This window comes from Rhinatrema bivittatum, chromosome 1, assembly GCF_901001135.1.
Source record: "Rhinatrema bivittatum chromosome 1, aRhiBiv1.1, whole genome shotgun sequence".
In the NCBI taxonomy this organism is placed as follows: Eukaryota; Metazoa; Chordata; class Amphibia; order Gymnophiona; family Rhinatrematidae; genus Rhinatrema; species Rhinatrema bivittatum.
In genome coordinates, this window is record NC_042615.1 from 600,257,466 (window position 1) to 600,329,554 (window position 72,089).

Here is a 72,089-nt window from a genome sequence, read left to right on the forward strand (position 1 = left end):
AGGGAGGATTATCTGGATAGAAAAAGTAATCAAGAAAGTTAAAAGTCAGGCAGAGGAAAGGAATGCCAAGGAGATAAAGCGAGGTGACAAAACATTTTTCAGATATATCAGAGAAAGGAGAAATTGTTGGCCCAGTGTGCTGTGACAATCAGCAAAGCAAACAGAATGATAGGAATTATTAAGAAGGGAATGGAAAATAAAATGGAGGCTCTCATAATGCCTCTATATCACTCCATGGTGAGACTGCACCTTGAATACTGTGTGCAGTTTTGTCACTGCATCTCAAAAAGGATATAGCTACACTGGAAAAAGTGCAGAGAAGGGCGACCAAAATGATAAGGGGCATGGAATGGCTGCCTTATGAGGAAAGGCAAAAGAAGTTAGGGCTGTTCAGTTTGGAGAAGAGATGACTGAGAGGTGATATATGTCCATCAAGCCCAGTCTGGGCCAACAATTTCAATTTGTTATCCACTAAGATGCCTAGATCTCTTTCCTTGTTGGTAACTCCTAAGATAGAACCTAACATTGTGTAACTACTAAAACACTTAAAACCTCTATTTTCCCAAGAAGACTTTAGTACAATTTTACAAATACTAATATTCTCAAATCTCAATTACTGTAATGCTCTCTTGCTCGGAATTTCCAACATCCACTATCAGATCTATACAGATATTAAAAAATGTTCTTATGTAACCTGCTCTGATCACATTGTTAATATGTTTTTTTCATTAAGTTGGAATCAATTACTGCTCCCAAAACTCAAGTAAATTCAACAATCTTAATATTCTGTTTGGATAGATAAAGACAATTAGGCATTTAGGGCCGGATTTTAAAAACTGCGCGTGTGGGGTACATTTGTGCGCGCTACCAGGCGTGTACAAATGTATGCCCAATTTTATAACATGCGTGCGCAGCCACGCGCATGTTATAAAATCCGGGGTTGGCGCGCACAAGAGGGTACACACTAGTGCACCTTGTGCGCACCGAGCCCTAGGGGAGCCCCGATGGCTTTACCCGTTCCCTGCGAGGCCACTCCGAAATCGGAGCGGACTCAGAGGGAACTTTCCTTCCACCCCCCACCTTCCCCTCCCTTCCCCTATCTAACCCGCACCCCCAGCCGTACCTAAATCCCCCCCCACCTTTATTTTGTTATTTACGCCTGCCTCTGGCAGGCGTAACTTGCACGTGCCGGCCAGCTGCCAGCACGCGATCCCCTGGCACAGCCGCTGTGCCGGAGGCCTTGGTCCCACCCTGCCCCCACCCTGCTCCTTTCACAAAGCTCCGGAACATACACGCGTCCCGGGGCTTGCACATATCGCCGGGCCTATGCAAAATAGGCTCGGCGCGCACAGGAGCATTTACACGTGTAACCCTTTTAAAATCCGCCCCACATTGTCTTCTTCCTATCTAACCACAGAATCTCTGGGTTTTTTTTTAAGTTGAGAACCAATCTTGTATGCAACCATAATTTTTGTATGGCTGCAAGATAAATTTTTTATTTGTTGAGAGTATGCTCAGGTGAGGTATCAACTGGTATTAAAACTTGATTGTCATTAGCATAAACGTAAACGTTTATGCCCAAGCTTGCAAATAATCTGCATAGTGGAAGTAGATATATGTTAAATAATGTTGTTGATGGTAAAGACCCCTGTGGAACACCAGTTTTCATGTTAATGTTATTCAATACACTGTTACTTATCTTCACTTTGAAAGTTCTGTTTTCAAGAAAAGAGGTAAACCAGTTTAGTGCAGAACCACACAAACACATTTCAATCAGTCACTGAGAGAGAACAAGATGGTCTACAACAGGGGTCCCCAACCACCGGTCCGCAGACCTGTACCGGGCCGTTGGGGTTTTTTTGCCGGTTAGCGGCGCTGCTCTCCCTGGCTGCCGTTCATTGGCTGCCGCTGCTGCAGGGAGGCGGGGCGAAGCGGGAGACCCGCCTCCTCCAGACCCACGACCCGAAAAGCAAATTAGCGAGTCACGGCTGAGCGGTAAACTATGTTGCCGGAGCCACGCGGGCAGGAAGGAGGGGCTTCAGCCACTCCAGGTGCTCCTCCTCCTCCTTCCTACCCACCCTGCCTCAGAAGAAAAATGTTGCCGGAGCCGCGCGGGCAGGAAGGAGGAGCATTGCGGCCCGAGAAGACTAGGGCCGCTGTGGAGCCCATCCTGCAGCGGACTGTGAAGAGGAGGCCCAGAGGTGAGAGAGAGGCTGAGGGTTTGTAGAGCGTGTGTGTGTGTGTGTGTGCGTGTATGAGATGAGTTGAGAGATTGTGTGTGAGAGTGAGTTGAGAGACTGTGTGTGGGAGTGAGGACCTGAATGTTTGCAGAGAGCATGTGAGAGCCTCTGTGTGTGTGAGAGAGACAGCATGTGAGAGTGAGAGCCTGTGCTTGAGCAAGACAGCATGTGGGAGTGAGAGAGAGCCTGTGTGTGTGAGACTTAGACAACATGTGCCAGTGAGAGACTGTGTGTAAGAATGATTTTATGAGAGAGAGCATGTGAGAGTGAGAACCTGTGTGTGTGTGAGAGAGAGAGAGAGAGAGAGAAAGCATGTGAGAATGAGAACCTGACTGTGTGTTTGAGGGAAGAAGACAGATGGAGAGAAAAGAAATAGAAAAAAAGGCAATATAAAAGGAATTGGCAAAAAAATAAGAAAGGGAAGGTGGGGAAAAAAAGCCTGTGACCAACCGATTAGAAAACTAAGATCAGACAGCAGATGTAAAAAAAAAATAAATTATTTTTTACTGATTGGCACATGTCATCTTTGGGAATGTGCAAGAGTAGCATTTTCTCTATGTGCAGAATGGGCTTCAGTGCCAGTAGCAGCAATCAGCACCTCCCCAATAGCCACGCGGCAGCAGTAACAGTGACAGCAGAGGAATGAGAGAGACTCTGAGGTTGTGAGGGAGCCAGTGAGAGTGAGAGCATGAGTGTATATGAGAAAATCCAGGGGAGTAAGAGTGTGTGTGTGTATGTGGGGGGGGGGGGGAGGGGTGGACGGGGAGAGAGTATCTTATAGCCTGAGAGTGTGTCAGTGTCTGTGAGAGCGAGAGCTAATGGTCAGGTATAAGAGCATGAATGTGTATGTATGTGACAGTGTATGTGTGAGAGAGAATGGACATTCTGAACCTATGGTGAGTTGAGTCACATTCACATTATAAATGTCATAATTAAATGATAAGTATGCACTAAAATCCAACCCCATCCATAACCCCACCCCCATATGAACAAAGCCCCGCCCCTGCCCCACCCCCACCCCGCCTTGCCGGGCCATGGAAAAATGGTCTTGCTTGAAGCCGGTCCCTGATGCAAAAAAGGTTTGGGACCACTGGTCTACAGTATCAAATGCAGCCAATTGATTAGCAGATAAGTTTGACCTGCATCAAATCGTCGCAGGATAAAATCTGTCATGGATAAAAAGAGGCCTTGGAGAGATACACCTACATAGCCCCGATGGGCCATTAAAACCACCTTTTCTTAACTGCCCTGTCTTCCTAAAGCTACAATGTTAGGAGGAAAATGTACTAGTAGTGGGATACTGGCTGCTTCAGGCTGCTCAACAACAACAACAGTCAAGGGAGGTTCAAATGGTCCTAGGGAAATACTCGCATTTGGAGCCAGACCTGCAAGCCCTGCTGGTGGAACCGCACTGGCCCACATCTGGGCTTGCCATGCAGGAGGCTATGCAGGCGGTACAGGGAGTGCATCTTTCATCCTTGCACCACTTTGCTGGGATGCTGGAGAAACACGTGGCAATGAGGTATCGCCTGTGCACTGTCTGGATCATAGTTTATTTTGTGATGACAATATCAGAACTCACAAATGACATCAGTAAAAGTTCACCTCATAGAACCCGAGCCAAAGCTGTGCTAGAAGCTATTAACCTATCTTGGCATGTCACAGGGAGCCATTGTGAAATCCTGGTATGTCAGGGTGCAGCAAGGACCTTTGCCTGACCAGCTCAGGGAAAGATATATTGTCCTGCTTTATGTAGGTACATACACAATTTGCAGAGTAGTTTGATTGTTCTGATAACAACTAGTGTCCGTTACAGTTCTTAGCCTAGATCTGGCCAGCCTTAAAGCACATAGGCTGAGGACTCCAGGGGAGATATGCTATCAGATTTGTCATCTTCCAGGCAGAGGCATGACTTTTCAGATTTTTTTTTCAGGTTTGAGGCCCTTGCTTCCCCACATAGCTGCCATGACTTGTGGCAAACATAGCAGAGTTGTTGTCCTATAAGATGTGTCTCCTGTGGTGTTAGTGCATTCTAATCATTGTGGATACCGAGACCAGGGCAGGTGTGCTGATAGACTCTTAATGATCAGCTCTGTGTATAGCATGAAGACAAGAGAAAATGTTGTCAGCTGATTACCTCATGAGCCAACAACAAGCTTATTTCTGAAGCTTGACACTGTATAAAATGTATAGCCTAACTGCTCCCTGAGGTATCATGTGGTAGGCATGCTCTCTTCTGCACTTTCAGTATTCTTTTGTAGAGACATGCTATTTTTGTCACCTGAGGCCTGGAGGTGCCCATGTCTATAGCAAAGAAATTCAGTGAGCATATATGCTTCCAACAGATGTCTGTCTGGCTGCCTGGTGTAGGCAAACTTCTGTGACTAGTAATGACTCTGACTACCTCAATAGCAGATAGGGACAAGCTTGGCACAGACAACATTGATGGTTGATGATGAACCTGCCAGGAACAGCTATTTTGGGCCTCAGTAGGTAACCAGAGTGCAAGAGGAAGTCTGTAAAGAACAATGTCCTAATAGATGTGAGTCTCTATATGTGTCTGGGTGACTGATGTGTTGTGTAAGCTTCTTTCTATATCTGTGCCTGGGGGTGATGTAGGGCTCATAGGTTTTGTCCTTATCAAAGAGCATGCACTGTGTGTGCACCCAATTAGCACACACTGACTTTAGATACCAGCAATCCTGTGCTTTAATTCTTTAGGATGGATTCTACAGGTATGCTAATGTGTAGGAGGGGAGATAATGGTCTCACACATTGTTATCTAGCATTCCACCTTGCCCTCACACTGTTTCTCTCCCATCTTACTTCTTAGACTTCTGGCATGGCATACAGACATTTCAAACTGTGTTTTTTGTTTGTATTAACAACCTGCTTTTCAGTTGTTAGGGATAATTAGGAAATCAGCTTCAGTGATTTTTTACATATAGCCACATGGACTACGTTTGCTTATATTGGAACCTCTCTATTGGGATGCCCTAACTCTCCTGTTTCATTAGTATCCTTCAAGGATACATTTCTCCGAACCATGAACTACTGAGTGACTGTCGGCTTTTCCCCATGTTCTAGTTTAAAAGCTGCTCTATCTCTTTTTTGAAAGTTAGTGCCAGCAGCTTGGTTCCACTCTGGTTAAGGTGGAGCCCATCCTTTTGGAAAAGTCTCCCCCTTCCCCAAATGTTTCCCCAGTTCCTTACAAAACTGAATCCCTCTTCCCTACACCATCGTCTCATCCACGCATTGAAACTCTGGAGCTCTGCCTGCCTCTGGGGACCTGCACGTGGAACAGGAAGCATTCAGAGAATGCAACCCTGGAGGTTCTGGATTTCAGCTTTCTACTAAAATCCTAAATTTGGCTTCCAGAACCTCTCTCCCACATTTTCCTATTTCATTGGTGCCCACATGTACCATGACAGCCGGCTCCTCCCCAGCACTTCTATAATCCTATCTAGGTGACGCGTATGGTCTGCCACCTTCGCACCAGGCAGGCAAATTACCAGTCGGTGCTCACATCCACCAGCCACCCTGCTATCTACATTTCTAATATTTGAATCACCAACTTTGATGGCCAGCCTAACCCTTCCCTCCTGGGCAGTAGCCCTGGGAGACTTCTCCTCAGTGCGAGAGGACAATACATCACCTGGAGAGCAGGTCCTTGCTTCAGGATCAGTTCCTGCTACACCAGGGTGATGTTCTCCTACTGGGAGACCTTTCTTATCCAAGGCAGCACTGGGGCTGCCAGACTGGATTTGGGATTTGGCTACTATGACCCTGAATGTCTCATCAATGTACCTCTCTGTCTGCCTCAGCTCCTCCAAGTCTGCTACTCTAGTCTCCAGAGTTCAGACTTGTTCCCTGATAGCCAGGAGCTCTTTGCACCGAGTGCACACATACAATCTCTCACCGACGGGTAAAATATCATACATGTGGCACTCAATGCAAAAGACTGGAAAGCCCCCCTCTTGCTGCTGGACTGCTGCCTTCATCTTAGTTTTATTGAGTTCCTAGTTAAATTTAGGATACTAAGGGAGTTGGAATTAGTGTACTTTAAATTTATAGGAGTATTTAAAAATTAATCTGCTTTTTAAGTTTAGGATACTAAGGGAGTAGGAGTTAGAGTACTTTAAATTTACAGGTGAATTTATTAATTAATCAGCTAGTGTCCTACAAAGGGATGATTAAACTTTCTATAAGAGCTGGTACAATAGTATGATTTAGATAAGACCCTCATTGATTTTTAATGAGAAAGTGTCTCTTGCCTAAAAATCAAGGGTTGAGAGGGTGGGAAAGACAGTCACTAGAATTAACTATTTGTGGCTTGCTTATTACCTCAAACACACACAAACTGTAAAGAATATATCCCTCTATTTCACCTTTCACCAAACTTTTATAAGTCCAAAGATTTCCCAAACCTATACTTACCAATCCTCTTTAACCACCATTAAATAGATCTTCACTCAGTTAATTGAAGGGTTTGAGATTCAATCCCTGGATCGCTTGCAGTGACCTCTGGACTCCTCTCCCGGGGGATGCTGGGAGCAGTATGCAGATGAGCCTTCCGGTCCTCTTCATAATTTTGAGAAACATTGTGATGTGTACCAAAATCTCTCTTCAAAGTTCTCAATATACAAATTCACTAAATTTTCAGGCATGGTAGCTCCCATGGCTGTACCATGCACCTGGAGGAAAAATTAATCTTCAAGCATGAAATAATTATCGCAAAATGCTAATTCTGCCATCTTTAAAATAAATTCTGAAGGGCCCCTTTGTGGTCTGGGGCATTTTCTAACATTTGAAAAATTACATTAGATGGTAGCATTGCAGCTGCAGGAGCATGCATAGCAGACGTTTTGAAGGTGACAGCAGGGTTTTTTTTTTTAAATGACCTCACAAGATTTGTGGTCATTTTGTATATGTATGCATTTTTTATGGCTGATACATTGGTCAGTTTTCATAAAAGAGAATACAAATGATAGATACTTTTTCAATCTGTTCACGTCTCTTTTCAACTGGAAATAGGGCCAGCGTAACCAACTGTGCAAGCCATGCACTTACACAGGGCAGCTGCTCAGAGGGGGCAATGGTCTGGAGGCCACTAGCAGCCAAAGTTCAGAGGAGGTCTCAGGCCATCCAGGGGATCCCAAACCACAATTGGTGTACTCATTTAAGAAGAATCCATGGAGCCGTTTGGTGGATCCCATCCTGCCAGTGGCCAGGATGACAAGGAGGCCATGGGCTGCTCAGTGGACCACCCCTCTCACCGGTGACTAGGATGTTGAGGAGGCCATTGGGCTGCCTGGCAGTTCCCAACTCACAGCACAGCTGAAAAGAAGATGAAGTCACAGGGATGCCAGGTCCCAGGACTAATGGCAGACTCCAACCCAAGAAGAGCTTGATTCTGGCAATGCCTAGGTGTGTATGTGAGAGAGGGAACAGATGTGGGCATGTGTGAGCATGTGTTTCTGAACTTGATTATGAGTATGTGTGTGTGTGTGAGAGAGAGCATGTGTGTGAGCATTCTATGTGTGTGAGTGGGAGCGTGTGTTTGTGTGTGTGTGTGTGTGTGAGCTTGTGTATATGTAAGGGAGCATGTGTCAGAAAAAGGGAACATGTGTATGTGTGTGTGTGTATTTGTCTGTTAGCTTGAATATGAACATGAGTGTGTGAGGGGGGAGTGTGTGTATATGTATAAAAGTTACTAAATAAAAAATAAATAAAATATGTGTGCATTTGTATAGGAGAGAGGTTACTGGAAATCAAAAGTTCCCATGCATGGAGAGCATACATTTTGTTTTTTATCCTTATTAGTTTTCAGTTTGGGGATATTACTTGATGTGTCTGCTGGTTTGAAATATTTTATTGGTGTTTGGGAAATGTAAACAAAAATTGTATATAAGTTTTAACTATTGGATCTTCTATTTGTCAGCCTTTTTAGAAATATTCTTTTTATTAGTATGATTTAACTATTATGATGGTATATTTATTATATGTATTATATTTCTTGATTTTATTGATTGATGTTTGAGGAATGGTGTGTTTCAGTTTTTTCACTGTATACAGTCTGGCTTGTTGCAATTTCCAGTTCAGTTTTTTCATGCATATTTATGTATAGTTTCTGGTTGCTCAATTCTATATTTGGTGAGGTCCTGTTTGTATACTGCACCTAATAGAGGATGTATTGCTGTTTTAGGGCCTGGTATAAAATTTGCACTATTGCCTTTTCATAGGTGGTGTTGATACTGTTTGAGAGCTGGTAGTTAATAATGTTTGGTATGGGAGGTTTATTATATTGTAAATGTAATTCAATTTACTTATGGTTTTGTGAGGATCATGTGCATACCTATCATGCATTACAATAAGCCTAATGGCATATGGATTCCAAGTGTCTTTTTTGCAGGGATGTTTAGCTGGCTATCATAGCAGTGCATGTAATATAATATTATATAAGTGATATTTTCACTTCAGAAGACTTTCTGATTGCTCTTTTTCCTGCAAAATATATTATAAATGCATAATTCTTAACTGTGTATGTAGAGAGGGCTGGGTGGGGTATATGTGCAAGGCTATAAGGTTCGCCTAAGGTACCTTGCACCAGCCATGGGTTCTGGGGGAGAGGTGAAAACCTGGAGGATGAGGTGTCCATTTTTTAAATTTAGATCACTGGAGGGAGCTGAGCTTTTTTTAGTGGGCCCAGGACAGAGACTAAATGAATGCAGCAGTGGGGAGTGTGGGAGGACAGCATGGTAATTGTTCACACAGGGCAGCAAAAAAGCTAGCACCGGCCTTGACTGCATCCAGAATTCAAGAACTGCTGACTGCACTTTTTATAAGAGGGCTGCTCCAAGTCCAGTGTCACTGGCATCACACTGTATGATGACTTTATCTTGTAAATAAGGCATTGCAGCATGAGATTCTTGGTTACTAATCACTTCGTGTGGCTGAGAGCCGTGTCATTTTGGGGTAGTCAAGTTCACACTGTACCATCATCTTGCAAGCATCTAAGAGGCTCACGTGCATCTGATAAAAAAGGATGAAATTTTGCCAGGTAGTTAACAAATCCTAATAGCCATAGCAGTGACTTTGGATTTACAGGTGTGGGAATTTGCTGCACTGCCCTAACTTTCTCAGGGTCTAACTATAAGCCCTGGGAAGTCAGCAGGTGCTATATTGCTTTGTTTTATTGAGTTTAAGTTTGACCCCTCTTTTTTTATTCTAACTTTTCTGAGATTGTTTTCATGATCTGCTGATGTTTCAACCATGGTATCTCCATATTCATGCACTAGTACAGGGGTAGTAGGCAAGTCTGGCCCTCAAGAGTTGCAAACTTGTCTGCTTTTCAGAATATCCACAATTAATATGCAGAGAATATATTTGCATACAATGGAGGTAGTGCATGTAAATATTGTTCATGCATATTCATTGTAGATATTCTGAAAACTAGACCTGTTTACGGCACTCGAGAACCAGTGTTGCCTGCCTGTTCCTGCACTCTTAGGACTTCTTCTATGACACTGTAATCTTTGTCAGTATATCTTGTTGGTGATACTCATTTCTCTGCAGCAGGTTTAATTCCAAAATGCACTCTCAGCTACCTGTATTATCATTATAGTAGGGATGTGAATCGTGTCCTCGATCGTCTTAACGATCGATTTCGGCTGGGAGGGGGAGGGAATCGTATTGTTGCCGTTTGGGGGGGTAAAATATCGTGAAAAATCGTGAAAAATCGTGAAAAATCGTGAAAAATCTAAAAATCTAAAAATCGCAAAACCGGCACATTAAAACCCCCTAAAACCCACCCCCGACCCTTTAAATTAAATCCCCCACCCTCCCGAACCCCCCCAAATGAGTTAAATAACCTGCGGGTCCAGCGGCGGTCCGGAACGGCAGTGGTCCGGAACGGGCTCCTGCTCCTGAATCTTGTTGTCTTCAGCCGGCGCCATTTTCCAAAATGGCGCCGAAAAATGGCGGCGGCCATAGACGAACACGATTGGACGGCAGGAGGTCCTTCCGGACCCCCGCTGGACTTTTGGCAAGTCTCGTGGGGGTCAGGAGGCCCCCCACAAGCTGGCCAAAAGTTCCTGGAGGTCCAGCGGGGGTCAGGGAGCGATTTCCCGCCGCGAATCGTTTTCGTACGGAAAATGGCGCCGGCAGGAGATCGACTGCAGGAGGTCGTTCAGCGAGGCGCCGGAACCCTCGCTGAACGACCTCCTGCAGTCGATCTCCTGCCGGCGCCATTTTCCGTACGGAAAATGGCGCCGGCCATACGCGTATGGCCGGCGCCATTTTCCGTACGAAAACGATTCGCGGCGGGAAATCGCTCCCTGACCCCCGCTGGACCTCCAGGAACTTTTGGCCAGCTTGTGGGGGGCCTCCTGACCCCCACGAGACTTGCCAAAAGTCCAGCGGGGGTCCGGAAGGACCTCCTGCCGTCCAATCGTGTTCGTCTATGGCCGCCGCCATTTTTCGGCGCCATTTTGGAAAATGGCGCCGGCTGAAGACAACAAGATTCAGGAGCAGGAGCCCGTTCCGGACCGCTGCCGTTCCGGACCGCCGCTGGACCCGCAGGTTATTTAACTCATTTGGGGGGGTTCGGGAGGGTGGGGGATTTAATTTAAAGGGTCGGGGTGGGTTTTAGGGGGTTTTAGTGTGCCGGCTCACGATTCTAACGATTTATAACGATAAATCGTTAGAATCTCTATTGTATTGTGTTCCATAACGGTTTAAGAAAATATTAAAATTATCGGACGATAATTTTAATCGTCCTAAAACGATTCACATCACTACATTATAGCAAGATAACTGCTTTCTTCATCCAGCTGAACTTGCTAGTATCCATCTTCAACATTCACAAGTGAAAATAGTTTTGCTTTGGCCAAGTCTAGTGGAATTTCTTCTATTGCAGGCATCAGGTAATGAGCCCTGAGTAGTGCCTTATTTAAATTGCTTGGGTTGCTACAGATGCAGAGCTTTCTTGATTTCTCTATGGCTATCACGCAGCTTATCTATTCTGTGGGCTTTATCACTTTGGTAATGATACCTCTATAAAACCACTTCAGTAGAAAATATATTCAACAATGACAAAGAATCTACTGTACCTACTATCAGTCTGTTAGTCAACACATGTATTCTATGGAGACCATCATATACCACCACTCAGGAGAACTCAGTATTCAAGACACAGTAACTGGACAATTATTCGCTTGAAGGTCTTTGATGGTCTTTCTAGATTACATTGATTTGGTTGTAATTTTGCTGTTTCAGTTTATTTAATGCTGAGAAAATGTTTGTTGCCCATCATATTCACTGCTCCACCACTGTCTATTTGGCAGCCAGTCTTTTGAGCTTGCCAGTAATTTCATTTTGCAGTGGAAAGTGAGAGTGCAAGTTTAAAAGCCATTTTGAATTCTGTCCTTGTATTGAATTGATGTCAAATATGGATAGATCTCACTGTCAGGGTTTCAGCTTAGGCATTATTATCCATCTCAACTATATGATGTGTCAATTTCTTTTGCTGTTTTTGTCTACAAACTCTAGCATAATGATTTATTTTTTTTTACCACAGTGTCTACGTGTTGTGCCATAAGCTAAGCTCTTGTCAAATTCATGTCATGAAGGTCAGTTGCCACTGTTTTCAGTGTATGGTGCGATGTCTCTCTCACTATACTGCTTTGCTCCTTTCTGCTTTTTTGGTAGACCCCTGCAGTTGTGTTTGCTGTTATGATGCACCATTTCAAGTTCTGATAATCTTAGCATTTGAATCTGAAAGTCTGCTTGTTCACTCACTTTACACATATCTATTGCCTTTTTCAGGGTTAATGGGGGGGGGGGTGTTTCTGAGCATGCCCATCGGAACTCCTTTGTCTTTGACACCTATGATTAACTGTTCACAGATTACATCCTCTTTTAAAATCACATACTTGCATAAATCATCCATTTTTCACGGCCTTCAATATATTGCTCTGCTGTCTCTGCAGATGTGCACAGCCCTTACATATCACATTTCTGATGGGCTTAAAATTCTGCAGCATTTGACAATCTTTGCCCATTAAAGATAGAAGGGTTGCAACCACTTATATTCTTATCTGTTCTATTCAGTCCTTTTGCTATTTCAGAATTATCCAACATACACTGAAAAAAATCCAGTTGTTGAAGACATCACTAACCATTGCCATGGGCCAAGAAATTGGATTCAGACATGCAGCCAAGGCCAGGGCATGTGGTTTTTGAATTGTGCTAGTTCTTGGGCACTCAGACTTCTGACACTATGTATGACTGAATCCGTACAGACTTTCAAGCTTTATATTGTAAATAAAGAAAAATTATGCAATTACTTGCCCTGCTAGGTGCTGTGGTTCTGGAGCCCTGGGATCTGGACCTTGTTATTATCAGTGGAATATAAATAATTTAATAATAATAATCTGGTGGGAATGATGGCCATTGTGGGCTTGGTAGGGCTTCTAGTGGTTAGTGGCTAGGTCTGGAGAGGCCTGTGGCTGGGGTGTCCCGATGATGTGAGTTTGCGGTGCTCTGATGGAGGAGAGGGCCCTGGAAGTGAAGCAGCATGTGTTGCAGTCAGTGGCTGATAGTTGCATGAGTGGTGAGGGCCATGGTATATAGAGGCAGGTCAGGTGAGAGAGGCAGTCAAAGAAGGAAGAGATTTGGAGCAATCAGCTGATTTAGCTGATGCTCCAAGCCTCTCCCTTTAGTGCCAGGTCACCTTAAGAAAGCATGCTAGGGCATCGGGGGGACTTAGGTAAGTTCCCAGTGTGATAATGGTGTGAAGGCCACATCCCACTGACGTCATTAATGACACCTTAATGAGGTTAGCGGATGCCTAAAATTGCCTGAGGACAACTTTAAAAATTAAAAAAAGCAAAAATTTTAAATTTTAAATTATAAAATCAAAGGGGCAGATTTTCAAAGGCTACGCATGTAACATACGCACTTAACCTGAGAAAATCTGCCCCTGCATGCGCAGGGCCTATTTTGCATAGGCTCGGCGGCATGTGCAAGCCCCGGGACATGCGTAAGTCCTGGAGATTTCAAAAGTGGGTGGTCCAGGGCGGGACAGGGGGCGTGACGGCGGTCCGGGGGGCATGTCCGAGGTGTGTCTGGGGTCAGGGGCGCTCCGGGGGTGTGACGGTGGTCCGGGGGGCGGTCTGGGGGCATGTCCCGAGCCCTCCTCTGTTCCAGTCATGCCGGCGCGTGCAAGATACGTAAGAAATAAAATAAGGGGGGGGGGGGGTTTAGCTAGGGCTGGGGGGTGGGTTAGATAGGGGAAGGGAGGGGAAGGTGGGGGGGCCAGAAAAAACGTTCCCTCCAAGGCCGCTCCGATTTTGGAGCGGCCTTGGAGGGAACGTGGACAGCCATCGGGGCTCCCCTCGAGCTTGGCACGTGCAAGGTGCACATGTGTGCACTCCCTTGTGCACGCTGAGCCCGGATTTTATAACATGTGCGCGCCACTGCGAGTATGTTATAAAATTGGGCGTAGATTTGTTCACGCCGGGTTGCGTGAACAAATCTACACCCGCGCTCGGCGCGCGCAAGGTGCACCCCCTTGCGCGTGCTGAGCCCGGATTTTATAACATGCGGGTTGAGAGAACATTGCACAAATCTCATCTTTGGGTGAGTTTCCTCACTCCGAAGGTCATCAAATGCTAGTCTCTCTCTCTCTCTTTCTGTGGGAACACTGCTCCTCTTTTTCAGATTTGCATCGCACCATACAATATGGTGCTATCGCATGTATTAACGGGGCTTTTCGTATGCAATAAGCCCTTAACGCATGCAAAAACACATTTTGATAAATGAGGGGGTAAAAGTGTAATATAAACCTCCCATTCCAAAAAGCAAAACTGCCAACACTCAATAGCAACCCTACTTATGAAAAAGCAATACTGCAACTATAACACCAGACCTAAAACATCAAAATACCTCCTAATAGGAAAAACACAGACACTACACTCTAACACAGTGGTTCTCAACCTTTTTTCTGTCAGGACACACCTGACAGATGGTTCTCACATGCGTGACACACTGACCCATGATCGTCACGGGGTTAGATGTAAAAGTACAGTTTGCATCCATGGGAACCCCCCTGACACACAATAATGGATGTAAAGCAGAATTATGACATTCCCCATACAACTCACCCTACAAAAAAGATATTCTGGTTCTGGTGTCATCTCAGTAACAGCAACTCAAACTCCTTCTACTTCCAGGCTCAATAGCCCTACTTATGAAAAGACAGCAGTTTACCACCAATGCATGTCCTCGAGAAAACACAACAAATAAGACTGATACAAACGCTTACATGCTAGTAAAATATCTCATCTCTGTAACAGACACAGAACCAACCTAACATACTCCCAGGATCTGTAGTAATGCACATAAACTAATCCGTACACAGTTACACCTGTATTATGGAATACATTCAAACAGGAGCAACCCTATCTATGAAAAGGCAACACTACAAATATTAAATCAGGCCCTAAAAACCAATACACCTCTTATTAGGAAAACAGAATTAGCAAGCAGCTGTAGATCTCCACACAGAAATAATTGTAAAACTATACTAATAAGCAGAATAAATGTTTCAAAACAACTGTGAACAGAATAACATCAACAATTAAAAACTCATAAAAGTTATTAAACATTCTCCAAACACCAATAAAATATTTCAAAAAAGCAGACATCACATAATATTAAATAATTAAAATGGCAGTCAATCAAGAAAAATAAACTTAAAAAGCCACCTTTACTTACCCCCTCCAGCAGCTCTCCTACTCCCCTTCCATGCTGCTCTATACTCATGGTCCTCTTCCTTAGTGCCCATGTCTTTCATACACACACCATACCAGTCATGTCCCCATGACCAGTTTCTGTCTCTCACACACCAATCATCTCCCAAACAGTCTTTGACAAACACACACCAGTCACCTTCCTGAACAGTTTCTCTCATGCCATACATACACACAGGCTTCCCACTCCCGTGTTCTACTTACATATATGGGCTTCTTACTCTCATAATCACTTTCTCTGTCTCACACACACACACACACACACTCTTACCAGTCTCTCACTCCCATGCTTGTTCTCTCCACATGCACAGGCTTCTCATTCCCATAATCACTTTCTTTCTCTCTCTCACACACACACACACAAACACACACCAGTCACCTGACCTCTCTCATGCATACACACACACACACACACACACACACACACACACAGGCTTCCCACTCCCATGTTCTCTTTCAGATGTACAGGCTTCTCCCTCCCATGCTGTGTCTCACACACACCCAGGTTTCTCACTCCTATGCTCACTCTCTTCATATGCACAGGCTTCTCATTCCCATAATCACTTTCTCTCTGTTACACACACACCAGTCTCTCTCTCATTTCCATACTCACTCTCCACGTGCACAGGCTTCTCATTCCCTGAATCACATTCTTTCTCTCACATTCACACACACCAGTCTCTTTCTCTCACACACACCATCACCTTACCAACCAGTCTCTCTCTCTCATGCATGCACACACACACAGGCTTCCTACTCCCATGCTCTCTCTCACATAATCAGGCTTCTCACTCCCATGCTTTCTTTCACCCCCCCCCCCCCCCCACACACACACACACAACACCAGGCTTCTTACGCCCATGCTTTCTCACATACCCAGATTTCTCACTTCCATGCTTTTTCTCTCTTTCACACACACACATCAGTCATCTCCCTGACTAATGTCTCACACTCTCACATACACAGTCATCTCCCTGAGCAGTCACTTTCATTGTCTCACATATACACACATCAGCTCTGACCAGTTTCTCTCAATCACACACAAGCTCTCAATCACACACAGGCTGGCTGGCTGCTTCTCCCTCTCTCTCTTACTCACTTCCTCTTCCCCCATCCCGAGCACAAATGGTAGCTGCAGTAGCCTCCTCCTCCTCCTCCAGCCCCCGCAGGCCAAGAAAGAAGAATCCCATCGGCCGCAGGAGGCTCATGCTGCTGTCTCCTTTCCCGATTACTGCCTGCTTCGATTGCTCGGGGGCCGATGCTGCTGCTGCCACTGCTGCTATTTTTCCACGCGGCACAGCTCTTTCTCCTTCCCGCACACCGCGTATCACTTCCTGTTCTGGGTCATGGGGGGGGGGGGGGGCACGGGAAGAAGAAAAGGCCAGCCGCAGGTGCCACTGCTTCTTCTACCACCGCTGCCATTCCCACTGGGCTTGAAAGTACTGATAGCTTGGTGGCAACAGCAGCAGGGAAGGAAAAGCAGCGGGAGAGACCGGGAGCACGCGACACACCTGCCGGTGCTTCGCGACACACTGGTGTGTCGTGACACACCGGTTGAGAAGCGCTGCTCTAATAGAATGCCTCACCTTGGTCTGATAGAGGCCAAACACAGACAGACCCTCATCAAATACAGAATAAAGACACCATAAAGTATAACTAGAAATGTACAGAAAAAAACTGAACTGGAAACCTCAACAAGTTAGACTCTGTATGGATAAACCATTCTGAATAAAACATCAAACAATAAAATTAAGAAACATAAAATATAAAAGTCAAACCATTCTAAAGAAATAAAAAAAACAATTTCAAAACAGCTGATGAGTAAAACATCCAATAAATATAAACTCACTGGGAAATGTTTAAAAAATTTCCCATATACCAATAAAATATTTTAAAACAGCAGACACATCAAATAACTAATAAAAATTAAAAACAAATTCACCACTCTCCGTACCTGAGAATTTTCAAATATTTCAAAACAGTTCTATGTTTTTTTTTACTGTTTTAAAATATCTTTTTGGTGTTTGGAAGACATTAATTAACATACAATAATTCCCATACCTGGGAATGTTTGATTTCCAGTCATCCTAAGATTGTCATACATTAGCAGGACAGAGTGGATGCACAAACTTTCTCTTCCCTCCCTCCCTACCACATACTGACAAAAGCAAGCTCTTTTTCTCTCTCTCACACACACACACCCACACACACATACACAAAGAGAGAAACACGCATGATCTTTCTCTCACAGATAGCCAGAAGCATGCTCTATCTATTTCACACACACACACATACACACACACACACACACACACACAGAAGCACCCTCCCTTTCTCAAATACATACATGCACAGACAGTAACCCCTCCCTCTCTCATATATAAATGCCCCCAGAAGTACCTTCTCAATCTTACATACACACACAGAGAAAGAAGCTCCCTCCTTCTCTCGCATACACACAGAAGCACCCTCCCTGTCTCACATAAGCACACACACACAAATAGCCTTCCTTTCCCACATACACACCCACACACCCTCCCTTTCTTACAAACATACACACATACAGAAGCACCCCCTCCCCCCCATCCTCAGATACAAACATAATGTAAACCACCCCTGTGAGATGGGATCCCCTCTTGCTTTGATATATGTGCCCTTGTCCTAGAATTACATGGGGGGGGGGGTCCCCTGATGATGTTCACAAGGGGTCGCTGCCAGAAGTTTCATCTCTGATTATCTTTTAAATAAAAAAAGGGCCCAGATCCCACCCAATCGTAGGGAGGGAGAGCGGGAATAAAGAAAGGGTAAGAATGATTAATGGCAAACAAATTTATAATTGGGCGATAGCACGGAGGAGAAGCGGCGTTAACAGCACACACATATAGCAAAATCACAACAAAAAAGGGATGTGCGGCATGCAAATTTTTCTGAACAATAATATAGTAGCCAAAAAGAATTATTTATTTTACATTTGCACACTAGAGATGTGCAAGAAATTTAATATATCATTTACAACTTGTAAGAGCGACAGAGCCCCTTACTTTACTGCCCCTTACTTTACAGCTCTGTCGCTCTTACAACGTTGTAAATGATATATTAAATTTCTTGCACATCTCTAGTGTGCGAATGTAAAATAAATAATTCTTTTTGGCTACTATATTATTGTTCAGAAAAGTTTGCATGTCGCACATCCCTTTTTTTTTTTTTTTTTTTAAACAAATTTATAATACCAGATATTCTGACAAATGTGTATTGTTTTATTAATAAAGAACAATTTCTAATATTTAACTTCTTTTCTTTTTTTTTTATTCTAGAACTGGTTCTCTAACAACTATTGCTGAGAAAACATCAGATAAGTACAATATTTTTCGATTTATCTTTTTCATTAAACGTTTGATTCTCCCTTAAGTACTACTAATCCCTTATACCTTAGAAGAAATTGAGTCTTTGTGCCTTCTTTATATTTTTCAGGTAAACAAAATGTTTGGAGTTTTACCTTGGTAAGTTTAGCACGTTTTTCTTTCTTTACTTTCTGTCTTTACCTATTATGGGGCTTATTTTCAAAAGCTATCGCACGCTTGCGCTACCAGCACAAGCGTGCGATAGCTAGAAAGCTTAGCACACGCATGTGAAAGCAACATCAGGGCGGAGTCGGCCCCAGAAGAGGAGGAGTCAGAGCAGCACCGGGGCCGACTCTGTGAACACAGCACAGACAGCGAAACGGTAAGCTTCCATATCGCTGCCTAGTTCGTGCCGAATAACTACACCTTTTATGGTGTAGTTATTCGGCGTGATGCCGGCAGCGATCGCACCGCAGAGGTGCGATCGCTGCCGGCTAGCACAGGAACCCAGTTTCCCCCCCCCCCCCCAGTTACCGCCAGGATTCACTATGCCTTGCGGCATTAGTGAATCCAGGCCTATGTCTTTTACTGTCTCTTTTATATCTATTTGTCTTTGTTCTATTTCTTTTCTGCTCTGTTGTATTTTTTTCCATTTTATATAGTGACAAGCCGTAAAGCCCGTTAAAACGGGCTACATCCCTCTGTCTCTCACCTCCCCCTCATTCTCTCTCCCCTCACTCTTCACCACCCCCCTCCCCCACCCACTCCTCTCCACCCTCCCTCTCCTCTCACTCAGTCCCCCCTCTCCCTCACTCCCTCCTCTCCCTCCCACTCACTCAGTCCCCCTCTCCCTCCCTCCCATTCAGTCCCCTCCCTTCACCCACCTCCATTTCCTCCCGGCGCCGTAAGCGCGACTTCCCGCAACCCTCACCCGGCTCCATTAACTCCTCCCGCTCCTGCCGGCAGATCTCGGGGGGGGGTCACTCCCGCGCGCGCGGCAGTGACCCCCCGATATCTGCCGGCAGATCTGGGGAGGAGAAAGTAGCGGCACCGCGCGCGCGCGGTGCCGCTACTTCTCCTCCCGCTCCTGCCGGCAGATCTCGGGGGGGGGGGGGGCGCGGGAGTGACACCCCCCCCCCCGAGATCTGCCGGCAGATCTGGGGAGGAGAAGCAGCGGCCCCACCGCCATTTTTTTTCTGACCGACGTCCTTGCCCGCACATGCGCAGTAGAGCTGCGCTCTACTGCGCATTTGCGGGCTGTCGGTCACAGGCCATTTATAAGGTAGATGAGGTGCTGTGTACACACTTAGCTGTTTGAAGTTGCCTTCTTTCTTCTTCTTACATTGATTCTTTTCTTGTTGTCTTCTTCTTTCTGCTACTACACTAAACTATAACCAACATAAAAAGAGAGATTACCTCCTTGTCACCATTCCCTCTTCTACAAGGTATTGTCAGTGAGTTCCCTAGGTGAGTGTGTTCACAATATCTAATTGTTAACTGGAACTAGCTAAAAAGTAAATAATTGATAATTATAATTACCCTAACTATAGACAAGGGCAGGTCCCTATTCATAGTTTCTTTTACTCACTCTACAAGCATTCCATATTCTGCTATCACTTGTGAGCGTTTCTTTATTTAACTCGAAGAATTCTCTCTTACAAGTCCACAGTTATCACACTATAGCTACTGTTTCCTTGTGCAAAGGTTCCTTTTGTTAACCCTGGATAATTTCTTTTTGTGAGGGGTTCAGACTTACTAGGAGTATTTTATTTCAGTTATTTTATTTAACTTATAAGTAACCATAACTCCTTAGCAATCTGCCTTATCATTGAAGGACACTTGATAAGTGTTACTATGAAACAGGGTTCTTATTCTTCTTATTCTTTTCCTTCTTTTATAGAATCTCTGTCTTCATTCATTTAACAACCTGTCTCAGCTAATGCTAAAACCCACAAGTAAGCTACTGAATAACTATCTGTCATTTATACCTTATCTTGACTGATAACTAAAGTTAAATATTAAATTTCATGCACTCATTCACTTAATTCCCCACTGCCCTTGTCATTAAAATTGTGTTGTTTTTTTTTAATTTTCAGGGCCTTGATGACAATCCACTACAGTGTGCTCTCATGAAATCTCACTAGGCTTCTCCAATAATTCCAAACTGACACCAGCTTATTTCTATAAGTAGATTATTGCCTTTACTAATGTCATCAGAACAAATAGTCTCTGTCACTCCTTAATCTGCTCATTAAATCAAATTTAAAGCTTATCTCCCCTACGTGGGTCTTTTAGTTGTATTATCTTTTAATTTTTATTGCTCCTACTTTTTATGGTTTCCTTTCTGATTTTCGTATTTCCCTTGTGCTTTGACCTTCTGAACTGATGCTGCCTCTGTCCCATCACTGGTTGTCAGGGAAGCCATTGTCATTTTTCAGTCCATGATTTGATTGCCATGGCGGTCCAAGCTTCCTCGGGTAGCTTTGGGACTAACCATTGACTACGGGGCTGGTTGACAATTTTTAAATATTGTTCCTTAAATCTGCTTCCAAAATATTTTTCTGAGCATAAGCAATTCTTCCCTGATTCATCCATGTTCATTACTGTCATTTTCTTTCTTTAAAAGCTCTTTTGTTTCTTATTATTATTCAGCTCCATATTCATTTCCCTAAATCTTTCATTTTTTTTAAACCTAACCAACATCTTCTCATAAGTCTCCTAGATCTTATTTAGTGGTTATAATTTTTTTTACTCTTATATTTGTGGTTTCAGGAAATTTTGAACTCCTAAATAGGTCCTGGTTCCAATGGAAAAAAATTTCCATTTTAAAATTCACTTCAGGGGTCAAGGGATGGATTTGGTCTGGTGTCCGGGGTACCCTAACCTGACCACCATCATCACTTTCTTTAAATTGTATTTCTTTTTGTTTTCCTAAAAAAATTCATGGCTCTCCATTTCTGAGCTGCTGGTACCTACCGACATCATTGATGACATCGCCAGGACGAGACCTTGCCTGCTCAGTAGCGTCAGGGCTTCTCTGGACCTCCCGACACTGGTTGCTGTATTTTTTTTTTCTTTCTGCTCTATAACCTGTGGCAGCACTTCAGGGCACACACCAGCAGCCTGGTGATCATAATGGGATGATGCCAGCAGCCAGGATTCTCCTGTCAGTCTGCATCTCTCACTTGCTGTCATTTTCCAGCTTGCTTTCTGTCTTCCATCATGCTGTTGCAGATTTGGGCCCCTTCTTTCAGGATGCTCTGATGGCCTTTCTATCCGTCGTGGCCTCCCTCGTTCGTTTCTCCTTTGTCATGGCTTGGCTTGACCCTATGCGGGTCAGGTGATCTCACGCTTCTCACTTCTCTCCCTTCATCCACTGCCACTGCTTCTCCTAGGAGGCTTCTTCACCATCTTGGCAGCCATCCTGCCTCACTGGGCCTCCTGCTTCTGGCTCAGTCACCAAGGGCCTCCTTCCCGGAGTCAGCTCTATCATGCTTCCACATCATAGTCTCACCAATTGGCTAGGCTATCACCTGGCTGCCGCTGTGCTCTCTCCTCTACTTTGCAGCTGCACCAGGCCTGATTGAGATCAGGAAGAAGGTTGAAGACCTGGGAGGGGATCATCGCCCTCCTTTCACTGTAGACCGGCACCTCACCCCCTTTGGCAATGAGCAAAGCTCACAGATGCAAAGTTTCCCCTGACTCCAGGCCACAATCATGGCAGGCAATTGGAACACAGGTAATTTTTTACTTAATTTATTAACTTTTTTTTTTTTTTGCACCCTTTTACTATAAGCATATTCCCTTTCTCACATACTAACACACACACACACAAGTACCCTCCCTCCCTCTCTCACAATTGTGCCTCTGTGTTTTCTTCCTGTCTGTCTGTGTTTTCTTCCTGCCTGTCGATCCTTCACTGGCCCCTAGCTGAGCAGTTCCTGGAATCAGCCCAGCCGGCCTGGTCTCCAGCAATGGCCAGCAACTATCATCTTTGGCCCTGCTTGCGGCCCGCACCTAAGCAGCTCTTTTCTTCAGCCAGAGCAGCCCACAACTCCTTTCTTTGGCCCTACTGGCACGGATGACACAGGATACAAGAGGAAGTGGCCAGTGTTCCCCACCGCCATGATGCTGCATGGGGGAGGGACACGTGAGGAGCACAAGGAGATCCCAGGCCCATGGTTGCTTCTGTGCTGTTAAGGAGAAGGGGCGAGCAGGCCCCACACAGTTATTACATTGACAATTCAAAGCAGGCTTGCGTGAGTGAAGAGCTGATGTGGGCTGGTGTTCAATACAGCGGATCTGCAGGCACGGTAGCACTATGAACAATACCAGCCGCTTGACTTGGTAGACCTGCCCACTGGGGCATGCCCAAAGCACAGATAGGCAAATCCGCCTCTGCTTATAAGTGTACAAGATAATTAATCTTCAACATTTCTCTGAATTGATGAAATAAAGGAAAAATTAAATAGAGTTTTGAGAAAGGAGTGAAAGTGAATGAATGAATGTACTGTTGGAATGTATCCCATTCTCTTCACAAAGTTATAAGGCACATGATCACTGATGTACTAACTCTTGTCTCACTAGTAGTTACATCAGTCTCACTTCACCTCCCATATTGACTTTACCCACACTTCATGGTCATTCTATTTTGATTACCTGTTGCTTCACTCATATAGTATACCATCATAGATAATCTCATCTCTCTCTTATTAGTTAGGTGAATCTCAATTATCCTTTGTTTTAAAAGCTAGTATTCCAGTAAAATAAGTCTTCAAGAATTACAGAAAAGGGTCACACTTATTCTGTGGAAGATTCTCCAGGGAAAGGGAACCACTGATTTCAGAACTGTTCTCCAATTCTTCATCTTTTCTTCCCTTGACTACTGCAATTCCTTGTATACTGGTCTCCATAAAAATTCAATTTGTGCTCTTCAAATAACACCAAATGCCACTGCAAGACATCTTACTGGTACAAACATCTGTGACCATATTACACCTTTATTTTTCTCATTGCACTGGCTTCCAGTATTTTTGAATGTCAATATAAACTCATTTCAATTATTCATAACTTAATGCATAATGTTACTTCATGCTGGGTCAACGCCACCTTAAAACTATACACTCCATGTAGATCACTCCATTCATCAAATATATAGCTTGTCAAGATTCCCTCCTCTTAGTTGATCCATCTGGATTCCAGCAGAGAGTGGGCCTTTTCCATTGCAGGCCCCACACTCTGCAATTCATTATCCTTACAGTTATGTAATATTGATAAATCCAAACCATTCCGGAAAACCCTCAATACATTCCTTTTCAATAAAGCTTTTGAGGCCTTAATAAAGCAGAGTACAGGCACATAATATCTCCTATTTGATCCCTCATCTTTATTTGCCAGACATTTGATTCGTTTAGACCAATAATGTTGTTTAAATTATAATGATTCTTTGTTTTTATTATGAATGGGTTTATATAACTTTGCAAGGTGCAGGATATTAGTGATTAGTAAATAAATAGAATCCCTTATTGAATTTGTAAAGTTAGGATAGTAAGTCTCATCAATACTAAGAGACTACGAGGTTAAGTGGTTAAGTGTTACAGAGGGTTTCTGTTCTTGCCTGTGCCAGCTAGCTTTCTACTCTAGCATAAAATTCAATCAACAGAAGCTTCTCTATATTCCCGGCAAGCAGATTTTCTGCTCACTAATAGCACTATCTAGCTCTGCTTCCAAGCTGCTAATTTGAAGGACACTGGTGTACACACAAATCAACAGAGACATTTACAAAGTTGATGTAAAAGAAATACAAAATTAGAAAATAAGTGAAGAACACACACAAAGAATAGAAACACACAGGGATGGTAACTTTAAAACAAGTGCATGGGTGCTCATAAAGGCTTGTAAGGGCACGCAAGAGGACATATCCTGGAATTTTAAATCATGTGCACAGTTGCTCACATGTGATTTAAAATACACCTACCTCATATAAGTGTGCTCCTAATTTTAAGCTGTTACTCGATCAAATGTACTTCACATATCTTCTTTAGGACTTTGTTAACTTTACCATGTGCCAGTAGGTGGATTTTAAAACATGCTCACACAAACGATATTCACAATTTTACCAATCTAGGGATGTGCATTCATTTAAAATGAAACTGCAAAAGGCGGCGAATAAGGCTAATTTGTTTCATTTGGGGGAAGCCCCGAACCAAATCGGGGGCCTCCTCGAATGAAACAAATCTTATTCGTTCATTTTGTTTTAAACTAATGATTCAAGCCTAGGTCTAGGCCTGAAGCCAGGGTATAGGCTGAGGCCCAAAGCAGGAGCATCAGCCTAGGCCTGTGAGTGATGCTGGTTTTGGTAGAGGCACAGGCCAATGCCAGGGTTCTGCCAAGACCCCCCAAAATTAAACAAAATAAACAGACCTATTCGGGTTTCTGATAAAGGCTGTGTCCTGATGCCAGGGCCTAGGTCCAGACCCAGACCCAACTCCAACATCCAACCCAAAGGCTGGGTCCCAACACTGAGACCTAGGCCTAGGCTGGGGCTGGACCCAGGCCCAACACCACGACCCGGCTTCGCCCTCAACCTATGCAAGGCCGCGGTTTTGATCTGGGCCTAGGCCGAAGCCGGCAGATCCCCACTGGACTGGGTAGGTGGGGGCCAGAGGGGTTGCGGTCCCAGCATTTTTTCAGGTGGGCAGGTGGGAGGCCCCGGGAAGCCTTGTTTTCATTTTTCTGCAGTTTTTTTTTTTTAATTGTTTGATTCATTTTTTCTCACAAATGAAATCAAATCAAACAATCCATGAACCAAAATTCATGGAAAAAATACCTCCTAAAAATGAACCAAAAACAAAAACAATTTTTTTTTGTCTGCACATCCCGACCAAGTCTATCTTGAGGTCATCTAGACTGCTCTGGCTCTTCATTCTGCACACTCCATAATTTATCTGGACCCTTCACCCTGTCATGTTAGGCCTAAAACATGACTTCTACAGACTTATACCTCATCAGGAGCAGCAGTAAATGTACGCATATAACAAGCCACTGTGTGCTGCAACCTCCAATAGGGATGTGCATTTGTTTTGAACGAATGCTCAATCCGCAACTTATAGGTCCCTATTTGTTGCATTCGTGGGGTTCCAAAATGTATGGCGAACCCCTACGAATGCAACGTATCACTAACAAATAAAACCCCACTCTTCTGACCCCCCCCCCCCCCCCAAGACTTTCCAAAAGTCCCTGGTGGTCCAGCAGGGGTCCTGGAGCGATCTCCTGCACTCGGGCCGTCGGCTGCCGGTATACAAAATGGTGCCGATAGCCTTTGCCCTTACTATGTCAGAGGGGCTACCGGTGCCATTGGTCGGCCCCTGTCACATAGTAGGAGCAATGGATGGCCTACCATGTGACAGGGGCCGACCAATGGCACCGGTAGCCCCTCTGACATAGTAAGGGCAAAGGCTATCAGCGCCATTTTGAATACTGGCAGCCGACAGCCCGAGTGCAGGAGATCGCTCCAGGACCCACGCTGGACCACCAGGGATTTTTGGCAAGTCTTGGGGGGGGGGTCAGGAGCGTGGGGGGGTTGTAGTTAATTAAATTTAAAAGGTTGGGATGGGTTTTTTTTTAAACTTTAATGGGAAACGAATACCATATGTAACTAATGGATGAATCGGGGTCCCCCAAAAACAGATGCAATGGATTTGGGTCCCGACGAATACGAATACCGATTCGAACGTATCCGTCCCTGCTGCACATCCTTAACCTCCAGTTTTAAAATATGGATTTGCATACATAACTGTTGGGTCCACCCTGGAATGCCCATGCCCTGCCCATGCTCCACCCCTTTTCTATCCAATTTTTAAGCTTGTGCACGTGCATATATGCACATAATTTGCGGCTTTTAAAATCCATGTTGCTCATGCATAGCTCACATACTTCCACATATGGGCCATTTCACATGAGCAATGCTTTTAAAATTCGATCCATATAGAGTAGTAAAAGAGAATGATACTTATCTGCAATGTTCTGAGTTTTGAATTTTCTCTAAAGTCCTGAAAAATAAGAACACAAAGGATCAGTTCTTAGGATTTAATATGTGAAGTTCCATAGTAAAAACAAATTCATGCAAAGAAAAAGTATTATAATAATCTGATGTTGATTGGTATTCTTGTCCAAAGAATCTTTTCTTATTCTTATTATCATTTCTGAATATCTGTCAAAAAATAAGTATTATATAGTGTTGATGTGAAACATTAATTAATGTTCTGAACCTTGTCTATTTGCTGCTGATACACTTATGTGTTAATGCAGTATAATCAGCAATGATTCCATCTAATTATTATCCTAATTACCAGATTAATTCTCTTAAATAAACTTTATACACTTTTCAAAGTGGCATTCGGTTGGTTTTTTGTTTTTTTTCTCATTGCAAACTTACTTGCTCTCAACATCTGGTGACCTACTTTATCTAAATAACAACGTAAAGAAAACCCCATTTAGCCTGAAACCCTTGAACACCTAAGTGACCATGCTACATGTAGTATTCCATCAAGGTGGTTTACAATAACAACTTAGATTTTATTCAGAAAGAGAGAATATTTGCAGGCCTATTATTGTGGCTGCTGTCTTGCACTGGCTACTTTCTGAAGCTTGCCCTCTGACCTAATGCTGGTTTGCTGAAGGACTTCCAGAGGATGTCACATTGCTCAGTTGTCTGCAGATTGTTGCAGCATGTCTACATAGTGGAGGGAAGACTGTCTATGGTAATACTCATTAGGGGTTAGTCACCCATATATTTGCATGGGTTTTGTCTGCTAAATATCTTCAGCCTGAATATATTGTGTCCTCCTCAGAGCAGGAGTAAGACTGAGCTGCCTCCCGTTTTTCCACCTGGCTCCAATTAATTTCTATGGGAAGAAAAAATGTCAATTTGATTTTCTTCCTATAGAAAATGAGGGGATCTGGGCCATGCCATCTTCTTTCCTTTTTCTATTTCATATTTAATTCACATGCAGTGTGAATAAACGTCAGCAATGATCTTTTAAAATATTCAATTTTTGAGCCCTTTCTTGCCACTTTTTGAAAGACAGTACTGCCATCTGTGCATCACATCATGGCTTATATCTTTCTAAAAGCAGTTTAGGAGACCCTTCCTGCTATATACGCATCCCAGCATACTCCCTAAACTTCACATGCCTCTCTGTATCATGAATATTTCATTCCCATCTTTTCTGTCATACATACATACATACTAACTGTGCATACACTGTACATATGCAGCCAGATTCCTTCACTCATATACATCAAGCAGAATCACACATTACTAAATATATCAGAAAACATTATTTATTTATTTATTTCCATCTATATGCCACCCAACCAGGGCCAGTGCATCCCAATAGTGAACTAGGCAGTCACTTAGGGTGCCAGCCATTAGGGAGTGGCAAAGAGGAGCCATATGGGGACACAAGTAGAGCCCATCTCACTCACGGCCGATAGGAGAAGAGACTCGGTGGGCTGCAAGCAGCACCTCTATTTGTGTGTGTATTTGTGTGTGTGTGAGTGAGAGGGATTGTGTGTGTACGAGAGAGCAATGGTGTTAGTGAGAGCTAACTATGGTGTTAGTGACAACTACTACCTGGAGATTAATACCCTTATTCAATAAACATACACACGGTTAATGCAACTCTAACATTGCTCTATGCTTCAACGGCAAGAGGAAATGTGGAAAAAAGGATTTGCATTCACAAAAAAGCGGGGGAGTAGCTTGCTTGTTGTGGTGGTTACTACCCCAAACCAAATAAGCCTGATACTTCACTTGCAATGCATATCCAGCATAGCTCTCTGCTTCAATGGCAGGGGGAATGAAAAAAAGAGATTTATATTCAGACAACAACCAACAAGGACTGAATTGCACAGGCTCAGTAAACAAATAAGCGTGGGAGTAGCTTGCTTGTTATGGTGGTTACTACCCCGAATCATTTAAGCCTGATACTTCACTTGGAATATATATCCAGCGCAGCTCACTGCTTCAATGGCAGGGGGAATGGAGAAAAGAGAATTTATATTCAGACAACAACCAACAAGGACTGAATTGCACAGGCTCAGTAAACAAATAAGCGTGGGAGTAGCTTGCTTATTGCGGTGGTTACTACCTCTAACCAATTAAGCTAGATACTTCACTTAGATGCTGCTCCAACACTGCTCTCTATATCAATGGCGGGGATGGAAGGTAAATAGAACCAAAAAAGTTACTAATAAGGGCCAAGAGTAACATAAGTATGAGAAAAAAAATGTGTGAAAGCTTGCTGGGCAGACTAGATGGGCCGTTTGGTCTTCTTCTGCCATCATTTCTATGTTTCTATGTTTCTATCAGAGAGGGAGGGAGCCTGTATAAGGGAACATGTGTGAATGAGACAAGGAACCTAAGTATGTGTAAGAAAGGGGGCCTGTCTTAGTGAATGAGGCTGGAGCTGGAGCCAGGGCCTGGATGGTGGGGGGGGGCATAAGGCAGAAGGTTCTCCTAGGTTGCCTAATACCCTTGCACCAGCCCTGCACCCAACCAACATTTTCTCAGAGCATTATAGAAAAGCATACAACATCCAGTCCAATCACAGCAGAGTAATAAATGACATCAAACTAAGATTACAGTCAAAACAAACTAATACAACAAATCATATAAAAACAAAAACAATAAAAACAATGGATAATAAATAATATCAAACCAAAATACAAATTAAAGCACAAACCAAGACATGGATTTACTAAGCTGCAATAAAGCAATATTGTAAGTTAAATAGCATATAACACAAGTTAAATGCTGTTTATCACATAATATACCAGAAGATTTCCTCTCCCTATGAATATAAGCTGCTTTTCATGCATTTGCATACATAAAATTGCCTAAGGCAAGCAAAGCAGCTTACGCATAGGCAATCCTAAGTTAATAAATTAATAACTTGGCTGGCTTAGAAAAAAGTCAGCCCCATTATTTTAGCAAGTTTGAGGGAGGTTTAGTTATTTTACAGAGGAAGCATAGAGATGCTAATGTGGGTCCCCAATGGTCCCTGGGAAAATTAAAGGGCCAAGGGACCTAACACACATACCCCCTCCCAAGATTAAAAATCACCCCAGGTGACTTTGGTGCCTGCCACCTCCCCCACCCTTCACCTTTCGAGGTGTCTCTGGTCCCCTAAAAGTTTTTTAAAAATTTAGGGAAACAACATGGTGATGGCCTATTCCTTTCCCTAACTTCTCTCCTTAATCCAAAAAAGTGCTCTCTTAGCCTTATGACTGCCCCCCATCAACTTTATCCCTTTTCCCCCTTCCAAATAATGAAATGTCCTCTTGTGGTCTATCCCCCCTACAACCCGACCATTAAAAGGACCCTGGAGGACTAGGAGAGTATCAGACCCCCACCCCCTGAAGTACCCTGTACCTCTAATTGAAATCATTGGTCTTCAGTGAGGGCCTGGAGTACCCCCTGTCTCTGGGCCTGTCAATGCTATTTTTCTAAATGGCATCAAACTGACCTTGCATCTGTCACATGATAGGGGAAAGGTTTGGGACTGGACATAGGCCACGTGGATTAAATGGAAGGGCTGAGGAAAGGAGCCAGGCAACACCATATGGTATGCCTAATTTAGCTTTTTTTTGGTGGGTGGGGTTTGATGGGGGTCACTATCGATATCCAGAGGCTTTATGACTTATTTTGGGGGTGGATTTTTGGGCCTCATGTCCTTTAAGCGATGGTGGCCCCAACCAATGTGGGTCACCCTTGTATGGTTAGGTCCTTTACCACAATGCAATTCTTTGTCATGCATTTGTGCTGTAATAAAAAATTGCACTATGGAACACCATGATAGTTTGTCAGGAAGGGGCTCTATATCACAGAGACACCCCCCCCCCCCTGCAATATTTGGCTCTTCCTGCAATAAACTATAATGGCTTAGTAAATCTGTCTCTAAAATAGCAAGTCAAAAAAATACATTTTTAAATAATCCTTAAAACAAATCAGTTAATCAAAAAATCATAAACCCTAACTCTTTGCCATCTGGAAGAACCAAGTCTTCTGCATCTTCCTAAATATAACCAGATCAGTTAAGTCCCATAATAATTTGGGCAATGAGTTCTAGAAATCTAGTCCAGCATAAGAAAATGCCTTTTAATGGGAAATTGGAAGCTTCATCTCTTTCAAAGAAGGAAGACAGATATAAGTCATATACTGACCTCAATAATCTAATTGATTTATATGGGAATGCAGCCTCTTTTAAATAAGCTGGCTCTACCACTGAACACAATTATTTACCAGCAGAATAATTTTATATCTAATGTGACTAACCATTTATAACCAAGGCAAAGCCTGTAGGACAGAAGAAATATGATCTCTGGCTTTAAGACTTTCTACTAGTAAGGCTGCATTATTCTGAACATGTTGTAACCTATGAACTTCTTTCTCCAGTAAACCAAAATGCAGTTCATTACAATAGTTAATCCTTGATGTAATTGTTGAGTGTACAAGTTTAAGTAGATCCTATTGTAGTGGTTTCCTGTATGCGCTGTGAACTTTATCCAAGGGTAACATGTGTTTACAAGGTTCAAATCTGGTGGAGAGAAAGAAAATCTTTCTGGGCCCCTGGCGCGGTCAATCACTACTTAACGTGTTTGGGTACTTGCCAAGTTCTTATGGCCTGGTTTGGCCTCTGTTGGAAACATAATGCTGGGCTTGATTGATCCTTGGTCTGACCCAGCATGGCAATTTCTTATGTTCTTACGATGGCTCTCACTCCAGCTGGATGATGCCCACCAAGTGCGGTAAGACCCAAATAGGAGCAAGGAAATAAAAATCAATAGCAGAGTGAATCCAATGTCTATCTAATCCCTGGCGTACTGCAAAAATAACCACTCAGAGTCCTTTTGTGATGTTCAAAATAGTTTACTGCAACTTATTTATTATTTATTTATTTATAACTTTTATATACCGACATTCAAATGAATATCACATTGGTTCACATACAACTGGGAAGTAAAAAAACTAGTAGAGAGAAAGGAAGAATAAAGTTACAATTAACAGGGAATCATAAGGAACTGGGTGAGAAAGCGGAACTGTCTAAGGGGCCAAGTCAAAGTGTTAGCAGGAAGAATACAGCAAAACTTAAAACTTTGTTGCGTTAGCAACTATATTACATAATATATTTACAAAACTGTATGACAGTCAAAAGCATTAGCTGTTGCAGCAAATTGTAGTGACAATGAATAATATTTGGGGTTTACCAGAGATGGCTATAGGTAAGTTAGGTAGTGACAGGGTTAAATAGTTGTAGTTATGGTAACTGGAGTAATGGAACCTGGAGTTTACCAGAGATGTTAAATAGTTGTAGTTATGGAAACTGGAGTAATGGAACCTGGAGTTTACCAGAGATGGCTATAGGTAGGTTAGGTAATGGAACCTGGAGTTTGCCTGGAGTTTACCAGATACCTGGAGTTTACCAGAGATGGCTATAGGTAAGTTAGGTAGTGACAGGGTTAAATAGTAGTTATGGAAACTAGAGTAATGGAACCTGGAGTAATGAAGACTGGAGTAATAGAGTAATGGAGACCGGAGTAATGGAGACTGGGAGGTCGGAAGAGACAAGGAAGGGTTTAAGAATATGCTTGTTTGAATAACCAGGTTTTTAACTTTTTTTTAAAGGTGTTTGGACAGTGTTCCAGGTGTAGGTCTGGCGGCATCGAGTTCCATAGTGTAGGACCTGCGATGGAGAAAGCCCGTTCTCGGGTGGAAGTGAGCTGGGCAGATTTGTGTGAGTGGGCAGTTAGAGTCCCTAAGTAGGCAGATCTGGTAGGCCTGTTGGGGATATGAAACTGGAGGGAGTCATTAAGCCAGTGAATCTCATTATTGTGTAGGGTTTTGTGGATGATAGTTAGGCTTTTATGAAGGATTCTAGCTGAGATAGGGAGCCAGTGGAGGTCCCTGAGGATTGGAGTGATATGGTCAGATCTCCGGGAGTTGGTAAGAATTCAAGCTGCTGCATTTTGCAGCATCTGCAAAATGCAGCAGCTTAAATATGAATATCCAAGCCAAGACTGAGAAAATAAAAAATTGCATCAATATATATTAAAGTGAAGAAAGCAATTGTCTCCTTGTCCATTTTAGGTCTTCTCCATAATCTCCATTCTACTGCACCTCCACCCATGTCAAATATATCCTTCCTAGTGAGGGTAGGACAACTGGAGATGTTCCAATATGAGCTGGTCAAGTTGGCAAAATATGCCCAAGTTCAAAAATATTAGAAAATCCAACTGCAAAACTCTTCAACAGGTCCCTTGCTGTCTCTTAGTACAAGAATCCAAAACACTTCTCACCCTTGTTTCTTCTTGTGCTCAGGCAAAAAGATCTCTCTGAAGTCAGTCCTTCAGGATCCCAGGGTGATGGCCTTCCATCCAGGCTGAACCACACTGTATCCAAACACCTTCTCTCTGTTTCCAAAAATCCTAAAGCCCTAACTGTAGATTCAAACCTCCAGGGATGAGGAAAAAGTTTATTCAGCCAAACTCCTCTGAATAAGTCTAAAATCACTGTCTTGCAATCCTGGGGGAATTTCTAGCTTCTCTCCTAACTCTTATGTATCTCCAAGCCCACTAAAGTTTGAGCATTCTCATGGGGATATATTTCTATCTCACACAAGCCTCCCCCAAAATGGTGGGGTTATAGCACGGGAAAGAATCCTGAATATCAAAAAATCCCTCCCACCGCCCTTTCATAGAAAAATACTAGGAAGCAAAAATGTTAGTGACTGGCAAAGCCTCGTCACTCTATCATAAGAGATAAGGACAGAGATGTCTCAGAAAGTAAAGGTGAAAGAAAGGAAGAAGCTTTCACCACCAATTAAATCTGTTTATCCATTTTTAAAAAGGAATCAACAATCACCCCAGGAATTTGAGTTTGATCCGAAAACTTACCCACTAATGTTCCTTAGGCAATTTTCAAAGTGAAAGCATGCATTTATGTTCACTTTGAAAACTAGGATAAAGTCAATGGGTAAAAAGAACTTGCAGATATTTGACTAGCCTGACCATTGCACCCCATAGAAGGAAGTGTAATTGGAAAGAAAAGATAATATATGGAGAAATCAATCTACCTTGACTCCCTACAATTGTTCTAAGCACTTGCTTCTTCAGGATTTATGCTGTAAGCTTTCTCTCGGGATGTCTTAATAGATATATTCGCTCTGTATCTAACTCTTTGCCATCACTTATTCCATATTTGTAGCGCATTTCAAATTGTAAATTAAGATGTGTAACAGTTTTTTCTAAAGATCAGCGACATTTTATCTCCAGGCACTGCCATTTATTAATCTTAGCATTTATGTCAGTGGAAATTTCCTGCCCCTGTGCCCTGGCATTTAGGCTGCTTTCCATGCAGATAAAGCGTTATTGGGAATGCTCAGAGCTGACTAAAGACAATCGCTGGATACAGAATCTTAATTTAACCTCAAGCCTGCAGCATTTCCTCTGGGACATGAATGACTGATAACACAGCAGAGGGCAAGGAAAGCTCAGCATTACTGTGATACAGGAGCATCCGACCAGCAGTGTTAAATTTCTTCTTCTAAATCCCTCTTTGTAAAGCAAACCATGCATGCCTTCCATACAGTTACAGCAGCAATTTAGAGACATTCTTAAATGAGTTGACAGCTGGTGTTTCTGAAATAGAGATTAAAAAATCCCCCAAATCCAGTTACTATATCTGGAGGTATATTTAAAAAAATAAAAAAAATCACATACAAAATGATAAAATTGAGTCAGGGCCCCATGAACTGCAGCATTATCCCCAAACTACAGGTCAGTGGTTTCTAATTGAAAGGAAATAACTCCTTAATAAATACAATAAGAGGATATTCTCCCCTTGGGTACATTAGAGGAAAGAGATGCCTCTTGGTTCTAATGAGCATTGTAATGGCATGCTTTTCTAAGCAGCTTGGTAAACAGATCTTTATTAACCAAGGTTACAAATTAGCTTTTTATACATGTACAAATTATGGACTTGGCAAGTTATCGCAAAAGCAATCTTTCTGAAGTATCTGCTTTTGTGAGGAAAAAAAACAAATAGCTTTTTTACTGGTTTACTAAACAAAACATCGAACTGCTTCTGCAAGGTTAAAGGTTAAGTAACCAGTTATTTGCTAATGATAGAGCTAATTGCCTGAAGTCAGACTGTATCTAATGATCTTTCCAAAATGAAAAAAAGTCAGTGTACCTGTAAGAAAAGAAATCCCTACTCATTTTAATTTTTATTAAAAGAATTGCTTTTTTTTTTTATCACATAGTCAAAATGATACAAGTGGCTTTGGTATGGACGCATAGAGGCTGATATTCAAAAGATCTAGGTGCCTAACTAAAGGAGGAACCTTAATTTGATTAGTGAACCCCCTCCCCAAGTACCTACGTGTATGTATTAGAGATCTGAATCGGAACCGGAATCAGTTTCGATTCCGGTTCCGATTCACATCGTTAATTTTTTTTCGTGCGGTCCGATCGGGTTTTTTTTTATCGGCTGCACCCGAGCCGATAAACAAAAAACCCACCCCGACCCTTTTAAAAACGGCTCCCTTAGCTTCCCCCACCCTCCCGACCCCCCCCCCCCCCAAAAAAAATGTTTTAAAATTACCTGGTGGTCCAGTGGGGATCCTGGGAGTGATCTCCCGCTCTCGGGCCGTCGGCTGCCACTAATAAAAATGGTGCCAATGGCCCTTTGCCCTTACCATGTGACAGGGTATCCGTGCCATTGGCCGGCCCCTGTCACATGGTAGGAGTAATGGACGGCCGGCACCATCTTTAAAAATGGCCCGAGCCATCCATCCAGGGGTTGTTTTTGTGTGCCGTTTTTCCCGCCCTCCCCCAAAATGATAAGATAACCCCACGAACAATTTCGTGGGGTTTTCCTATCGGTTTCGGGGAGCCCCCAATTTCTGATGACTTTGAAAATATCGTACGATATTTTCAATCGGCAGAAATACGATTCACATCCCTAGTATGTATAGTGTGCCACAAAACTGGTGGCCAGGTAAGAGAACAGGTTGGAAGGAGAACATTTAGGAACCTAACACTGATTTTCAGTTCAAGATGCCTCATTTACACAGCCAAAATTAGTAGGGGTGTGAATCATGTGATCGATCGTCTTAACGATCGATTTTGGCTGGGGGGGGAGGGAAATCTGATCGTCGTGTTTTGTTTTGTTTTTTTTAAATCGTTAAAAATCGTAACTCGGGGGAGGGCGGGAAAACCGGCACACCAAAACAACCCTAAAACCCACCCCGAACCTTTAAAACAAATTCCCCACCCTCCCGAACCCCCCCCCAAATGTTTTAAATTACCTGGGGTCCAGTGGGGGGGGGTTCCCGGCACGATCTCCCGCTCTCTGGCCACGGCTGCGTTAAGAGAAATGGCGCCGGTGGCCCTTTGCCCTTATCATGTGACAGTGCAAAGGTAGCGCCGGCGCCATTTTGGTTCCTGGCTCCCGACGTCTCGCGTGCAGGAGATCACTCCCAGACCCCCGCTGGACCCCCAGGGACTTTTGGCCAGCTTGGGGGGGCCTTCTGACCCCCACAAGACTTGCCAAAAGTCCAGCGGGGGTCCGGGAGCGACCTCCTGCACGCGGGCCGTATTGCCAATATTCAAAATGGCGCCGGCGCTACCTTTGACCGTCGCCCATATGACATAGTGAGGGCAAAGGTAGCGCCGTTGATTGATGTGCCACGGAAATATAGCCCTGAGTAATTGCCAGTTTGCTGCTCTATGGCACGGGCTGGCATTGCTGGGCTCATGGGTTGAGTTTGCTGAGTGTCTTCTTCAAGAACTTGCAAGACATGAGGAGTGCTATAGATAGATGGTGACTGTGCATGTTCTTCCCATAGACACAGAATGGGAGAAATGCCTTAGTAAATTAGGCCCTTAGCCAGATAAGAAGTGTTTTAAGACTTAGCCAGCTAAGTACTGGTTTTGCTGCTGCTTAGCTGGATAAATCGGAATTTGATCTGCTATTTGCTGCTACTTTGTTGGATATCGCGAAACCTATATGGATAATGTCAAAATGCCACTACTAAGCTAGACAAGTGTGTGCAATTGCTATACCCATGTATTTTTATATATAATTTTAAAGTAATACAAAATTTAGATTTAATACATGTAAATTAGACACAGTTAGCCCCCCCCCATAAGTCGCCTTTTATATGTATAAGTCGAGAGATTTTCTATGATGCATGGGGCAATGAATTTACCAGTTTTATCAATTAGTCTACCAAATGCAGGTCATCTTAGTCTACCATATGCAGGTCATCTTCAGCCTGAACTCTCCCCATTTCATCCAGATCCCCCACCCAGTCAGTATTTTGTTAAGACATTTGCGATCACTTACTCCAGATATTGAGTAGGAGTAAGCTGCCATATTTACCTGTGCAAATTGCTTATAAAATAGCAACTTAGTTGCGTAAATGTTGGCCCTCTCCTGGAATGCTCTTGGTCTGCTCCTTTTTTAAAAGCATGGACACTGATTTATGAGTGTATGTTGAGTTTCTAAAATAGCATATAGTGATATATATGCTATTTTACACATGTAACTGCTAATTTTTATATGCACAACTTTTGAAAATTATCTTTAAGAGTGAGTTACCTAGACAAATATTTGGTTTCAAACATGTACACCTGCTCTCCACTTAAATTTTTTTTGGGTTAACTCATTATCAGCACAAAATTTAATCAGATAAAAAAGAGACAGTGAATGCACATTCCAGGGATGGGGCTTAATTTTAGCTAGTTAGCACTGATATTCCCCTCCATCCAGATAAAGTTATACAGATAAATCTGGGCAACTTAGCCATGAGTATTCAGCAGAATGTGTATCCAGTTATGTTCTACTGAATATCTGAATAAAATTATCCAGGTAACTTTAATCAGACGTCTTTCACACTCCCAGGTTTACTCACTATGGATGTCTAAGACTTTATGTTCAATTTTCCTCAGGAAAACGCTGAAGCCAATGGATAAGCTGCACATTTATCTTAGCCATTAGTTAGCTCATCTTTTGCTACGTGCACAATTTCATTTGTGCATGCTTCTTTTTCAGCCTGATAGTGTGACTGCCATGTTAGAGCTATTTGTTGCCCTTTATTTCTTTTAACTTAGAGATGGAGCACATTTCAAAAGATAAGTGTGCAAATAGTTGAGATAATAAACAACTTGGCCAATTGCTCTACAAAAACTGTTTTCTCACTTTTGAAAGCAGAGCCTTTTACCTTTAGTGAAGATTGAAAAAAAAAATTGTATGGGTATTAATGGAGAAAACAGAAGGCAAGGCTCTGATGAGGCATTTGGTTTCAGCAAGAGGGCCAATGCCCATAATGCATAGTGCCTTAGAAAGCATATTGGGTTTCATATTGATTAAAGGGTAATGAAAACCTAAGAGGGTTTGTTATATGAGCTAGGTCACTGGCAACCACATGCAAGAAACTGAAGTTAATTAAATTGTAATGGCTATCCTATCAGTCATTCTATCAGCATGCTGCATGCCAACATTATTTACATTTTGCAATTGGCAGCCGATAAGCTTTACTGTCTGTATTAATTTTTTATACACCTATAACATCTATGTTTTAATTATCCTGAGCATGTTCTGTAGCAGAAGGCATACAATATCTGGAGTAATTAGCTTGTCCTGAGGATTAGCAGACCAAAAGTGTATTTCTTCTTCACTGATGACCAGTAATGCAAGGTACTTAACTGCTAAAGCAGCATATTTACGAAAAATGTTTCTTTGTTATTGCAATATTTGCAACTCTGTTTGCTAGAAACTCAGATTGCATTCGAGTAGCAGGTTGAGAAGTATACCCTTGGGGAATTCTGCTTTACCTACTTTCTGAAAGCGGAGAGTAATGTGTTGCAAGCAATGACAAAGTCAGAGGCTAGTTCAACACTGGGAGAGTCTCTGAGAGAAGCTGTACCACACACATTCCATTTGCTTGGCTACAGATAAATGTTTCTACAGGAAGAACCAAACATTTTGAAATAAAAAGCTCTTAAGGTATGTTACCAAACAGTCTGTATAACTGAAAAAGTGTGCAGGTTTTTATGGTGTTATATCAATTCCCAAAGGGAATCAGCGCTACAGAAATTCTTATAAGAACAAATATAGAGAACAAATTTTGATCTTTATTACAAAAATATATATGAAAAAAAAGCACACTTGAAACTGAATACATGTACTCAAAAAAGTTTTTTTTGGATTTCCTAAAATGTTTTCAACTACAAATATAATTACATCATTTCGTAGAATATGCACACAAACCACACTCAGACTATAACACCATAATAGAAAATATATGTGTACTATTTAGCAGCTCAACTAACACAGTGGGGCGGATTTTAAATGCCCTGCACACGTAAATCCGGCCGGATTTACGCGCGCAGGGCCCTCGCGTGCCGGCGCGCCTATTTTGGATAGGCCGCCGGCGCGCGCAGAGCCCCGGGACACGCATAAGTCCCGGGGCTTCGTAAAAGGGGCGCGTCGGGGGGTGTCGGGGGCGTTGCGGAATGACACGGCATTTCGGGGGCGTGGCGCAGCATTTTGGGGGTGGGCCCGGGGGCGTGGTGCCGGCCCGGGGGCGTGGTGCCGGCCCGGGGGCGTGGTCGAGGCCTCTGGACCAGCCCTGGGGTCGGGTGATGGCACGCCAGCAGTCCGCTGGCGCGCGCAGATTTACATCTGCTTTCAGCAGGCGTAAATCTGCCAACAAAGGTAAGGGTTGGTTTAGATAGGGCCGGGGGGGTGGGTTAGGTAGGGGAAGGGAGGGAAAGGTGGGGGGGAGGGCGAAGGAAAGTTCCCTCCGAGGCCGCTCCGAAATCGGAGCGGCCTCGGAGGGAACAGGCAGCGCGCGCTGGGCTCAGCGCGCGCAGGTTGCACAAATGTGCACCCCCTTGTGCGCGCCGACCCCGGATTTTATAAGATATTTTAAAAACCCAGCGTACTTTTGTTCGCGCGCGCGTATGTTTTTAAGATCTACCCCAGTATGTATAAGATTGAATCAAACTTCTTTACAAGAATCATTCATTTTGAAATCACAGATGCAATGTAAAAATTCAGACTTGAAGAACCCCAACAAGGATATTCATTTCACCTGTTGGCTTCTTCAGGGGGGAATTTGAAAATTGAGCATCAATGTAAGGCAAATCTGTGAAATTGAAGCTACTACTACTTAACTTGAAAAAAACTCACTTTATAGGGAGCCACCGATGAAATACATAGAAGAAGTCTGTTTTAAACATGTGCAATGATGGAAATCTCCTCTACCAGAAGTGACACAATTAAACGATGTGTGCATATCATCCTCCAACCCAAGGTATACATAAGAACATAAGAAATGCCATCCTAGGTCAGGCCAAGGGTCCATCAAGCCCAGTTTCCTGTTTCCAACAGTGGCCAGTCCAAGTAACATGTACCTGGCAAGTATCCAAACATTAGATAGATCACAAGCTACTAATAGCAGTTTATGGATTTAACCTCTACGAACTTATCCAAAAATTTTTAAACCCATAACACTAACTGCTGAAACCACATCCCCAGGCAACGAATTCCAGAGTTTAACTATGCACTTAGGGGTAGATTTTCAGACGAGCGCGAACAGCCTACTTTTGTTTGCGCTCCAGGCGCAAACAAAAGTACGCTGGATTTTAGTAGATACGCGCGTAGTCGCGCGTATCGGCTAAAATCCTGGATCGGCGCGCGCAAGGCTATCGATTTTGTATAGCCTGCGCGCGCCGAGCCGCGCTGCCTACCCCCGTTCCCTCCTAGGCCGCTCCGAAATCGGAGCGGCCTAGAAGGGAACTTTCCTTTGCCCTCCCCTCACCTTCCCCTCCCTTCCCCTACCTAACCCACCCGCCCGGCCCTGTCTAAACCCCCATCCTACCTTTGTCGGGGGATTTACGCCTCCCAGAGGGAGGCGTAAATCCCCCGCGCGCGAGCGGGACTCCTGCGCGCCGGGCCGCGACCTGGGGGCGGGTACGGAGGGCGCGGCCACGCCCCCGGACCGCCCCGGGCCGTAGCCACGCCCCCGTACCCGCCCCCAAAACGCTGCCGACACGCCCCCGCAACGCCGCGCGCTCCGGCCCCGCCCCCCAGACACGCCTCCCGACACGCCCACTCCGAAAACCCCGGGACTTACGCGAGTCCCGGGGTTTCTGCGCGCGCCGGTGAGCCTATGTAAAATAGGCTCACCGGCGCGCAGGGCCCTGCTCGCGTAAATCCGCCCGGTTTTGGGCGGATTTACGCGAGCAGGGCTCTGAAAATCCGCCCCTTAGTGAAGAAGAATTTCTTTGATTTGTTTTAAATGAGCTATTTACTAACTTCATGGAGTACCTCCTGGTCCTTCTATTATCTGAGAGAGTAAATAACCGATTTACATTAACTTGTTCAAGTCCTGTCATGATTTTGTAGACGTCTATCATATGCCCCATCAATTGTCTCTTCTCTAAACTGAACATCCCTAACTTCTTTAGCCTTTCCTCAAAGGGCAGCCATTCTATGCCCCTTATCATTTTGGACACCCTTTTCTGCACTTTCCCCGGTGCAGCTATATCCATTTTGAGATGCGGTAACCAGAATTGCATACAGTATTCAAGGTGCGGTCTCACCATGGAGTGATACAGGGGCATTAATACAGCCTCCATTTTATTTTCCATTCCCTTCCTAATAATTCCTAATGCTTAGATCAATCCTATTGTGCTTAACACAGCATGAAACCATTGGGCTTAATGATAGAGCTTAAACAGCATCTTGCTGATGGGACAAATTCCATGCTAAGAATACTTCACTGAAAGTTTGCCTTCCTCCCTGCTAACTAGTACCATGGGAACTGAAAACAAGGCCTCGTCAGTACAACGTCATTACCAGAGGTAATGTCAGTGGAGCGAACAATAAGCAATGAATGATATATAGTGTATTTTAAGTAGAATTAGAATTTTTATCTGCAGTTGTGTTGACCCAGAAATTGTATGAATATAAACTAGATTATATATTTGCTGTTGTGTTGACCTAGAATATGTATGAATATGAACTAGCATATGTATTTGCTGTAGTGTTGAACTAGAATATGGATGTTGACACAGTGAGGGAATGTTGACCAAGAATATTGATGCCGATTTTGAAACTGTGGTAATAGTCTTTTGGAATGATGGTACGTAAAATGGCTAAATAAATAAACAAATAAATAAATAAATAGATAAATAAATAACTAGATGTATTCTGTTTTAAGTATGCAATTTTTTTTAATTTATGCAATTTTACAATATTTAGATAGCAATAGCTTATCTATGATGGGCAAACAAGGCATGTCAAAAATTATTTTATATATATCCATACATTATTCAGGAAAAATAAACAATGCTCTCCCATTATCAAGCAAATATTCCTACCAAATATCTAGACCCATTAAAAGAATTACAGGTGATCCAATATTACAATTGGAGCAAATCAAGAAAAAAGAAAAAAAACCTTTCAATTTTTAACAAATGTATCAGCACTAATAGATAATAACTATGACTCAGCGGTTAAACACTATTATTTTTCAGTAATGAGAATTGAGAAAGGAACATAGTTGCACTGGATCAAAAAACTTGTTCTCCTTGAATCAGTCCAGATTGTGTTTTCTGTAGTTGAACTACTTGAAATTCCAAGTTACTTATTTTTTCCGTATGAGATGAAATTAATGGTTCTATTTGTTGGATACTTTGTTGTGTTTCAGTTATTATTCCTGTAAGAGTCACAATCGATGTTTCTAATGATGTTAAAGCCTTCCATACAGCCTCTAAAGTAATATTTGTGGATTGACCAGTTTCAAAGGAAGTATGTGAGTGCTTACCACACCTTCCCGTTGGCATTCTTGTCCCACTCTGGGACTGCAGACAGGTTTTCACTCCACTCCGTTGGCAAGGTAGTCAGGGTAGGAATCTGTTTTTCTCTCCCAAACATTCCCTGTCGAATCACTGGCGGTGTTTGAAGCTTAGAATCCTTTTCCCCGATTTCCTGGGTGCTAGGGACCTTACTCTCAGGTTCCACCTCGCTGGGTATAGAAGTTCCTGATGCCATCCGTCACACGTTCTGCCCCAGATCCTGGAGCATCTCATAGCGCAGAGGTGAAGGGGTCATAGGCGCTCTGGGGCTAAGTGATGTCATCAAGTCCAACGGCCCTGGAAACATCTCCATGCCAGAAGCCATAGTGGACAGCTCATCCGGACTTTGGGTGCCGATAGGGGAGAAGAAGCTTTCAATTCTCACCTGAGAAGAGGTAACAATAGGAGTGGATGAGGTTTCCACTCTAATCTTCCCCTTTCTTTTTGTACGAGACATTGTAGCAAGAAAAAATTCAGGCGTGTGAGGAGTGACTTTCAACCCGACCTCACATCAAGCGGCCATCTTGGATCATCTGCAAGTATGCTTTTTATATATATATATGTATATTTTTGTAATAAAGATCAAAATTTGTTCTCTATATTTGTTCTTATAAGTATTTCTGTAGTGCTGATTCCCTTTGGGAATTGATATATGTTGCACGTCCCGACCACGTTGGCACCACAGCCAGGCCTGCTCACCTCACGCTTCCTTCAACCAGCTCCGGGCACGCCTCCCTTGTTCCCGCAGCCAGCTCACGGCATCCTTGGGCTCTCCACTCACCGTCCTCCTCACAGGCCTCATGAAGGAGCTCCCGTTGGGGCTCCACGTCGTCAGCATCCTCGGCCACGCCCCTAGGCACGCGCGCGGCCAATGTGCAGCAATTTAAGGGGCCCAAGGCGAGAAAACATGCGGGGGTGCCTCCAGATGACGTCACATAGACTTCCTATTTAAGGCGAGGCCCTGTCCCCAGGACCTCGCCTTGGCAATCGGGTCGATACCATTGGTGTGTTAGATTTCCTCATGTGTTCCAGCGTTCTCCTGTTCCAAAGTTTCTTGTTCCAGTGTCTCCTGTTCCAGCGTCTCCTGTTCCAGTGTCTCCGTGTGTTCCTGTATCCTTTGGACTGCCCGTGTGTTCCTGTATCTTTCGGACTGACCTCTGGTACTGACCTCTGCCTGTCTGACCATTTTTCTGTCTGCCGCCTGGAACTGACCTCTGCCTGCCTGACCATTCCTCTGTCTGCCGCCTGGAACTGACCACTGCCTGCCTGACCACTCTCCTATCTACCGTCTGGAACTGACTTTGGTATTGACTCTTTCTTTGGCTGACTATTCTCGGACTGATATTCTGGCTCTGACCCTTGTGCTTCACTCGGACACTCTCTTCTGGCCGTCTGTGATTACCAGACCAACCTGCTTGGAAACTAACCGTGGCTTCCTCTCAACTAGACCCACTGCCTGTCTCACCCGGAGCACCTCCCTGAACTGCTACCTCCCTGAGGTCTCCAGAGCTTCCAGTTCGGGTCTAGTCCATCTATTCTGTGTCAGCCGCACACCCTTGTTGGTGGTGGGCACGCCCCTCCGCTATCTCTCCGGGAAACCACCAGAGGCCCACCTGAGTCCAGGCAGTCCGGGTACCCAAGAGCTCAACCTGCAGAAAACCCGGACTGTTCTTGGTGAAGCTCTGTCTCCTTGTGTGCTCCGCCTCATGTGGCAAGCGCACTTTGGGTCTGACCAGAGGGCCATACAAATCCTGCACCAGGCCAAGGGTCCACCTCCAGCACAAAATATAATTATATGAGTACATGAGTACAGCCCTATTCATTATCAGTACAATTGTATGGTATCTATTTGTAATATATATATATATTTGGGAAGGGGAAGTAGAATTTCTTAGAGAGCTGCTGTTTGTTTTGGTGAGTGCTGGGTAGCAAGTGGTGGTCAGTTGGACTAACCCCGATATAAGAGAATTGGTTTAAAGGAGGTTTATAGTGGATTTGGAGTAGTAGTAATGAAATATATGTGGTAATGACAGGTTGTTAATATGTTTGGATTCAAGATATTTAAAGAAATAGAACAAAGGAGGAGTTGAAGATCATTCTGAAGATTAAAATAGAGCTGTTTCATCTACAATTAAAGGTATTGAATGGTAATTTAGATTAGGTCAGAAATCAGTTCTTGATTAAATATGAGAATTTAAAATATATGCGAGATATTTTTAAAGTTTTTGAAAAGTTTTTAATTCTTTTTATTATAGTGGCTACGATGTTTAAGAGAGACCAATGACCCGACTATACATCATAAAGAAACAAGTGGAGAAGGAATAAGTGGAGAAGAGGTTCTTGTTTAATGACGAGAGTCATCTATTGAGTGCAGTGGATTAACAAATTCCCCTGAAGAAGCCGTCAGGCGAAACTAGGGCCCTGTCAGGATTGATTAAGATTAGGCTTCATTAGTAAGTGTATTGGGATTTATTATTAGTAGTTATCTCTATAAACCTAATAGATTAAGTACATTGGGGGCTTAATATTAATAATTGTAAACTGGGAGTTTACAATTTGAGATAAAGTGTTTGCCACATATAATATTTGTAAAATGAAATAATTACATGAATGAGATTAGTCTGACAATTGTCTAATATAGGGAAATTGTTAAATTAGAAATTTAATTCGGTCTCATTATTCTGTAAGAAAGTGTTTTGGGTAAATTTTATGAATGAGTTGTTAGTGTGATTGAGTCTGTATGAGTATGAGTGATACAATGAGTTTTAATGGAGGTATTTAAAATATACTGAAGGTATTGTTGTAACCACATAATTATTGGATAGAAAATGCAATTTGTTGTATATTGATGAAATATTTGAAAAAGAATAAAAATTGTTTGCAATATAAAAAAAATATAAAAATAGTGGTATGTGCTTATACCCCACTCCGGAAAGAGTGTTTCTTTGATATTAATGTTAAGCACTGAATAAATAATGATATTGCCTGCTAATTTTTCTCTTATGGAGGAACAGCTAGGACTAGGACACTAATGATTAGTGATGCCGAGATTCCAATCAAAACATGGCTGCTAGTGATGGTGAGAGTACTGGAGACAACCATATAATGGCTGCTTCTGCTGTGTCACTGCACCATGTGACTGCATTATGCTTCAGAACACATGACTCTAAGAGCCAGTGGGTGGAGGAACAAGATTTTTCAAGTGATCCTGGTTTCTTTTGGTAAAGAAGATAGAGAAAGATAGAGAAGGGCAGACAGGTTGGATCTGTCTCAGCTGAAAGAGATATGCTAATGTCTGCAGGGATCCTGGCAGTGAGTCTCCTGCTTAGATTGGGCAGCTAAATAAAACAGATGAACTGCAGAAGGAATTGTTGAGTCTCTGCAGTGGTCTGCTGGAAGCTACTTCTGGATTGTTGCATTTCTAGACAGGAGAGTTAGGATAAAGGCTCTTGGAGTGAAGATTAGCAAGTTATCCAGTAGTCCTTCGGAGTGTGAGTACTCTTCTGACACATGCACAGGGAGGAAATAGACTTTGGGCACTGGGTTCTGTCCTAATTTCCGAGCTACTGTATTCACCACTCCTATTCATCTATATAACCTGTAAGTCTAAGGATTACAAGTAAATCTACTTCTGTATTGTGTAAACATTAACCTTTGATTCCCTGGCCCCATCACCATACCCTAGGGGTAGAAAAGAGAATTTTCCTAGCTTATAGCAGATGGACTCAGGACCAATGGGCATAGTGTACTCCTGATAGCAGTTGGAGATGGATCAGATTTCAATCTGACATCAGTCCTAGTACATAATCCCCTGCAGGAAGTGCAGCTCTTCAGTATTTTCCGTCTCCATAGCAGTTCGGGACTCTATGCACGCTCGCACAGCGTTAGAGTAATTTATGAAAACAAGAAGAAATCTTACCTCTACAGACGAGCCCTGCTCTCCTGCGGTGACACCCCTTGGGTCCCTCCCCCAGTTGAGAATTCCCGAGGTGATTTCCGCGATCCCTCAGAGGTAAGCCTCGGTCCGGCGGCCAACCCTCGGCGTGGACCTAGGCCCCGACATCTGGTGAGGCTGAGAGGCAGCGGGTGCAACTTCGAGCACAGCGGTGAAGGTATTTCCCTATCCCCCCGCAGCCGGAGACTGCCCGGAATGAGATTGGGAAGCGCCGAGACAAGGTAAGGTAGAAATCTATTTAAAAGTCTCTGGTTTCCGAAGTTCGAAGAGTCGCACAGGTCGCCAGCCAGTGCCAGTGCCACCGGGTTGATCTGCCCTAGCAGGGCTAGACCCCGGTCAGATCCGAGGGTCCTCCCATATGGAGACCCCCCCCCCCCCGAGGTGGTTGCCATATTGTCCACGTGGTTGCCGTCACCATCTTGACCTGTTTGCCGCCCTGTCTGCCATAACGACCTGTGTGCACAGAGGTGAGCCGTGTGCACAAATATCTTGTGCGCACAACATAAACCGTTTATTTTTGTTACTTTTTGTTATTTTTTGCTATTTTTGTTAGTGCGCACTAACATGAGTTAGTGCGCACTAATGGGGAACTCCCATTAGTGCACACTAACCCGAAAAACGATTTTTCACTAAAAAAAAACCGGGGGAAAGCGGGAAAATGATTTTTTCCCATGGCCAGATGATCCCGATAGCATAAACGATCGGGCACCCGATTCACATCCCTAATAACCAATTCAACCAATTCAAGTTAACCAAGTTATAAAGTTAATCAAGTTATCCAAGTTATTCAGTCATGCATATATTCACAATTGCTTTTTGAGGAGAATACTGAAGAGCTGCACTTCTTGCAGGGGTATATGTACTAGGACTGACATCAGATTGAAATCTGATCCGTCTCTAACTGCTATCAGTACACTATACCCATTGGTCCTGAGTCCATCTGTCTACACTAAGGAAAACAAAATTATCAGGTAAGTAATTTCTCCACTTCTTTTGCTCATCCACACACGTTATAAAATACAATATCCATCTGCACATGCACACCTGATTTTATAATTGGCATGTTCATGTGCAGGTGGGTCGCAACTCGCATGTGCAGGGGGGGGAGTCTTGTAAAGTATGCGCAGCGATGCTATTGGGTCTTTGACCAGTTCCCTCCCAGTCCACTCAAATTAAGGAGCAGACTAGGAGGAAGTTTTCCTATCCCCCACCTTCCCTTCCTCGCTTTTTCCCTCTCCTCCCCGACCCCTAAACTAACCTTATCTACCCTATATTTTTTTTTGTTTCATTACTTACTTCCTCTTCAGAGGAGAAGTAAGTACCATGCGCTGGCCAGATGCCGGCCCACACTTCCCCAGGTCAGAGCCTAATGACCGCTGTCCCAGTCGGAACCCCCGCCCTTTTCACTGGCCTGGCACTTCTGCATATATTGGGAGATACATGCTTGGCCGGGCCCTTTTTAAAATCTGCTCTGCGCGCGCAGGACCCAGCCATGTGCATATCACCCTTATTTGTGTGTGCAGGCCTTTGAAAATTTTGGCATTAGCTGCTAACTCCTGTAAGTTAAAGAACATTAAGCATTGCAGTGTACATCTATGGAGAGCCAGGGGGGAAATTGTATTTATTGATGCATGAGTAATACTGAGCCCAGTCATGAGTGTAGTGATATTCCCTCGAAGGATATAATGAGCTCAATGGCAATTTAAAGATATACCAGGCCTTGGTACTAGTAAATACAAAGATATACAATATCCATGGTTGATTTGTTCTAAGAGCAAAATGTTGCTCTAAAACTGTTTGTTCTGATTATTAATGTTTGCTCTTGTAGATGTGTTTAACCTTTTTATGCACAGCTTCTAATGTAGTTCTGGTTCCTGCAATAATAAAGCAGTGTTGTTTTACTTCATTGTGTTTGTTAGTTCGTAGGACAATCCCCGTCAGAAGTCTATTCAAGGATGTGAGATCCATAGTTACACAGGCCACACTGCTAGCTGGAGCTATATATGAATATATTTGATTTTCTTGTATTTACAATATATGTGATTATGAATGTGAGGTTTGATGTGCATTGAACATTTTAATTTGGAGTTTTGTGGAATATAAGAATCTATAAAAATGTATTTAATTTATTTATCATTTTTTATATCCCATCCATTCCAGGACATGTATTTCTAGGTGGACTTCAATAGTAAAATGAGGAACATCATTAAAACATATACACAAAAGCCAATACATTCAAATTAACAGTTTCAGCTGTATTGGAGAACAGACATGGTCCAAAACAGATACCATCTGATTTTGTTATTAAATTAGCATTGTTGTACTTTTTAACAATTATTTTGCTTTTCAGAAATGTTTTTTTTCTTCAGATGCATATCATAGCCATGGACTCTCCTATGACCTCTAAATTTATCTATACTTTGCAAATTTTGAAGAACATAATTATGTATTTAAATGGTTTGTGAAGATCAATATCTGATCCAGATATATAGATTGAAATACTCCAAACACTATTGGCAGTTTAGCGATTCAACATGAGCACTGAATATACATTGTGATAAGTTCATATGATATTTTTAATATATATAGAAAAAAAGAAAAAATAATTATAAGTGATTTTTTCAATTCAATAAAGATAAAGGGAGATATGGAGGTTTTTGACCCATGATTGAATTATCTTAAACATGACATGTATTCATGCATGCTGGTTTCTGAGGCATTTTCCTCACTTTAAATTGCAATTTAAATTACAATTCATCCATCATATGAATTTTTAAGTTTTTGAAAACATTGTGGAAGCAATTTTTTGACTGCCAGATATATAGATGAAATTTTTTATGGACTACATCACTTGATGAGCTTTATTCTTGGATTAATGCAAGAGGCAGCAACTTGAAATTTACTATGACTTGGAATAAGAAGCAATTAACTTGTTTTGGAAATTTTGAATTTGAGAAAATATGGATTATAGATTATAGTATATAGAAAGCCTGTTGAGAGGAATAATCTACTGCAGTTTGGTAATTACCTCCAGAGATCATTGAAATTGGGTCTTTCAGTAAGTCAGTTTTTCAGATAGCATCAAACTAAAATATTGTACAGAAGGTTTTAGAAAGGGGGCATCCTCTTTCAGCCATTAAAGTTGCATATCACAGAACATTGTATTTGGACCATGATTGCTTGTTACATTACAAAGTGACTGTTAATACTCACAGATATGTATATTCCGAATACCACTAATTCATCAGCAATAGTGATTACAATTTGCAGACATTGGCAGGTACTAGCCATGCATAAGGTTTTCTCCAAAGCACCTTTAGTTGCTTAGAAGAGACAGAAATTGTTTAACATGTCCATATCCGAAAATCTATATAGGACAAATTGTCAGGTGAATTTTCATAGGAGTTAACATGTAAATGTAACACACTATCATAGCAATTTTCAAAAGCCATTTACCAATATTAAGTGCACATCATACAAGTAAAACCAATTAACAATTCAATGGCATATATTGTAGCAATTTGGAAGGAATGAGTGAAAATCTACCAGCACATGTGGAAAAAGAAGCAACAGAATTTGCAAAGGAAGACAAAAGAGCGCTTTAAAGTACCTGATCAGCAAAAAAGGAAAAAAAATTGGCAAAAGTACAAATATAGTGGAAAATATAGAGTTTCTTCAGAAATCACATTGGATCAAAACTTAACTCAAGAATGTCTAAGTAAAGGTGAGCTTAAATATCAGAGATTTATAATTGCAGCACAGGAGAGTAGATTATGGTCAAGAAAGTTCTCAAAATGGAAGCACATTTGTTTGAAACAAATGGGTAAAACATGGTGAATGAGTCCATATTTGTTTCATTTGTGACCCCCAAAATGAATAGAGGGTTCCCACAAATGAAATGAATAATTCTTGTCTCATTCATTTAAGTTTCCCATTCATTTCCATGGCTCAATGAAGTCTATGGTTGTATATTGCTGAAAAGAAAAAATTAGCAACTATAGCAACCATCAATGCCTGTGTAACCTCATCACATTGTCAGAGCCTTGATGGAAATGAGGCAGGACAAGTCACAGTGCAACATCTTTTTAACTAGCCCATAGCAGATATTGTACCTACATCAAATAATAGGGATGTGAATCGGTACCGGACGCATTTCCGGTATCGAGTTCGGGTAAAAACCGTGGGAAACCTTCGTTCCCGAGATTCTTACCTGTTTTAATCGGCTGTGTCGTGCCGAAAAAAACAAAACACTCCGACCCTTTAAATGTAATTATTTCACATTCCCCACCCTCCCAACCCCCCCAAAACAATTTTTAAAGTGCCTGGTGGTCCAGCGGGGGTCCCAGGAGAGATCTCTCACTCTTGGGTAGTCAGCTGCCACTAATCAAAATGGTGCCGATGGCCCTTTGCCCTTAGCATGTGCCATTGGCCGGCCCCTGTCACATGATAGCAGCAATGGATGGCGCGGGCCACCAGGTACTTTAAAAATTTTGGGGGGTCAGGAGGGTGGGGGATGCGAAAGAAATTTAAAGGGTCAGGGAGGGTTTGGGGTTTATTTTTAAGTGCCCTTTCTTCCCGCCCCCTCCCCCAACAAAATGATAAGAGGACCCCACGAAAAATTTTGCGAGGTTTTTCTATCGGGTTCGGGGGCCCCCCAAATTCTGACGAGTTTGAAAATATCTTCCAATATCTTCCAATATTTTCAAACATTAGAAAAACGATTCACATCCCTATCAAATAACATTGATATCCTCCCACACTAAACTTGTACATGTGCAAGAAGTTAGTTCCTCTATAGCAGTTGGTAGAGGACATGTGCTTAGAAACTCAGCTTTAAAAAATTGGATTTGGCACTGTTTTTTGGCTGCTTCTGATTGCTGTGCTGCAGTGGTCTCACACTTACTATACCAAGAATAAAGGCAGTGCACTACTGTTAACTTTGATTTTTCTCTGCATTAGGGGAGGGTCAGGGTGGGTGACAGTGTGAAGGCAATTGCAGCACTGCTAATTAATTTTTTGTCTCTGTCTGGACACCAGTGAGGTGAGCAGGGGACACTCAGACAATGAAGAAAAGAGTCATACATGTTACGATTCTGCTTGTGGGAACAAGCCCACAAGCAGCCTCTCACCTTTATCTCTCTGCCAGCCAGGCCCCGATGTTGTCTGCTGTTCCCTCGCTGTCCAGTGACTGCCCACGTCCAGCTTCCACATGGTGGGCCTTTCCGCCATGTCTCCATATGGCCCAGAGGCCACAGATGCCGTTCCCATGCGGCCCAGAGGCCGCCCCGGAGCTCCTCTTCAGGGCCTGGAGGCCACCAACGCCATCTCCTCCCCTGCACGGAGAGTCTCTGTCTATGATTCTCCTTTCTTCAGTGGCTGGAGTCGCCCTCAGCTTCTCTTCATGGCAGAAGCCGTCTCCGATGCCTCGGGCCTACTTCCTCAGCTTCACAGCATGGCTGCTGTCCCTGATCCTGCCTCCTTAGGCACAGGGCCATGCCTCTCCTCAAGATTTAAAGGGCCAGGCCTCTTGGCTCCTCATCATGATGTCATCCTGGGTGTTCCTCTTCAGCCCTACAAAAGGGCTCAGCCTTCAGTTCCTCTTCACCTTCGCAAGAAGTCAGTCTTCTGGATCCTTCGTTCCAGCTCTTCGGTCCAGGAGTTCCTGACGTCCAGCTCCGCTTCTTCAAGGCACTCTGTTCTTCATGGGAATTCCCTTGCCTTCCTTTGTGGTTCCTGATCCTTCGTCTGCATCTTCGTTCCATGTTTATTCTCTCACCGGATCCTAAGTCCTTGTCTTCATATTTCTTCTTCGTCCGACCCTCCTATGTCTTCACCTTTAGATCTTCCTGAAGTCCTCACTTTCTGATGTCCTGTCTTTCCTGAAGTCCGTCATCCTGTTGTTCTTCCTCTCAGAGCCTCCTTGATCCTCTTGGTTGGAACTGGGGTCCGAAGTCCAGATGTCTCAGATTTCTTGTTCTCCAGTTCACTCGACACCTTCTGGATGCTCTTGACTGAGTGTCCTGGGGGTTGAAGTCCAGATGTCCTGATGTTCCAGGCATCTTCATGTACAGATGCCTTTGCCTTCAAACTCCTTTGACGTCCTCATCTTCAATCCTTTTCACTGCCAAGCGTTCAGACCCTTTTGACTCCTTCGTCAAGGAAGCCTTCAGACTCTTTGGCTCCCTCGTCAGGGTAGCCTCCTTCTCAGATATCCTGGTTCTGGATTTTACCTCCTAGTGGACCGTCCTCTCTACTTTGGTTGACCTTCTGATTTGTCTTTCACATTGGGTCTGAAGCCTCCACTTCTTAAAGTTGGCCACACTGATCATGCCGGTTCCCCAAAGCCTCAGTTCAGGATGATTGCTGCTACGTGTCATGGCTGGATACCTTCATACTGAGTTTTAACTCTTCTGTCATCTTTTCACTCAGCAAGTGTCTTCATCAGTGTCCCTGATGTGCTTTTCTTCACCCTTGCCTCATCCTTATCCAGTATCATCTGACCTTGTCTTCAAGTCCTTGTCTGGTCCTCGTCTTCAAGTATCGTCTGAACGTATTCAAGTTTCATCTTGTTCCAATTCCATCATCTGCCCTTGACCTCTGTCTGTCCTGGTGCATTTGCCGTTCCCGTACTGCCGGTCCGAAAGGGCTATCGAGTGGCCGGAGGGCTACTCCAGAGACCAGCATTGTGTTGTTGGGTCTCTACTGATGCATCAGGTTCGGTGGAGGCCTGAGTCCCTGGTCTTCTGCTGGTCTGCCTATACTTGGACACGTCTCACCTGCCTCGGCGCTTCCACTGAGCTTCTCTCTGTAGTCCTGTCATGGTCCAAGGGCACACCACTCTCCCCGGAAGTGGGATCACTCCCTAGCGCTCCCACAACAATACCAAGTTGTCAGCCTTTTTGGTGCTTACAGTGCTTAGGGGCGGATTTTAAGAGCCCTGCTCGCCGGGAAGCCTATTTTACATAGGCCTACCGGCGCGCGCAGAGCCCCGGGACTCGCGTAAGTCCCGGGGTTCTCCGAGGGGGGCGTGTCGGGGGCAGGCCCGGTCGTCGCAGCGTTTCGGGGGCGTGTCGACAGCGTTTTGGGGGCGGGTTCGGGGGCGTGGCTATGGCCCGGGGCGGTCCGGGGGCGTGGCCGCGCCCTCCGTACCCGCCCCCAGGTTGCGGCCCGGCGCGCAGAAGGCCCGCTGACGCAGGCCTTCTGCGCGCCGGGCCTCCGGGAGGCGTAAATCCCCCGACAAAGGTAAGGGGGGGTTTAGACAGGGCCGGGTGGGTGGGTTAGGTAGGGGAAGAGAGGGGAAGGTGAGGGGAGGGCAAAGGAAAGTTCCCTCCGAGGCCGCTCCGATTTCGGAGCGGCCTTGGAGGGAACGGGGGTAGGCTGCGCGGCTCGGCGCGCGCCGGCTATACAAAATCCATAGCCTTGCGCGCGCCGATCCAGGTTTTTAGCAGATACACGCGGCTCCGTGCGTATCTACTAAAATCCAGCGTACTTTTGTTTGCGCCTGGAGCGCAAACAAAAGTAGGCTATTCGCGCTCCTTTTAAAATCCGCCCCTTAATGTGGAGTCAGCATCAGTGCATAAAACACAGCACACATACCCTGTATATGTTTCTGTGTGTGCGTCTATGTATGTGGCAGATGGCTCTCCATACATTGAATGGTACTGTGAATGGGAGTACAGTAACAGTATTACTAATAAATTTGCTTGCAAACTTCAAACCCCTGGAAGACAGTGCATTTCAACAACTTCCATCATGTCAGGAAAAGGTAGAGGGAGAAGATAACGGCAGGGGTAGAGAAAGTGCTGAAGAGGCAGCCCAGCAGGGACATGGAATGGGGTAGAAGAAGTGCAACAGCCAAAACCAAAACCACACTTCTCTACATTAGTTGCTGCTTATCAGGCAATGGAGGCAGTATTTTCAATAACTGATTCCGAAAAAAAATGTCTGGGAATCCATGCATCAGAACTTGAGGAGTTAGTAGCTGAAGAAAATTTGGGAGGATTAGTCAGCAGTGGTTTAGCCTTCAATTCAGTGATGGGGGAGAAAGCTGATAATGCAGAAATAAGAGAAACCCCCAACAAAACCAGGCAGATAGCAATGCCCCTGCCATTTTTCCTCAAGTTTCACTATTGACCTCAACTCCAGTGCCAGCATCAAGCACCAAGTATGTAGAGAAGAGATTGAAAAAGACATTCCTGATGTGGAGGCACTTTAAAGTTAGGGATGATCCACGTTTTTCTCAGTGTATTCACTGCAGTATAGGTATAATTCAAAGGAAGAAAGTGGGGCATCTGACAAATGCTGGTATGCAGCATTACCTGGAAAACAGCACCTGCTAGAATTGCCATCAGGGAAGGGAGGCAGTACCAGCCTGGGGATCCCTTCTGCCAGTCAAAATAAAAGCAAAGGGAAAAGGGTTGAAAAGGGGACAACTTTTCCCCAAGCTAATCCCACGGCCCCTTCCAGTGGTCAGGTGGCAGGCTAGAGTCCTCAGTCATGCATCTGAAGTGGCAACACACAATAGAGAACATGAGACAATGTTCTATAGCATTGTCTTGGGGCAAAAGGCAGGCAGACTCTAAAGTAGTAATGAGGAGCATTGGGGAAATGTTTGCCCTTGATGCACAACAATGATTATGTTTGTGATAGATGACGTAAACCCCCATTCACTGTAATGGAATGTGCGGGTTATAAATTTTAATGAATACATAAATAATAAATGATGACTAGTTCCTTAAGGTAGTGGAGAAAATGGAATTTATGCATAGGCTGAATATGTTATCCCCACAATTACAAAGTCCCCTCAGGACTACATTTAGTAGGAAAGTAATCCCCATCCTATATAACCAATATCATAGTTGCCTACAGGCATAGGGGAGTAACATGCATTTCACAAGTGATATCAGGGCCAGCATGAGTGTTATGTATGTTTACCTCTCCCTAATGGCACACTGGTGGGATTTGGCTGAGGCAGAGGCTGGCAGCATTTCTAATGGGGATGGAGCATCAGGGTGCAGTTGGGCTTTGCTGCACACCCAGTTGATGTACAACTCCCATTCCAAGTGCAATATTCTATCAGCCATAAGAAATATGCTGGAGGGTTGGCAGCTAGACCAGATAGGCAGAAGTGTTGAGGCAGGTTTCTTTGTGATGACAGTTGTATAAATATGGTAAAGGCAATAGAGGATGGGGACTTTCAGGGAATACATTGGTTTTACACACTTTCTGCAACTGGCAGCAAGGGATGCCCTGGGGCTGGGACCTAATCACCATGAAAATCTATTCCTTGAATGATTTGATACAGAGATGCAGGAAAATAGCAGGGCATTTCCATCAAAGCTTGAACATAGGGCAGCTTCTTTGTGGGAAGCAGGACAAATTTGTGATGCCTCCATGTGTTTGATTCAAAATGGTGGCAGCCACTGGAATTCCAGCTAAATGATGCTGCAGAAATTAGTGGAGCAGAAGACACCCTTTCATAATCAGTTTCTGGAAACTAAGATAGATGTGGCCTTCCTTCTTGGGCATCAAGATTGACTAGTTGTAAGGCAGCTGGTACAAATTATGAAGCCCTTCAAGGATGCCATTCAGGATCTGAGTTCCAGAAGCACCACCCTTGGTGGAGCCATCCTTATAGTAAATATTCTGGAGGAAAAGTTAGTTGGCTTCCATGAGCAAGAGGTAATGGAAGCAGTGGTGTTACAGTTTATGGACTCCTAAAAGAAGGAGGTGCAAGAGATTGAAACCTTTGAAGGAAAACAATATATACATGCTTGCTACACTTTTTGATCCACAGATAAAAGGAAATCTCACCCTCCAGTACCAGCATCTCACATTCAAGAAGGAGATACTGGTAGCTAGGGTGTGTGAACAGGAGTACCACAGGCAGAGGAACAGTGGGGATATAGCACAGGAAAGAGTGACCATCTCAGAGAGTAGTGCAAAAATGAGCAGCAACCTATCAGCTACCACTTCCTCCTCTACCTCAAAACTCCAAAACCATCTTGCTCAAAAAGAACCATCTCTCCTGACACACGGCTCAAATAAAGCAGCAGGTAATAGAAACTCTTGCCCCAAACCAGGAAAGGATACTCTAGCAAAAATGTATGTGACATGCTATCTTACAGAGCCCATTGAACAGATGGCACAGAAGTGCTGGCATATTGGGCACATAATTCTGCAATTTGCCCAGACCTAGCCAAGATGACTCAGTCAGCACTATCTTTCTTGTCCAGTGAACATGTCTTCTCAATGACAGAGGACATTATAAGCCCATCATCACTCAAGGCTGGTAACTGTTTGAGTGCTGGCACTTAGTGCTGTTTTGGAATGGGAGGTTTATTATATTGTAATTGTAATTTAGCTTCCTCATGGCTTTCTGAGGACCAAGCCCACATCCAACATGCATTACAATAGTCTTAATATCATATGTGTTTCAAGGGTCTTTTTAGCTTTTATACAGAGTTTTCTGGTTGATACAATAGCAGTGCATGTAAATATAATATACATGCTGTTTTGATATTTTTATTTCAAAAGACTGAACTTTAAGTGTCTTTTTTCATGTAAAATATTTTATTATAAATGCATTATTTGAAATTGTGTGGGTAGAGGGCCATGGTGGGGGGAAGACTGAGCATAAGATTCACTTAGGGTGCCTAATATATTTCCACTGACCTTGATTAGAAAAAGAATACAAATAAAATGTAAACCAAAAAAAAAACAGAATGAGAAAGGGCTAGCAATGTAATTGTTCACACAGGGTAGCACTAGCCCTGCACAGCAGCATTATGTGATGACATGCTGGCTGGGTTCCTGCCCTTCCCCAGTGAAAAGAGATCCCATACCACTGTGCCATGTGGTGATGCGATGGTGGAAGAGAAAGGGGAGGTGCATGGGAGACAACCCAAATGCATTGGCCCCCAGGTGCTGGAAACCCTCTCTACACCTCTGGGAAAGTCACACTTCTGAGAAACTATTTACATAATGTGATTGTGACAAAAGTTTCAATCAGGAAACAAATTTCACAAGAAAACCAAAATTCCACCCAGCAGCAAGATCAATTTCAAATAGGGAATGTAATAAAAGCTTAAGTCACAAAAGTGATACTGATGTCAGATCATTCTCTTGGACTAAATCTGATAAGTGGCAAGTGCTTGAACAAGAAGACAAACATCCCCATGCCACTCTGCCTTGCTGCTATACGCCATATCCTACATCTTTCTTCAACTAAGCATTTATGTCATTCCCAGATCTTGCACCTTGAAGGCCTTACTGTAACTCTGCCTTGCTGTCATATGTCAGACTCTATACCTTAGGGTGATCTTTCCACTGTGGGGGGCTGTTTTGCATCTCTTATGGTTCCTTGGTGTGTTAACGCCATTCGTGGTGCTGCTTTGTCTCTTTATTGGTGCCTTACGATTTTACTTGCCATCTTTTCTGCTTTGTTCCCCCTTCATTGTGCCTTAGGATTTTGATGCCACTCTTGGTACCACTTTACAACTCATGCTGCCTTCAAGGGTTCATGCCACTTTGTTAGTGCTTTCTTTTGAAGCAATGGGGGTGTTCCTCCTATTCTTTCTGCTTCTTTGCTCCTCCAAATGTGCCTTGGAGAACTCCTGTAACTGATGGTACTCCTTTGCCTTTTTATGGTGCCTTAAGCTATTCATGCCACCTTTGATGGCACATTAACATAATCTTAATGCATTGGCATGCTTTGACTCTTCTGATTATATCTACTGCCTTCATGCTTCTGATTATATCTACCTACCAGTTTTATTAGAATTGATGAGAAGACCCCAGTTTTGGAGAACAAAATAGGCTGCAGTACCTCCCCTATATAGTTGAATAGCATATGAATGAAACAAATAAATTGTATTTTTCTTTTTGTTTGAAACTAATTAACTAAATGGAGGTGCCCCATGAAATGAATGAACCAAAATAAAAATTTCTCCTCTGCATACCCCTAGTGTTATGGTCGTGGACCCTTGGGCTGACTGAGACTGCAGATGTTACACTGTGGGGCCCACAGTGAGCGTCGCAGCTGGGAGGTGGCACTGAAGAGACTCCAGAGAAGACTTTGCCACTGGAAGTCCAAGGTTCCCCCAGGAGGAGCCCATAGGAACCCAGACCTCTTGGACTTAGGTGGGACCCTATGCGACCAAGGATCTAGGCAGTGGCCGAAGAGATGGTTGATGAGGATGGCAGGGCCCAGGGGGCTGGAAGATTCTTCACCCTTGGAAGCCCGCAGCTTCCCCAGGAGGAGCCCGTGAGAGCCCAAGCTGCTGGGACTTAAGAGAATCCCCTGGGTCAGCAACAACCGAATACCTGCAGAGGTGGAAGAAGCAGAAGTCGGAGTCCAGGAACCAAGCCGGGTCAGAAGCCAGAAGACAGAGGTCCAAAGTCAAAGCCAGGGGCAGAAGCTGGAAACAGAGTCGTTGGACGGAGCTGGGTCAGATGCCAGAAGTCAAAACCAAAACCAGGGGCAGAAGTGAAGACGAAGTCAATGGACGAAGCTGGGTCGGAAGCCAGAAGTGGATGAGAAGATCCAAGATCCAAAGCAGCAACTAGTAACTCAGGGGACTGAGTGAACCTCGTTGCAAGGCACTGAAGATGTCCAGAAGCAGAGTTTAAATACCCTGATAGCATCTGACGTCATCCGAGGCAGGGCTTGAGTTTTCCCACGCTGGCCCCTTTAAGAGGGACTCCTTCCCATCTAGGGGGTGGGGCCAGCTGCGGCAGATTGTTGGCGTCTCTCCCGAGGAGGGAGAGATGCTCTGGAGGCAGTGCAGGCCCGAGGAGGCCTTGAAATAGCCTGGGCCATCCCCGAGGTAGGTGTAGGGACCGGGGCACGGCCCAGGACTGTAACACCTAGATCACAGCCAGCAGAGAAAAACATGGGAAAATAATAAATGATGATTCTGTAAAATAGAACTAGAATCATTTACATATCTTATTGCTGGATGTCAAGTACTGATGTCAGATGATCTGTATAAAGCAAGGCATAATTAAGTGGCATAGCTCATCCATTGGAAACTGTACAAATACTATAATATCATTGTACCAGAAAAGCATTGGGATCATAACCCGAGAAACAACCTCCTAGTGGAAGTGGTGGAGACAAAAACAGTATTTAAATTCAAGAAAGCATGGGATAAATACAGGAGATCTCTAAGGAGGTGATAAGCATTATAATGCTAAATTAATTGGATGGATGGGCAGATTGGATGGGCCATATGGTCTTTTTCTTCCATCATGTTTCTGTGTTTCTATATGTAAAACATTTCTAAGGCAGGCAAAAAGAGAATTTGAAAAGAAACTGGCCATAGAAGTTAAAACTCATAATCAAAATGTTTTAAGATATAACTGAAGCAGGAAGCCTGTGAGGGAATCAGTTGCACTGTTAGATGATCAAGGGGTGAAACGGGCACCTAGCAAAGACAAGGCCATATCAGAGAGACTAAATTAATTCTATGCTTTGGTGTTTACTAAATTGGATGTTGGGGATATACCCATGCCAGAATTGGTATTTTATGGGATAATTTGGATAAACTGAAACAAATAGTGGTGAACCTGGAAGATGTTATATGGCAGACTGACAAACTAAAGAGTAGCAAATTGCCTGGACCAGATGGTTTATACTTCAGAGTTCTGAAATTGCAGATCAGTACTAATAATTTGTAACCAACCATTAAAATCATCTATTGTACCTGAAGAGAAGAAGGTGGCTGACTTTTAAAAAAGGATCCAGGGTGATCTGGGAAACCACAGACTAATAGAAAATTGTAGAAAGTATTCTAAAGAACAAAATCACATAACTTATAAGAAGACATGTTTTAATGGAACACATCCAACATGGATTTACATAAGGGAAGTCTTGCCTCACCAATCTCATACATTTTTTGAATGAGTTAATAAACATATGGATAATGGTGATCTAATGGATACAGTGTATTTGGATTTTTAGAAGGCATTTGACAAAGTCCTCTATGAGAGACTCCTGAAAAAATTAAAAAGTCACGGGATAGGAGGCAATTTTCTATTGTGGATCGCAAACTGGTTAAAAGATAGGAAACCAAAAGTAGGTCTAAATGGTCAATTTTCTCAGTGGAGAAAAGTAAACAGTGGAGTGCCTCGGGGCTCTGTACGAGGACCAATGTCCTGGTATTTTAATATATTTATAAATTATTTGCAAAAGGAAATGATGAGTGAGGTGATCAAATTTGCAGGTGACACAAAATTATTCCAAAGTGTTATATCAGAAGCAGATATATAGAAATTACAGGAGGACTTTCTAAGACTCAGAGACAGGGCATCCAAATGGCAGATGACATTTAATGTGGACAAGTGCAAAGTGATGCACATAGGGAAAAGCAGCCCATATTGTAGTTACACAATAAGGAGTTACCAATCAGGAAAAGGATCTGGGTATCTTCATGGGGAATACTTTGAAATCACAGCAGTGGTCAAAAAAGCAAACAAAATATCAGGAATTATTTGGAAAGGAGTGAAGAATAATAAGGAGAATGTCATAATATCTCTGTATCACTCCATGGTGAGACCACATCTATACTACTGAGTTAAATTCAGGTCACTGCATCTCAAAAAAGATATAGTTGAACAGGAAATGGTACATAGAATGATGACCAAAATGATAAAGGGGATGGAATGGCTCCCCTATAAAGAAAGGATAAAGAGGTTAAGGCTGTTCAACTTGAAGAATAGATGGCTAAGGGGGGATATGATAAAGATTTATAAAATCATGAGTGAAATAGCATGAACTGGTTATTTATTCTTTGAAAAATAGGAAGGTCCATATTCAAAAGTATATAGCCAAATAACTCAGAATTTATCCAGCTAAATGAAGAATTGGGCATTTTTCTGGCTAAATTCTAGCTGTTTAATAAGTTAGCTGGCTAGAATTTAGTCAGATAGATTTGGGGCTTTCTGGTGGTGTAATTTGGAGGAGTTGAATTAGTTGAAAAAGTTATCCAGCTAACTCCAATTTTCAGATAACTCAGAACCAATGTCAGGAAGTATTTCTTCACGGAGAGGGTGGTGGATGCCTGCAATGCCCTTCCAGAGGAAGTGGTGAAGACCAGAACTGTGAAGGACTTCAAAGGGGCGAGGGATAAACACTGTGGATCCATAAAGTCTAGAAGATGTGAATGAAGACTGGGTGGCTTGCAGGAATGACGACTACTACCTGGAGATAATACCCTTATTCAATAAACATACACATGGTTAATGCGACTCCAACATTGCTCTAAGCTTCAACAGCAAGAGGAAATGTGGAAAAAAGGATTTGCATTCACAAAAAAGCGGGGAGTAGCTTGCTTATTACGGCGGTTACTACCCCAAACCAAATAAGCCTGATACTTCACTTTCAATGCATATCCAGCATAGCTTTCTGCTTCAACGGCAGGGGAGAAAGACCGATACTTCACGCATATCCAGCATAGCTCTCTGCTTCAACAGCAGGGGAGAAAGACTGATACTTCACGCATATCCAGCATAAATCTCTGCTTCAACGGCAGGGGAGAAAGACCGATACTTCACACATATCCAGCATAGCTCTCTGCTTCAACGGCAGGGGAGGACCGATACAACGGCAGGGGAGGAAGACCGATACTTCACGCATATCCAGCATTAGGGATGTGAATCGTTTTAGGACGATTAAAATTATCGTCCGATAATTTTAATATCGTCTTAAACCGTTATGGAACATAATACAATAGAGATTCTAACGATTTATCGTTATAAATCGTTAGAATCGTGAGCCGGCACACTAAAACCCCCTAAAACCCACCCCCGACCCTTTAAATTAAATCCCCCACCCTCCGAACCCCCCCCCAAATGACTTAAATAACCTGCGGGTCCAGCGGCGGTCCGGAACGGCAGCGGTCCGGAACGGGCTCCTGCTCCTGAATCTTGTTGTCTTCAGCCGGCGCCATTTTCCAAAATGGCGCCAAAAAATGGCGGCGGCCATAGACGAACACAATTGGACGGCAGGAGGTCCTTCCGGACCCCCGCTGGACTTTTGGCAAGTCTCGTGGAGGTCAGGAGGCCCCCCCACAAGCTGGCCAAAAGTTCCTGGAGGTCCAGCGGGGGTCAGGGAGCGATTTCCCGCCGCGAATCGTTTTCGTACGGAAAATGGCGCCGGCAGGAGATCGACTGCAGGAGGTTGTTCAGCGAGGCGCCGGAACCCTCGCTGAACGACCTCCTGCAGTCGATCTCCTGCCGGCGCCATTTTCCGTACGAAAACGATTCGCGGCGGGAAATCGCTCCCTGACCCCCGCTGGACCTCCAGGAACTTTTGGCCAGCTTGTGGGGGGCCTCCTGACCCCCACGAGACTTGCCAAAAGTCCAGCGGGGGTCCGGAAGGACCTCCTGCCGTCCAATCGTGTTCGTCTATGGCCGCCGCCATTTTTCGGCGCCATTTTGTAAAATGGCGCCGGCTGAAGACAACAAGATTCAGGAGCAGGAGCCCATTCCGGACCGCTGCCGTTCCGGACCGCCGCTGGACCCGCAGGTTATTTAAGTCATTTGGGGGGGGTTCGGGAGGGTGGGGGATTTAATTTAAAGGGTCGGGGGTGGGTTTTAGGGGGTTTTAATGTGCCGGTTTTGCGATTTTTTGATTTTTCGATTTTTCACGATTTTTCACGATATTTTACCCCCCCAAACGGCAACAATACGATTCCCTCCCCCTCCCAGCCGAAATCGATCGTTAAGACGATCGAGGACACGATTCACATCCCTATCCAGCATAGCTCTCTGCTTCAATGGCAGGGGGAATGAAGAAAAGTGGATCTATATACAGACAACAACCAAAAAGGACTGAATTACATAGTCTGGGTAAACAAATAAGCATAGGTGTAGCTTGCTTATTGTGGCAGTTACTACCCCTAACTAATTAAGCTAGATATTTCACTTAGATGAAGTTCCAACACTTCTCTCTACATTAATGGTGGGGGTGGAAGGGAAATAGAACCAAAAGGTTACTAAGAGCCAAGAGAAACAGATAAGTATGAGAAGGAAAAAAGTGCAAAGCTTGCTGGGCAGACTGGATGGGCCGTTTGATCTTCTTCTGCCGTCATTTGTATGTTTCTATGTATGTTTCTATGTAAGTCTGGTTGTACCAAATTGCAGCCCTAAGGTTAGCCAGCTTACTTTAAGATAGTGTGATGCAGTACGACCTGGCCCGGGGTAGAAACAGCTGAGACACAGCCGAGCAGAAGCTAGTGGTACCAAACTTAGCCACCGGAGGGCGCTGAGGAAGGTAGCAAAGACTACACTTCCCAGGTTCCCCGAACCAACACCTGACCCCTGGCTGGAGCCTGAGCAGGAACAGGTGGAGGAAATTGGGACTGATCCCTATGACTCAGCAGAATCTATGGAGGCTGAGGAAGAGGGCGTGCCCCCGTGGTGGACCTGGCCACAAAAGCCCGGCTCCTCAGAGTCTCTGGGGGAGGAGATGGAGGTAAGCTGGGGAGAGGAAAGCTCCAGCTATTCCTCTATGGAGGTGGAATAACCAGGAGGTTGGGGGATGGTAAATCCTGTATTGCTGTATGGATGTATGAGACAGGCGGGAAGGGAATTGTGTTTTAAATGCTGTGTACCCTGGGGCTTGTAAGGACAACCCCGCATTAATATAAGGCTGCAGCCGCTGAGCTACAGCACCACATTAAACTCCTTATTGATTAAGATCCTTTTTCTGTGTACTGCTTGGGAGTGCCAGGACTGGGCCTGGCACTCTGACTAGAGGCTGTGAGGAGTCCATAGCAGCACTATGCCTGAGCTGTGCAAGGGGACAAGACGTGTCATAGGAGCGAAGCCAGAGGCCTGAAGCCCAGCAAAGCCCCACAGCATGCTGAGCGGAGGGACCTGATCGTGACAAATGGTGGCAGCAGTGGGATCCTTGAAACTCGCTGACTGGAGGGCAGACCCAGCGGTCAACTACCTGTGCTTCTACTGACCTAGTGAAGGCATGGCGTCCGAGGAAGTGCTAAAATGGATGGCAACCCAGATGCAGCAGCAGCAAGAGGCCATGCAGCACATGATTCAGCGCATGATGGATCACCAGCAGCAGCAACAACTCCCATTGATCCAGATGTTGGAGGAGCAGCGCAAGGTCACCCAGCTCTGGGCCGCCCAGCAGGCTACTGGAACAGCAGGTACCCCACACCCGATGACTGGGACTGGCGGAGTAGGCCGGATGGACCTCATGCACGGTATCCACCTAGAGAAGATGGGTCCAGGGGATGACCCTGAGGCCTTCCTGGTCACGTTTGAACGGGTGGCTAGTGTGGCTGGTTGGCCCAGAGAACAATGGTCTGCCCGGTTGGCCCCTTGTTTAACAGGCGAGGCCCAAGCCGTCTATAGGGCTTTGGCCCCGGAGCAGGCCATGAACTATGCCTTGCTGAAGACAGCCATCTTGGACCGACTGGGTATAACCCAGGATTGGTATCGGCGCCAATTCAGGGAAACCTGGTTACAGCCGAAAGACAGACCTCGGGCCCTGGCCCAGCATTTGAAGGACCTCGCATATAGATGGCTAGAACCCGAAGGGAAAACGGTGACTAAGCTCATGGAGCTGATAGTGCTAGAACAGTATATAGGAGCACTACCACCTCCAATGAGGAGCTGGGTGATTCACCAAGGAGCAAGTGGGCTCGAGAGGGCGATAGTGAATACAGAGAGATACTTGGAGGCAGAAGCAGCTATGGGAGGTGGCGCATCCTCCAACAAAGAGAAAGGGTCTAAAGGACCAGGTCTGAGCAAGGCAGGTAGTCAAGGGGTTGCAAGGAATCAGAGAGGTCCCTTACAGGTGCTCGGTGGAAGGGGTGGACCGCAGGAAGAGACAGGCCCAGGACGGGAGGCGGGGGTAAGGCTGGCCCCAGGGCGATGTTTCCATTGTGGGGGAGCTGGGCACTTCAAAAGGGAGTGTCCACGCTTAGCTACCGCATATGCCCACCCACTGGAGCGAAGGGAGGAAGCAGTATCCAGAGACCCGAATCCCTACTTTCAGCAGGTTCAGGTTAATGGTCAGCCAGTGCAGGCCTTAATAGACACTGGCACTAATCAGGCGCTGCTCTCTAAGAAACTGGCTGTGGCTTTGGGACTCAAGATGCCCCAAGCCCAAAAAGGGGAGGTGGTGATACGATGTGTACATGGTACGGCCGTTAGGTACATGAGGTACTGGTACGTTGGAGAACCCATGAGGACATCGTAGAGATAGCCATAGTGGAAGGATTGCCAGTGCCCCTCATTTTGGGGAGAGAGTGGAGGCAACTCGCGGAGGTGTTGGCGGGCAGGCAAACTTTGATAACCACAAGAGCCCAAGCCCAGACACAAGAGGTACGTGAGCATGAACCCCCTCTAGGAGAGATTTTTCCCTTTGAGGAGGGGGAGGTGGTGGAAACTCCCGGGGTTAGTCGTAAGCCCCGAGCGGAGAGAAAGAGGGAGAAGAGGAGACAGACTGGCCCAGAGGAAGGTGAGGACGCGGGGTCCACTAAAGAAATGATAGGCTCCCTGCTAGCACAGTTCCCAGAGTTTAAAGAGGAGCAGGTTAAGGACCCAGCCTTGAAGGTGGCCTGGGAAAAGGCTAAAGTATCTATACAACAGCTTGCTAATAAAGAGGCTATGATATACCCCTACTTTATGGTCCAGAAGGGATTACTTTACAGGGTAGAAGAAGGACTGCAGGGACAGGGACCGCTAGTTAGTGCCCCTACGGTTTCAACCCGAAGTCATGTCACTGGCGCATGACCATCCCCTGGCCGGGCACTTAGGCCTGCATAGCACCTTAGCCCGTGTCAAGCGGCGATTCTTCTGGCCAGGTATTTACAGCACAGTTAAGAAGTTTTGCAGCTCGTGCCCCAACTGTCAGTTGGTCGCCCCAAGGGCCCCCCCTAAGGCACCCCTGGTACCCGTGCCGGTAGTACATGAACCAATGGATTGGGTAGCGGTAGACATCATTGGACCGATAGAAAAAAGTAAACGCGGTCATCAGTATATTCTCGTGGTATTAGACTACGCGACCAGATTTCCGTGGGCCGTCCCTTTGAGGTCTACTGGGGCAAGGGTGGTAGCCCCGGAGTTGATAAGGATATTTTGCCAGTTCGGCTTTCCACGTGAACTACTGACAGACAGGGGTACCAATTTTATGTCCCGGGAATTAGCAGGCCTATGGGCCCAGTTCAGCATTAAACATATACGAACCTCAGCGTACCACCCCCAGACTGATGGGTTAGTGGAGCGCTATAATCAAACCCTGAAGTCCATGATGCGCAGTTGTCTAGAAAAAGATGCTAGTAATTGGGATCGCCTCATCCCATTCTTGTTGTTTGCCTCCAGGGAGGTGCCCCAAGCTTTCACAGGGTTCTCACCTTTTGAACTTATTTTTGGGAGACAACCCCGGGGTCTGCTCGATGTCATACACGAGCAGTGGACAGGGGCTGAGGCGGAACCTCAGGACATCATAAGTTACATTGGGGGTATTAGGCAGCATGCTGAGACTGCCCTGGGTTTGGCCAAGGAAAATCTCGAGCAGGCTCAAGAAAGGCAGAAGACCTACTACGACCGCGGGGCTAGGGACCGGGAATTTCAAGAGGGGGATCAGGTCTTAATATTGGTGCCTACGTCCCCTAACAAACTTTTGGCCAAGTGGAAGGGCCCAGGGACAATTTTAAGGCGCCTGGGGCCCCTAAATTATCAAGTCAAGGTAGGACTTAAGCGACCCCAGGTGTACCACGTCAATTTGCTGAAACCTTGGGTAGAGAGGCAAAGTATGTCCGCGGATACGATATCCGAGGAAGAGGTGGATTTAGGTCCACAAGTAAGGGAACTTAGTAAAAAAGACGAGGTCCAGATAGGAGAGGAGCTAACTCCCAGGCAAAGAGCCCAAATACAGGAGATAGTTGAACAGGCCAAAGACGTGTTCTCCCCGTTGCCAGGACGAACCACGCTAATCACGCATGAGATAACAACACCGCCAGGACAGGTGGTTAGGAGGAGGCCCTATCGCCTCCCTGAAGGCATGCAGGATGAGGTTAGAAGGCAGGTTGAGGAGATGTTGCAACTGGGGGTCATCGAAGAGTCCAGTAGCGCCTGGTGTAGCCCCATTGTCCTTGTGCCTAAGCCAGATGGAACTTTACGTTTCTGTATAGATTTCCGGTTGGTTAACGCGATATCCACTTTTGATGCCTACCCCATTCCACGAGTTGACGAACTAGTAGAGAGGCTGGGACGGGCTCCGTATTTAACCACCCTGGACCTGACCAAGGGATATTGGCAGATTCCCTTGGCCAAGTCCTCGCGAGAGAAAACAGCGTTTGCTACCCCAGCAGGGCTGTTTCAGTTCGTGCGTATGCCGTTTGGACTGCAAGGAGCTGCGGCTTCTTGTCAGCGCCTCCTAAACCTGGTGTTACGCCCCCATATAGCATATACAGCGGCCTATATGGACGACGTCATTATATACTCCACTGAGTGGGAATCTCATCTAAAAAGGGTTAGAGCGGTACTGCAGTCGCTTAGGGATGCAGGGTTGACGGCCAACCCGGCTAAATCTAGGATTGCCCAACGAGAGGTTAAATACCTAGGACATCTGGTGGGGCGAGGGGTGGTGAAACCCTTGCTGGATAAGGTGGAGTGCATTCGGGATTACCCGCTGCCCGAGACCCAGAAGCAGCTCCGAGCCTTTTTAGGGCTCATTGGATATTACAGACGGTTCATACCACACTTTGCAGATCTGGCCACCCCTTTAAATGACATGTTAAGGAAGGGGACCCCAAACAAGTTGCGGTGGGGCCCACTGGAGGTAGAGAGGGTGGAGAGACTTAAACGGGCCTTGTGCCGAGATCCCGTGTTGAAGGCGGTTGACTTCACGTTACCATTTCTGTTACAGACGGATGCCTCAGGGTGTGGGTTGGGGGCAGTTCTCTCCCAAGTGGACAAAGGGGAGGAACACCCGGTCTTGTACCTTAGCAGGAGACTTCACCCCCATGAGGAAAAATATGCCATTATTGAGAAAGAATGTCTAGCAGTTAAGTGGGCTATTGAAACACTAAAATATTACCTGGCGGGACGCCCCTTTGTGTTAGTGACGGACCATGCACCCTTAAAATGGTTGCACATCATGAAAGAGTCCAATGCCCGATTAACCAGGTGGTATCTTACCCTCCAAACCTATCGCTTTGAGGTTAGACACAGAGCCGGTAGGGATCATGTTAATGCTGATTTCCTTTCCCGGTTGGGGGAGACGACTGGAACTCGGGTGAGGAGTTCCAGGGTTTTTAAAAGGGGGGGGGGGGGGTGTGATGCAGTACGACCTGGCCCGGGGCAGAAACAGCTGAGACACAGCCGAGCAGAAGCTAGTGGTACCAAACTTAGCCACCGGAGGGCGCTGAGGAAGGTAGCAAAGACTACACTTCCCAGGTTCCCCGAACTAACACCTGACCCCTGGCTGGAGCCTGAGCAGGAACAGGTGGAGGAAATTGGGACTGATCCCTATGACTCAGCAGAATCTATGGAGGCTGAGGAAGAGGGCGTGCCTCCGTGGTGGACCTGGCCACAAAAGCCCGGCTCCTCAGAGTCTCTGGGGGAGAAGATGGAGGTAAGCTGGGGAGAGGAAAGCTCCAGCTATTCCTCTATGGAGGTGGAATAACCAGGAGGTTGGGGGATGGTAAATCCTGTATTGCTGTATGGATGTATGAGACAGGCGGGAAGGGAATTGTGTTTTAAATGCTGTGTACCCTGGGGCTTGTAAGGACAACCCCGCATTAATATAAGGCTGCAGCCGCTGAGCTACAGCACCACATTAAACTCCTTATTGATTAAGATCCTTTTTCTGTGTACTGCTTGGGAGTGCCAGGACTGGGCCTGGCACTCTGACTAGAGGCTGTGAGGAGTCCATAGCAGCGCTATGCCTGAGCTGTGCAAGGGGACAAGACGTGTCATAGGAGCGAAGCCAGAGGCCTGAAGCCCAGCAAAGCCCCACAGCATGCTGAGCGGAGGGACCTGATCGTGACAAAAGCCAGCTATATTCAATAAATTAGTGCGCACTAATACGATAAATTATTTGTTCATGAAAATTTGGGGGAAATGCGATCGTTTATCGATTTTACTGATATATGATGAATTAAGAAATATCGTATATGATATTTTAATTCATCATAAAAATGATTCACATCCCTATTAAATATAGTTCCAAAGTTAGTCAGATATGCTATGTGGACAGTGACTGAATATGGATCTCACAAAAACTAGGGGATACTCCAAGGAGTTAGTAAGTAGCACATTTAAAACAATTGGAGAAAATCCTTTTTCACTCAATGCAAAATTAAGCTCTGCAATTCATTACCAGAGGATGTGGTAAAGGAAGTTAGCATAGCTGGGTTTAAAATAGTTTTGTACAAATTCCTGTAGAAGTTCATAAAATGGCGGGCCATCCATTGCTCCTTCCATGTGACAGGGGCCGACCAATGGCACTGGTAGTCCCTGTCACATGGTAAAGGCAAAGGGCCACTGGTGCCATTTTGATTCCTGGCAGGCCCGACGGCCCAAGGGCGGAACATCGCTCCCGGTACACCCGCTGGACCACCAGGGCTTTCAGTAAGCCTTTGGGGGGCGGGGATCAGGATGGTGGAGGGGTTGTAATTAAGTAAATTTGAAGGGTTGGGGTGGGTTTGAGTTTTTTTCAGTCCATTTTGCTGAAAAAAAAAAAAAAGAAACATAGGAAAACGAAGTTTTCCTCGAAGTACCCGACTTGAAACCTGACCTGAAAACTTAAAACTAAGCACTTCTCTAACCTACACCAGTTCACCCAGTCCATCTCCAGTTCATTAAGACCCTTCTAGTACTTTACCCTGAGTTCCTTCCAGTTCATCCAGACCTCCCACACAACAGCAGATAACACATGAATCTGGTATCAACTATATAATTAGTAGCTATAAAACTGGAAGAATAAGTTGCCTAATATATTCACATAAATCTTTTATAACATAGGAACTTACATGTTTTTTGTTTTTTTTTTCCAACCACCCCCTCCCCTGGAATGCTCCTAGACTACTCTGTTGTGCAGGTAAATGTGCATATGAAACCAAAAGTATGTTTTGTACTTTTTTTCTGTGCTAGTACATGCTACATGCAATAACGTCTTTGAAAACTATGTAGTATTTAAGTTAATATTTGAGAATATCCATATGTAAACATTAACTTTTGTAACCAAGCTGTAGGTGATTCTGATAAATTGACCCTCCTAACCTAATACATTTCATACTAGATTTTAAGAGTTTCCCTATCTTTGATGGGTCAAGAAGTCTATTTTTTAAATGCTAGTCATTTATATAATAGAGTAGGCCAGAGGTGTCAAAATGCAATCCTCAAGAATCACAAATAATTCTGGATTTCAAAGTAACCCTAATGAATATGCATGCAATATTTGTGCACACAATTAAGGCAGTGGATGCAAATAATATGCCTTATGCGTATTCATTAGGGATCTCCAGACAACCAGACTCATTTATGGCCATTGAGGATTGCAGTTTGACAACCCTTGTTTGAGCCAACAAATAACTCTAACCTGCAACTTGTTTACTGACCATTATTTCTACATATTTAAATCGACTAATGAAGCAATTAAATTATTTTATTCAGGACTCTCTATGACATGACTACTTCACAGTTACAAAATAAAATGTGCTGTATGTTCATACAGGTGTAGCACCTTTACTCTGTTCATCTTGCAAGATTGCCAAATTGATGGAGATGAATACAAACAAATGCATATCAATTATGCAAGGATCAAAAAGAGACATCAATCCTGTCAAGTCCTTTCATTTTGAAATGGTAAATCTGAAATGACTTTGGTAGGAAAGTAGGCAATTTAGAAAAAAAGTGTTCATAGAGGTTCAGAATTAATAATAATGTGGAAATGAATGTAGAGACATAAGCATATGTCTTTGCCTAGATGTACTTCCTGATAATCACTCCAATCTTCTTGCTGAAAAAAAGTTGCCCAGCAGGTAATCTCTGTTATTTGTACTGGCTTTTACAATTTCAGGATTAAATTCTTCTCCATATTAATGAACCCAAGAAACTTTACTTTCAGAGACAGTATTTTGCTGCAGGTACTGTTCTGAATTGATTTTTTTTGATAAATTCAGACTGATGTCTTTGCGGCTACTGCAGAGGTACAGTATCTTTAAATATTTATATTGTGCTGCTGGTGATAATTATTATTCCAGCACAGAAGAGTCCTAATGCATTTAAATGTCAGTGTTGCTCAGTTTAATTCATCATGCATACATTCAGATGCCTGTATACATATATTCTGTATTTATCTCCAAGGACTAAAAGAAGACCTATTCATATTTTATAAGCTGAGAGGCAGAAAGGACAGATTTCCTCTACATTCTAAACTGTAAACATCAATTAGATCCTTGACATTTATTGATGATTGTTTTAAAAAAAAATCATTGTAAAAGCAATCTGTCATAAGTCTTTCATTACTATGACAACCAGAAGAAAAATCCATTCACCTATATTTATCTTTAGCAGGAAAGTTTACAACAATGAATTATTTTTTTTTGGGGGGGGGAGGGGGGAGAGAAACAACAATTTATGTACACAGAATGTACTTTGGTTCCATAGATAAAAATGTTAGGGATGTGAATTTGTTTGAAACAAATGGGTTTAAAACACAACAAATGAGTCTATTTTTACTTTAATTGTGGATGCCTAAAAAGAATGGAGGATCTCATAAACGAAACAAAAATATTTGTCTCATTTGTTTATGTTTTCCATTCAAGTC